Here is a 57550-nt window from a genome sequence, read left to right on the forward strand (position 1 = left end):
ATTACTATTCATATTTATCTTATTTCCATCTGTACTATGTTTGAAAGGGGTAAACTCGTGGAAGGGTATAGATCGATCTTAGGGGATGGGAATTTGGATAAATTGGGTTATTGATGAAGAGTGTAATTTGGGATTAAGAACTTGTTGAATTTAATTGCTTATTTGGAAGATTTGGAACACAAGAGGGGGTAGGGAGGGGAAGTCCTAGTTATTGGCAAAAAGTTTATAGATTGGATTTAATTTGTTTTGATTTGTTTTAATTTGGAAAACCTTAATAAAAATTATTATAAAAAAAAAATAAACTAAAAACTCCTCCCACCTTTTCCTCACAGGGGAGTTGCTATGAAGGAGTTATGGAATCAAATACCTTTGCACAAAGTCAGTTTTCCCTGGTTCAGTTGCTGAAATTTCTAGCAATGTATAGCAAGAATCAAAACCAATTTTGTGACTAGGATTATTAAAAACAAGCAAAGATTAATGTTTCGAAGAACGTGCTCCGAGTTGTGATGATTTCCAGACCTGGAGCTGAGCAGCAAGTGGTTGACAAGGACCTTTCTAGGAACTGTGTATGGTAAAATAACCCTAGAGATTATCTGCAGATTTAGAGCTGTTAGCATTAATTCATCCTGGCTGGTCTCTCTGGGGCTGCAAGATAAATAGGGCCTTGAATAATGGAGAAAGAGATTACATTTAATGATGACAGTGTTTGTGCGGAGTTTATATGGTGTCAAGAGGGCCATGAGGTGAACAACAAATTGAAACATGAGCTGGAGAAAACATGCACTTTAGAAAGCTAACTAAAATCAATTGGACAGAATGACTGGGCCAGACATCCTCATGGGTTTTGTGCTGTAACTGAAGGATTTAGAAACTTTACCAATATATTCAAAAGGGTGACCTTTAGGAGTTTTGAGACCTGAAACTGTCCTAAGTGTTCATTTTCTCTCTCTTTTCTAATTGCAAAAAGGAATGAGCACTTAGCCAATATCTGAGCTGGAGATGCTGCAAAATTCTGCCAAGCCAGACTCAGATATGAACACTGAAGACTCATAAAGCCTGCCTCAAAACAAGAGGTAAGTTTTATGAGCCCCCAAAGTTCTCTTCTGGTTTGGATTTCAGTCTGAGCCAGAGAAGGATTTGCAGCTCCCCACCCACATCCCCAAACCCCCAAATATCAACCCCTTCAAATACACTCGTCCGTCACTCTCTTTCCTTTTCAACAAATAGGTGGTAGCAGGAGCAGTCGAAAGGCATGTTGGGAGAACACTGGTTAACAGTGTGCCATGGTGCAGAGGACTATGGGAGATGTGGTTCTAGCAAGAGCTTTAGGTAGAAAAGCATGGTGGAAGACATGGTTGTGGTACTAGGTGCATATCAACTGGGAGTGACTATAACTCGAGGTACAGTTAAAAGGTCTGTAGGTGAGAGGAAAGACTTTTGTCTGAGACCCTAGACAGTTGTTACCAGAGAGCCAGTATGGTACAATGATTAGGACCAGTGAGTAAAGGTAAAGGTAAAGGGACCCCTGACCATTAGCTTCCAGATCATGTGGCGAGCATGACTAAGTCGCCTCTGGCAAACCAGAGCAGCACACAGAAACGCTATTTACCCTCCCACCGGAGTGGTACCTATTTATCTACTTGCACTTTGATGTGCTTTCGAACTGCTAGGTGGGCAGGAGCTGGGACCGAGCAACGGGAGCTCACCCTGTTGCAGGGATTCAAACTGCTGACCTTCTGATCAGCAAGTCCTAGGCTCTGTGGTTTAACCCACAGCGCCACCAGGGAGACCAAGGCTCAAATACCAACTTGGCCCCATTGGGTGACCTTGGGACAGTCACTGCCTCTCAGGTTAACCTACTTCACAGGGTTGTTGTGAGGATTAAATGGGGGGGGAGGCATGTATACCACCTTGAACTCCTTGGATCAAAAGGTGTGATATAAATGCAATAAATAAATAAGAAGACAGCACTGGGTGAGTGCAAGGCAGCTCTACATTACCACGCACATGATTAACGGTAATTAACATAACAAAAGTCATGTAGCAATTGATCCATGCCAACAAAACCTGAGGCAACTCAAGGAAATGAAGATGCAAAATCCTGGATTGGAGATAGAAAACTTATTTTCCCTCCAAGGGGAATCTAATAAGTTGGCTCATCCTTATAGATGCTATTTTTATAATTTTCACTGTTGGTTTTTTTATTTAAAAAATCAGGCCCCTTAATCACACTGCAGCCTGAGGTGAGGACAGCGTCCATAACATTCAGTTAGAAAAGTTAATTCACAGCTTGTAAATTTGTCCCCCACTTCCCCCACCACGGAAAAAAAGCAATTCTAGTTGTAGATGACTCAGACCGTATTTTGCCAAATGGATCTCAAGAGCGGAGAATTGCAAAGTTCACTCCTGAGTGATACCTAGTTCTTTCCTTGCAGTGCACTTTAGTTCCTTGTGAGCTTTCAATTTTAGTTAAAGAGGTGGGGAAATTAAACTCCCACTACCAAGGAATGATGTGTGTGATATTTACCGCTGCAAAGTGTAATTGTATATCAGATTATGAGCAGATGACTTGTACTGAGTGAGGCAAAAACAGTTTCATAAAGTAAAAAAGCATAATTATTTACTGGTGCTTACATGCATCAGTGAATCATTATTTCTCTCTTGTTTTTCATATGGAGTTAGTCTGTCTGCTGGTCACCACATAATTTGGGACCGCAAAATCCAGTTTGCATCCCCTGTGGCAGAATGGTCTAAGAATGGTCCTGGTCACTCAGAGATCCAATACTTGTATCAGAACATTCCTCAGTCAATTCTGACACTCTCTGCAAAGCATCACTCCTCCAGTCTTCAGGTAGTCTTGGAGCAGTTCAAAGAGATCCAGTTATATATTATTGGGGGGAGATTCAGGGTGTGGGGAGGAGAGGGTACCCCGCTCCTGGTATCCATTGGTGTTGTGGTTCTGGTTTTCCCCTATGCTGTAGCAGCCTGGAGATAATCAGCACCTGATCAGCACAAAAGGCTCAGTCTGGTTACAGCCTCTCTAGGAGCAAGTTGCAGTTACAGATAGGTAGCCGTGTTGGTCTGCCATAGTCAAAACAAAAAAAAATTCCTTCCAGTAGCACCTTAAAGACCAACTAAGTTAGTTCTTGGTATGAGCTTTCGTGTGCATGCACACTTCTTCAGATACACTGAAACAGAAGTTTCCAGACCCTTCTATATAGTGAGAAGGTGGGGAGGGGTATTACTTCTCACTCGCCTTCTCACTATATAGAAGGGTCTGGAAACTTCTGTTTCAGTGTATCTGAAGAAGTGTGCATGCACACGAAAGCTCATACCAAGAACTAACTTAGTTGGTCTTTAAGGTGCTACTGGAAGGAATTTTTTTTGTTAGGAGCAAGTTGATTACTCAGAGCCATAGTCCTGCAATTTCAGCCCTGCCTTGGACTCTAGTAAGGTGGCTTTGCCCCTTGCTGTGATCCTGATTCAATGACCTTCCCTCCTGTGGGGTGGGGGGAACATCCACCTTAGACCACCACTGTCAGGTGTGTGTACAGGAGCCAGGCTCTGTGACCAATAGGACTTTGCAGGACTGGGGCTGTTATGTACTGAAGTTCTCACCCTGGGCTAGCAGGGGGATACTGTAGATAATTATGCAAATAAGGCATCGAAAGTGACGTTCAGTGATTGGATAGTTTTAGAAAATTGTTATAGTTACGTTGTAGTGAAGCTCTATATAAGCAGGCTGACTGAACCCTTCAGTTCAGTTCTGGCCTGTGAATAAACAAGAGCTGTTCGAAGAATTGCTGTGTTGTCTGATATGTTTACCCACAGCTTAACAGGGACCTTCCTAAGTTTGTTCTGAAGAGGCAAGGTGTGGCCACACAGGTGAGGCCGATTGGTAACTCACTGGTGGCTAGAGCTGGGAAGGGATATAAGGTCAGCATTTCCCTTCAGCTCTTTGCCACAGCAACACGCTTCTTGCCTTGCTGTGTTTGGCCTCTTGCTTCCTGATCCTTGAACCTTGGCTTCTTGATTCCTTGCTTCTTAATCCTTGGACCCTTGACTTTGTGACTACTTGCTTCCTGACCCTTGGACCCTCAGACTCTTGGCTTCCTGGCTTCTGGACCCCCGTTCCTGCTCCCTCCCCGCCATCTTGCCCCCGGTCCTGACGTCCCCTGCCGAGACTTTGAACGCCCGGCAACCAGACCGTGACAACCAGAGTATGTGCGTAACAGGTTAAAGCCCACTACCCCAATTGTCAGGCCCCTCACAGTGACAAAAAAACAAGAAACCACCCCTGACTCAAAAGCAGAACTTAACAGTTAACAACACATATTTTGGTCGTTAGATGGAGAACTGGCTTCTTGGTTCTGGGCAATTCACAACTCTGCTACCATGCAGATATAAAGCTTAGCTGTCCAAATGGGATCCCCAAAAGTATTAAACTACATGCTAAGCCTATAAAGAACCAGTAAATCACAATTTGAACACTTCGAGTTTCCCAGCAGCTGGTTTTAAAAGAAGAATTCTGGGGGTTGTAGAAACGTTTGTTGAACCTTCTGTGAAGATACGAAACATGTCTGCCACTCACAGACAGTTGCAAAGTGGGAGATGCACCAACAGCACAGAAGCTAACACATTAACACAAGCTACTACGTCCTAAAGCGAGAAGGCTATTTATTGTGAAAAGCGATTCAAAATGTATATACCATATTTTTCGCCCTATAGGATGCACTTTTTCCCCTCCAAAAATGAAGGGGAAATGTGTGTGCGTCCTATGGGGCAAATACAGGCTTTCTCTGAAGCCTGGAGAGTGAGAGGGGTCGGTGCGCACCGACCCCTCTCGCTCTCCAGGCTTCAGTAAGCTCTGCGCAACCCTAGGGAGCCCAGCGCAAAGCCACGCCGGGCTCCCGAGGATTGCGCATAGCTGCCTGCACTCCTGGGCTCCGCACAGCTCCGCGCAACCCTCCGGCGCAGCTCCCTAGACTTGCGGATATCAGGCTGTTCTGGAGGCTGGGGTCAGGGGAAGCTCAGGCTTCCCCCGCGCCAGCCCCGTGCCTGGGGGGGGGGGGAATAAATTTTGTTTTCTTTATTCCCCCCCCCCAAAAAAAAACCTAGGTGCGTCCTATGGGGCAGTGCGTCCTATGGGGCAAAAAATACGGTATATATTTTTCATGTGAAAAAATAACAATTAGCTCATTCATCTCATGCTATTTATTTCAGAGAAAATGCCAAATAATAGAGGCTGCCAGTTTCATCTTGAAGAACAAAAATGATATAGGCAGCAAGCATAATTAGAACTAATTTCCATTCCCTTTCTCTCTCTAAGAGTGAGTGACTGGAGGCATAATTAAACCATACATCAAATAAGAAGAGCCTTGTGGATGAATAAAATAGGATGTTTACATTAAAGGTGGGGTGTTCAGGCGGGGTGGAAAAGGAAAGACATTTCTTACAACAGGCCTTAATTAAAAGACAAAGATTGGTTTTAAAATGCAAAGCAGTGGCCTTGTAGCTGCCAATCATTTGATTCTAAATGGTTTTGCAGAATGAATGATGATCATATTAGGAGAAGGGGGGGTAAAAGCTTTTTTAAAAAACATGTTTGCATATCCATTGTCTTCTGCCTAAATAGGAACTTTGGAAGAAATACCTAATCAAGTACCCACGCCCTTTCCATGCCTGAGATATTTTGAACTGGAAAAAATCACCATCATTTATTTGTATGCTGCTTTTCCAAGCTCAAACCATGTTCAAAGTGGCTCACAACTTCAAAATATTTATGGATTACAACTCCCTATGAACTACAAAACTTAACAAAATTTAAATAGTCATATAAACAATTCCCTAAAAGAATGTCTCATATTCATGGGACCTTAGGGTGAAGGGTGGGGAATTAACAGTAGTAGCAGTGGTAGTAGTAGCAGTGTTTCTCCCCTAGAAAAATAGGTGCCAGTATTCACCATGAAGTTGTTACAGTAAGTGCCACACTTTTTAACAAAAAAAGGTGCCCTTGAGTACCCCCTGAAAAAAAGCCCTGAGTATCAGTGATACAATAATACCATAAAATTAAATAACCCACTGTTTATAGTACATTCTAATAATGAAAACCCAAGAATATAGCCCAGCTAGGAGCAAAAATAATCATCTCCAAACCAAATCTCTCTGGCCTCTCACCTTAAGCCGCAGAAGCAACCTTTGCAGCTGGAGTCAGTCAGGGTGCCACCCTCCAAGGCTGGGTGGGAAGGAGCCAAGCAGAGGGCAGGGGCCAAATTGTTCAGGATCCGTAGCAAGATGGTTTCTGGCATCTTCAGCAGTAGCTGCAGCCTTCATAACTGGAGTCAGTCATGGCCCCACTGGGGATACAAAAAACCAGTAGCAATTGTCTATACCTTCCATCCAAACAAGCAAAAGTCATTACCAGAGTTCAAGACACATTTCATCCAGGCAAAAACTAGCAAGGAGAATGCAAAGCAGGGCTGGTAGGGTGTGTGGCTAAGGATGGGGTGTGGCTTGGGTAGAGTCCAAGCAATCACATTTGGCCCATGGGCTGGAAACAACTTTGGTGAATAGGTGGAATAAAATTCCTGACACCCGCAACATGCTTTTTTAAAGAAAACCCACCAAAACTGTGATTTTAAGCTTCTTGAGCTGTTTCCACTGCTTTTTCCATCACGTAGCCATACATCGGACGCCATTTTTACACCCGCAAGCTAGGTCGTGTCAGGATTTTTTTTGATGTATGGCAAGCAGAGTAAAAGGAAAATAATGAGATGGGTGGGCGTTGATTAGAAACACTGCAACTACATTATTTGGAAACACAACATGCACATGAAGCTAAATTATAGGGTCATTATATCTTATTTGAAGGAAATGCCTAAATATCTCAATGCTGTATATCATGGTTCTATTTTTAGATTTTTCTGGTTTGTCAGGTATCCATTTCTTAAAAACGAATGTACTAAATTTAATCCAACTATTTCCAGTACATAGTGCTGTTTTTGCCCAAAATATTTTTGATCACAATCTTAAGAATTCTCTCCCCCCCCCCCCCCGGTCCCAGATTATTTATTTTATGTATTTGAAAACTCTCAGCCATAGGAAAATCTTTAGCTACTTATTTGTAAGCATCTCTCAAACTGTCACTAAATAAAGACATTGTTGGAATATTCTAAGAGGAGCGAGACAAGTGGGTGAGCGTGTTGTTTACACTTCACCTGTTTCCATTACGCACTTTGGGAGGAATCTGCAGAGGCTTCCCAGGAGCTGTGTTTGTTTTTTGAAAAATCCTCTACTGGCACAAAGCAGAAGCGAAGACCCTGTGTTGCAAAAAATAAAAAGAAAGAAAGAAAAGAAAAAGAAAGGAAAGAGCAAAAATAGATTTAAACACAGCCAAACCCAATACATTATTGGAACATGAGCCAGGTACCTACCCAAATTTGGAAAAACTGAAATATGCGCTGCATAGGATAGTGTTCTTGTTTTAAGATAAACAAAGGCTGTCATCCTATGCATTCCTATTACTTGGGGCTAAGTAAGACATTCCTCCAAGTATACATGCATATAATTAGGGTGAACATCTTTTATTTTAAAAAATCTCTTTTTGTAGTTAGCGGTGCTAGGTGGAAAAGGTTTCAGATAGCTACTATATGGCAAAGCACAGAGCTTTGCAGTAATCATATACTGGAAAATAGATGTTTCCTTCTCCCATCTGAAGAAGTCTATCATCTCAGCAGCAGCTAGGGATATTGGAGAATTTTGTTGAAAGGGTACTGGAAACTGTGTCAGTCAGATGCCTGTCCATCTGGCAGACAGATCCTGCAAAAGGATGGCAAACTGAGTAGCACTGCCCCTAGATTATTTTTTTCTGCCTAGGGAATTAGGGAATGTCTAACAACATGTGCATATGATCACATGAAACCCTACAGATCAGGCTGCTATCTTTCGTCCCCCCTTTGCAATTACACTTGAGCTTGAGAGTCTGTACAGCTTGAAGTTGTAGAGAACAGTCACAGACAGACCCTCATGTAAAGCCATGAAGGCACCTGAATACCCTTAGCTCCTGGCAGGCTAGGATTTCCACAGATCTTAAAAGGAGCCAAGGAAATACTCATTAAAACCCACAAAGTCTCTCACAGGAATGCCTTGTCCTCCCCAACCAATGTCCCTGAGTGTGAGCAGCCAAAAGTGCCCACCCTTTAGGATTTGGGGGATTGAGTGAGAAAACCCAGTGTTTTCATTATTGTTGCATATCTGTCTCATTATAGAAGGATTTGGAAAGGTTCAGAAAGGGCTTTCTGCAGAGCGCAAAACAAAACAGAGCGTTTCATATCTTTCCTTTTTAATGTTCTGCATATCTTCTCTGTGCAATGAGTTCATTTTCCCTGTTGCCCATGCAACACGTGGCGAAGTAATGCCACTGTGAGCCTTGTCTGAGCTCATTTCCTTTTCTACCTTCAAGAATCCGAGCAAACATTTGATGAACTCATAGCAAAATTAAAGAGAGAAGGGATACCTAAGGTTAGAAAAATTCCAGGGAATGTAAAGTGAAATTGAAGATTCAGCATCTTTGGATGCTCAGTTGTATTGTGAATGATGAGGCATTCAGCAATAACAGATGGTTCTGACAGCGGCTGCCCATCTATGGACCCTTTCCAAAGGCATGCTGTGATCTAGTTTGGATACCGCAAACTTTAGATTTATATCCACATCATGCACAGGAATTTCCCTTCTACTTCTAAGTGGTATTATTTCAGAAATACCTTTGTTCCTGCACCCTGTTTCTCTGCTATTCAGTTGCCTTTCCCAAATTGTTTCCTGGACTTCAGCACCCTCAGACATTGCCCTGCAGTCTAGACAAGAATGTCGCTAGGAGGCCCCAGTGAATTGTCAGGGACCAAATCCTGTCCTGTCATGGTTGACATTAATCAGCCGCTAGATGGGAGATCCATTTAAGAGTAGGATATGAATGGAATCTTATCCATACAAAGGCGGTGCATTGGGGTAGTGCTTTTTATTTATATGTAAGTCTGAAATCTTGGAGTAAGTCCTGCTGAATTCAGTCAGACTTCTGATTTGGCATTCTCAGGGTTCACAGCAAATCCTGTAATGACCGGTGTGGTGGGGGAGAAGCATGGAGGTGACCTGCTGTCCAGAGCTGGAGTCAGGCATAAAGGTAAAGGGTAAAGGGACCCCTGACCATTAGGTCCAGTCGTGACTGACTCTAGGGTTGCGGCACTCATCTCGCTTTATTGGCCAAGGGAGCTGGCGTTTGTCCACAGACAGTCATGTGGCCAGCATGACTAAGCCACTTCTGGCGAACCAGAACAGCGCACGGAAATGCCGTTTACCTTTCCGCCGGAGTGGTACCTATTTATCTACTTGCACTTTGATGTGCTTTCAAACTGTTAGGTTGGCAGGAGTGAGTCAGGCATAGGTCAGCAGTAAAATACCTTATGTTAGTGACGTCATTACTCAAGGAAACAAAACAGCTCAGTCCTAGTGGTCACAGCAGCAGGTCTTGCCCCAATGAAGCAGTAGCAAGGACTGAAGGTCCCTGTTTTCCCACCACAGAAAGTGTCTCAAAAATAAACCAGAGCATTTGTGGTTTGGAAAGTTACAGGATTTCAGCAGAGTGCCATAGGGCAGGGGTAGGCAAACTAAGGCCCAGGGGTTGGATGCGGCCCAATTGCCTTCTCAATCCAGCCCGCGGACGGTCCGGGAATCAGCATGTTTTTAACATGAGTAGAATGTGTGCTTTTATTTAAAATGCATCTCTGGGTTATTTGTGGGGCACAGGAATTCCTTCATCCCCCCCCCAAAAAATAGTCCCACCACATTGTCTGAGGGATGGTGGACCGGCCCATGGCTGAAAAAGGTTGCTGACCCCTGCTATGGGATATGCACTGATTGGAAATGAAGCAATTTGACCACCCCAAAACATTTGAAGGCACAAACTGTATAGAAAACTGGGTCACATGTGACCACTCCGAAAGCATCATGAGCACAAATCATCGCAAATGTGCAATAAAAATGGTGCCTGGGGGTGCCTATGCCGCTATTAGGCCTTTCCTCATGTTTTCACACATTGCTTTTTGGACTCCACGAAATAAGGAACGGGAAAACCGTGGCTCTCCAAACGATGCTGAACTCCAGCTCTCATCTTCCCTGATCTTTGGACAGGCTGCCCTGGGCCTGATGGGAGCAGGAGACCAGCAATATCCACCAGTTTCCCCCATCCCTGTGTCAAATGGCCATTTCTATCCTACACTAAGAACCATCGCTAGGTTTCATTTGCTCCATTCTCATAAACCACAGTGTAATACAGACCCCGAAAGAAATCTGCAGACGCTGCTGAGTTGCCTCCCTATAGGCTACTCAGAACGGACTGCATACATGCATTATTTAAAAGCCTCCAAGAAAGGAATCTCCCTCCGCCCTGCTCCCAGCCCCTGGGGAGCTCTGTTGGCCAGCCATGCACTTTACATTTCTTTTGCCCCACCAGCTTGAATATTTATGAGGTGGCATATGATTTGATGGTGTCTGGTTCCATGTGTAATGCTGATGTCATCTGTTTTAAATTTGAAATGCCAGTTCTGTTTTGTAGTGCATAGTAATTTGTTTCTTCTGCAGACTATATAGTATATATATAAAAAAATCACACCGAAACTTGGCATTTCTAGCAAGGAAACTATGGTGATATGGAGCGCTCTCTCTCTCTCTCTCTCTCTCTCTCTCTCTCTCTCTCTCTCTCTGTGTGTGTGTGTGTGTGTGTGTGTAAGCAAGCAAGTAAGTAAGTAAGTAAGAGGGAGACATGGGGGAGACACTCTCCAAATAAATTATATTACATAATCAAAGGACTACAACTTCTCACAACAGTTTGGACAATTGTTCAAGGCTTCACCGCATTCAAGCCAAACATTCCTCCCTTGCCCCTCCTACCACACACTTGCTTTGGTGTAAAGATCCTGGCCTTGAAAGGGGTTGGATATGGCTGGTGCCAACCTCTATACAAAGGTGGTGCCATCTCAGAACAACAGAGAATCCTTCACTTCTTTCTATTTTTAGTCAAAAATTCTTTCCCTGGCAGCAGAATTACTCTGCAGCGGAAAAGGAAGCTTGGGCTATGAATCTTGACATCCGTGCCCTGCAGTGCTCTTCATAGCATTCACTTTTATTCCAGATCACGCAGATTTGCTAGGTGGCTGTGAACAATGGGCTGGCTTGATGCTAAGAGTACACTGTTGGGAGATTTACCTTCAACCTTTTACTGCACCGCATCAAGCACAGAATCCTCACTAAAATGCAGACTTTTTGTCCTGTCGGGTGGCAGGAGAATTGGAAATGTCGGAGGGTGGTAGATTTTTTTGATAATTCTGAAATGCATTATTAAGAAGATTCTCTCTTGTGAATTGGAGCAAAAGAAGTGAAAACTATTCCTAACTCTGAAAGTCTTGTGCAATGGTTTTTTAATTGACACCCACACCCCCACACACCTTGTACCCGTAACTACCACCTACAGTTTATACCAGTATCCTGAGCATCCCATGTTTCACTGTGATCTGACCGGTGGGGTGCTTTTACTGTATTTTTCTTTCCTCTTGCTTTCAATGTATTTACGTGGGGTTTATTGTCTGTTTGTTGGGTTGCAAGTTGCTTTGTGTTGCCCTGGGCAAGGTACAGTGACTGACAAATTTAATGAACTAACTAACTAACTAACTAACTAACTAACTAACTGACATAGCCACCAACATTTCTGATTTAAAATAGACATACTTGTTTTGTGTTGTGCAAGAAAGCAGCTAGTTGGCATATCAAACATGTGAGCAATCAATGTGAGTGAGCCACTGAGGGTAGGGAGCAACTCATATGCATAAAGGAATTTGGAAATAGTTACTTGCAAAAAGTCCTGTTTCCTAGGAAACATGATTTTAAATGTGGGATTCTATCAAGGTTTCTGCATTTCAGCGTGCTGTATGAATCTAGCTACCTTATCGTGTGAGTTTAATAATTTCAAAACTTATTATGCTAAATAAATGGAAAGGAAAGAAGCTGGAAAACTGCCAGCCAAAGAAGTACATTTTGGGGGACAAAATCTGGTATATTATTTAGCTAAAACAAATATGGTATACATCACCAACACAAAAACATACAGAGGAAACGGACATTGCATCAATGAAATGGCTAAAGCCCGAGTGTTTTATTAGGCTAATAGGCTAAACACTACATTTTCATAGTCTCAAAGGGCATATCTTAAGCTGGCTTGATATTATTGCTCCTCCACATGGAATCTTGGGAACTGCAGGTCTGTGAGGAGGGGAATAATGATCTCTAATAGACTCAGCACCTTCACCAAACTAAGATAAAGGGACCCCTGACCATTAGGTCCAGTCGTGGCCGACTCTGGGGTTGCGGTGCTCATCTCGCTTTATTGGCCGAGCGAGCCAGCGTACAGCTTCCAGGTCATGTGGCCAGCATGACTAAGCCGCTTCTAGCGAACCAGAACAGCACACGGAAACGCCATTTACCTTCCCGCCGGAGCGGTACCTATTTATCTACTTGCACTTTGGCGTGCTTTCGAACTGCCGCCGACCTTCTGATCGGCAAGCCCTAGGCTCTGTGGTTTAACCCACAGCACCACCCGCGTCCCTCTGACTTCCATATGTTCAGACTCACATTTCTGTGCACAATAGGCTGAACTCTCACATTCTATGCACATGCAGATCAAAAGTCCCTGAAGATCAGGAGTTCCCAAGATCTTCAAGAAAGTCCCTGAAGATCAGGAGACCACCAGTGAACCACAAGTTTCATTCAGGTGGTCTGCAGCATGCCTGAATATTCATGTTGATATTTTTATTTTATTTTATTGCATCTTTTCTTTCTTAAATCATATTCTATTGTGTTACAATATGAAATCTATGAGGTGCAAATTATAATACAATAAAACACAATGTAAGAAATAAAATAAGCCAAAAAAGGACAACTACAAATCAAACAGCATGCAGCACAGGCAGAATAATCATTAGGTAGTCTGCAAAGCCCATTAGCAATTTTCAAGTGATCCATGCAAGCGGGTAGGTTTTTGGGAACCATTTACTTAGATATTCATTTAGGCTGCCTCCAGACTGTTGGCATTTGCAGAAGAAATTTAAGCACATACCAGAAATGTAGGTTTGCATGATTAAAGTGCTATGTTGCAACAAATACGCTTTAAAAAATAGACTTTTTGCAGTTCGGGAATACATTGAAAAGAGTGGGAAGATCAAATGATTAAGGGGGAAGGCATATAAAATTGCTGTAAGCAAATCAGGATGAATCCTCAGCGTTGTATAACCTCACTGCAAACAAATGACAACAAATAAAGACCGGACATTGTCTAACCTTCTCATAAACTTTGGAGCAAGCAAATCTTGTTCTTGTACATTATAATGGTGTTTATGCACAGAAATAATGAATTGCTAACTTCCAGTGAGAGTGTGCAGGCATCCATGACTTGTATTGTACATTTACCTAGCAACGATCATACATACAAGCAGACATATTCTTAGTGCCATTCAGTTTTCACTACTTATTATTAAGGAGGAGGGGAATGTTGTTGGCTACCCTGAGATTGCATTTTAAAAGGAACCAAGTTCAAGGTCACTAGGGGTTCAGAGGCAGGGGTGGTTTCTGTCATTTTGCCGCAAGCTCTAGGCTGGAAGCTGCCAGCCCAGGATGATTTAAAGCCTCACAACGTGAGAATGAACTGCATAGGTTTCCAGCTGTAAGTTCAGCCAGCCCAAGACATTTTGCTGCCTGAGGCACAGGTGGCAGCCTCCTCCGTTCAATATACAAAAGCTCACTGGACCGGCAGTTCAATTTACTTCAACACTGCTGACAGGACAGCAGCCTTCACTGCATCAAACAGCAGCAAGCTAGCTTGGGGGTGCAGGGGGTGCACACAGCTTTCCCCCTCCATCACCTCACACTGCCTAATGGTAGGGCCAGCACTGTAGGATGAGCCATTCACCTCTTTCGAAACCTCACAAATGGGTTTGAGGTTATTAGGACTTGCAAGTGTTTTCTTGCCCGTATTACTGATGAACCAAATTTTACCCACACATACAGAATGAAGTGGACCCTGTCTTTATGAGGTGGTGAGGTTTAGTGCAAGCTGGAAAGTATAAGCTGGAAAATGATGCATTTAAATCTCACCAGCAAATATGCTTGGTGGCCCGAAACACCCCATTATTCTTTCAGCCTCAGCCTTCTACCTGCAATGGAGAGGTAATAAAATTGGTCCTCATGAGCCTGTTGTAAGGATTTCAGATATAATTATGTGAAGCTTTATTTTTTACCACTTGAAATATGTTTTTAAGCACTAAGGACCAGGCCTGGAACAGGCACACAGCATCCTTGGTGTGTCAGTCAGGTGTGCTGTGGAGAAAACAAAATGGCAGTCGTCAGGTGGCTGCCTCTCAGGGGTTTTGCTGCTTTTTATTTGTGTGTGTGAGAGAGAGACTGCTTCTCAGCTGTCCAAGAATCTCACTTGTGGGATGTTAGCATCCAAAATGCATATGTAAAGGGTTAGTTGCAAGAGCTGTAAAACTCTAAGATGACATTCACTCTGTGGCAGTTGTGGCAGTTAGTTCAACAGTTTTAACAGTTAGAGCAGCAGGTATAAATTGTTGTGCTGCTGCCTGCCTCAGAGTCAGAGAGTTAAGTTTGTCTGTAAAAGTTTAATCTGTGTAAGATGTTTGAGCGACTTAAGTATCGCCTACCCACATTGTATATTTTAATGTGCAAGTGTGCTAAGTAAAAGTTATATGTTATTTAAACTTTAAAAGAGAGTGCCTTGCTTAGTTTTTCTAGGAGGGAAAAGGGAACCAATTAAAGGGTCAAAGGACCCAGGGCTGTCTTCTCTGCAAACAGAAATTGGAGCTAAATTCCCACAGAAGGAAGGGTACAGTAGTACCTCAGGTTACAGACGCTTCAGGTTACAGGCACATCAGATTATAGTACCTCGGGTTAAGAACTTTGCTTCAGGATGAGAACAGAAATCGTGCGGTGGTGGCGTGGCGGCAGCAGGAGGACACATTAGCAAAAGTGGTACCTCAGGTTAAGAACAGACCTCCAGAACGAATTAAGTTCTTAATCTGAGGTACCACTGTATTCTGCTGAGCGCCTCCACAAACCTGGAGTCAATTCTGTTTTTTAAAAAAACACTGAAAAGTTCCAAGTCTTCCACAGTTGAGGTGCATCAACAGGTATCCCCCGTCGGAAATCCTGCAGAGTTGGTACAATTCAAAGTCAACAGTTCTGAAGAAGATGGGTCAACTGCATCAACTCCAGCCGAAGACCACCAAAAATAAGGTTACCAGATTCCCCCCCCCCAATGAATCTGGGGACACTTTTCAACTTCCTACTTAAATAGATGGATTTTGTCAGGGGGCTGATTTGTAAATCTGGGGACTGTCCCCAGGAAATGGGGATTTCTGGTAACCTTACCCAAAAAACCTCCATTAGAAGGCAAACTGGGGCTGCCTACACACTATAGATTTAAAGCCCCACCCAAAGCCTGGAAACCGTAGTTTTCTCCTCACAGAACTGTAATTCTCAGCACACTTGGCAAACTACAGGTCCCAGGATTCTTTTGGGTGGGTGTGATTTAAATGTATGGTGCATATACAGACTGAGAAAGGGGGGGGACTCCCAAACCCCAGGAGAGAAGGCTTTAAGCAGAGCATTGTGTTTCAATAATTTACCTCAGAACCATTCCAAACCGGTAGCATAAGCACCATAGAACAAAAGATGAAGAAAAACCACTCTCAGAAAAACAAACAACATCCCAGCCTTAAGACTGACATAAATAATTCATAAATAATGATGGAAGTCTTTTCTGGTTTCCCCACAATGTAGGACAAGCAAAGTGCTGTGGTAATTGTGAAGTTTGGCCAATAATGCATTTTGTCTGGTACACAATGCTCTATAGGGATGTGGGGGGGGGGAAGGGTGGAGACAGCAAAAACTATCTGCAAGCGGCCACAACGAGAAAACATTGCCGGTATTGAGCGAGGGGAACTGGGCAGCCGCAGGAACGTACGTGATTGGAATCCATGAGGATCAAGACAACTGCCAAGACAATGTAGTGAATTTGTCTTATTTATAGCATTTCTATTCCACCCTTTCTCCAAGGAGCTTAGGCGAGCATTCAGAAAGTCTCGCACCACCCCACCTCTAGCCTCGTAGATGCTAAGTTAGGTTAGGTTGAGAGAAAATGGGCATTAGTATCCAACTAATGTGTTCTGTCAGCGCAAGAGTTTCCACTTGTGCAATGGAACTTCTATCTTCCTCCCTGCAGGCGTGCTGTGCCCTCACATAAGAGATTTGAACCCACTCCTTTTGGCCCAAGTCCAACTATCAGTCCACCTTGCCTTACAGGCTTCAGATCTCAGTCTACTCTATACCATTTTGTGAGAATAAATCAGTTCCTCTTAAGCCTGTTGAAGAGATTTGGATTTCTTTTAAATGTTAGTCTAATATACAATCCCTGCAAGTTATTGATATACCAGGCATACTGAGTTTTTGTTTTTTTAAAAAGCTTGCAGTAAGCATCCAATAAGTATTGGATGTTTAGCAATATATTTACCTCTAATTTTAGCAATATGGTTTAGCTCTAATTTTGATTAATCCTTTTTGGTAATGTTCTGCACCAGGCTCTCAGTTGTCTGGCTTTCTGTAACACATTTGTCATGAGGGTACGATTAAAACCTGCCATTTTTATACACATAAAGAAAAAATAAAGTTGGCAAACAACATACAAGAATGTGTTTCATTTAGCCATCGCTAAAAAAAATGCTGGTTTACATCAGACTTACGCTGACCCTCTAAGGTGCCGACTGATGAGCAAAAAGCATGCTTGACTTTGTTTGCAAGGATTGTGGGCAAGAGATTTCAAAATGCGTTGGGGAACACAGCAGCAGCAGCAGGCACAGCAAAAATGGCAGCTCAGAGCAAATCAGTTCAGCAGGGATCTCTCATGGGAATCTCTTTAGGAGATTTCAATGGGAGAACCAAGAACTCGATTTTCTGATGAATTAAATGGGTCTAAGCTTCATGTGCCTTGAAAAGAATCGACATACTGGTGCAATTGAAGTCCCTTACATTTCATTAAATGTTCATGTTTCCTTTTTCTGGAAGGCGTTTTATAAACTATAAAATATTTTACAGTAGGCTCATCTCTGAAGGAGGTCTAGGGATGTGCCATCTTCAAATGCAGTTCCATGTGGCAAGCATTTCAGTGATCTAACCTGGAGCTAGCTGTGGCAGACCTAACTTCAAACTGTTGTGATTATTATTATTATTATTATTATTATTATTTAAAAAACAAAAACAACACACCTGCCCTATACTGAACTAAGGATAACAGAAGCTGACGAATATTAAAATTCCATCCCTATGCCAGTTTATCCTTAGGCACAACAAAGCAAGCCAAACATCAAGGTCATTCACTGCTTCTGACACTGGCAATTGGTGAAGGGAATTGCACAACAGAATATTAGCCATGCGGAGAACATGTATTCTATACATTCTTCGTAGTTGCTCAGAAAATCAGCTCACCATGTACATTCAATCTGGTGCTGGCCTTACTTAATTCAGGCCCTGACAACAGGAGTGCCAACTCGGCCCCACGACTGTGGGTGCCTGGGGTCAGGGGTGCCATACAGCATGCCTGGCCCTGGCACTGAAATTTGTGGGTGCCTGGCCCCTTCATGGGGAATTTTCTGGGTGCTTGGGCACCCAGGGAGTTGGCCCTGATGATTATTACAATCTTCAGAGCTGGGGGTGCATTACAGTTGTACCTCGGGTTAAGAACGTAATACGTTCTGGAGGTCCTTTCTTAACCTGAAACTGTTCTTAAGCTGAGGTACCACTTTAGCTAATAGGGCCTCCCACTGCTGCCACGCCACCGTAGCACGATTTCTGTTCTCATCCTGAAGCAAGGTTCTTAACCCGAGGTACTATTTCTGGGTTAGCGGAGTCTGTAACCTGAAGCGTCTGTAACCTGAGGTACCACTGTATTACAATTTGGGGAAGGGGAGGCTGAGGGGGGGTTGCTCTTTTTCTCCCTCCCTCCCTTCCTCCCTCTCCTTAAAATTAAAACAAACACCATTTTACTGTTATTTCTTCACAGCCAAGTAGCATTCCTTTCAAAACGGTACATGCTGGCATAGCATTGTTCCCCAGGCATTGCTGAGGAAAACAAGAAGGCTGCCCAGGTGGCTAATAAGGGCATCCCTCTACCTTCCCTGTAATGCACCTGTGTCATGGGTCCAACAGCGACCCTGACACCAAGTGAGAGACTTTAGAATCACCAACTAAGGAGCCAGATCAGTCCCCGTATTCTGAGGCTGGTGGCCAGGAGGCTACTAAGCCAAAGGCTAGTGAACAGAGCCTGTTGGACCAGATTTCATAGCATCAGGGCTCATGGAATCAGAACCCACATGAGCAATTTTTCCTAGTGCACAGAAGAAACACCCATGTACAGGCCAGAGAGTTGGCTCCTCAAAGATTGCTGTTCTCCCAAAGGGGGTAGGGCCTAGGAGAGGCAAAGGCTCAAAAGGCAAGTTGGAGCAAGTGGTTCACTCAGTGGTGCTGCAACACCTGATCTGCAGACACCTTTGTAAGACCAGAACTGGAACTGCAATGTTCCCATTTGTGGCATTTCCAATATGCTGCTCATGCAGCTGTGAAGCCGCTTCGAGCAGCAGCAAAGCTGGCTTTTTAAGGGTGGAGGAAGAGAACTTCTTACCCGTAGGAATGGTAAGAATTCATTCCCTGAAAGTTGCCAAATTACCCCCTTTGTGGTAGACAAATAGTATTGCAAAAGTACTGTTCCAGCTTTAATTTAGCCTCGAGCTACCAAAAAGTGTTTTTAAAATATAGGATTGAAATTTGGGGCTTGCCTCTTCCAACATGTTGCCTAAGCTATGTTGCCCAGAATAGTGAAAAACAGAATCCAGGACTACACATGCTTCATGCATCCACCCACTCCTCTTCAGCCATCTGGAGAGGATGAGTAACATCCATTTTTTCAGAGATGGATAATCAGCAAATGAAGAAAACAAAGCCGCCCTGATCTTGCAGTGAGGGTCCAAGAGAATTCTGTGCAGGTATTGTTCTTTGGACTGGGAATCACACTCACAAACTTAAGATCATAAGGTCATGGCTCTTCCTTTGCATGCCAAAGCTCCCAGATTCAATTCCTGGCATCTTCAGCTAAGGCTGGGAAAGGCCTGTGTCTGAAATCTTGGAGAGCTACTGTCAGCTAAATAGACCAATGGCCTGATTCTGTATAAGGCAACTTCCTATGTTCTTCCTGGATCAGACCAAAGCCTATATAGTCCAGTAGGCTGTTTTCACAGTGGCCGACCAGACGCCTATTCAAAGTCCACTTGTGATTCCAGCAGCTTGTGTTGGATTGGTGGGATGAACCCTTTCATCCAGTACATAGAGCTTTCTGGATTGGGATCAGGTGGTCAGTTCTGCGAACCACGATACCTCTATTCATCAGCAACTGTTGGTCTAAGTCTAAGAGCACAATTTTTAGCCAAGTGGCACAAGCAACAGAACCGAGTTGTGCGCCTCTTGCCTAATTTGTACCATTTCAAATTGCATCTCTGAATGCTCCTCCAAACAAGAAACTCACTGCACATAGAAAACTAGCTAGCAAGGCTAGCCTGCTCTCCCTGTTTCATATGTGCAGGAAGCTTTATATATAGGGGAATCCAGAGCTGTCTTTCCCATAGGGCTTAGTGGTGCATCGCGCCAGTGTGCTGGCCTCTCAGGGGCACCCCAGCAAGTGGGGGAGTCGCGCAGCTTTGCCGGCGACCTCCCCTTTCCCTGCACACCTGCCAGCTGCGCATTGCCAACCATAAGGCTGTCGAGCATGCAGCTTCCCTCCCAAACCTCCTCGGGAGGAGAGCGATCCCAGCAGAGGCTTAGGATGGAAGTTGCGCCCTGCCAACTATATGGCTGGTGGGCACGCAGCTTCCCTCCCAAGTCTCTCAAGCCTTTGCAGGGATCACTCTCCTCCCAAGGAGGCTTGGGAGGGAAGCTGTGCTCTCTTCCCGTGGAGGCTTGGGAGGGGCGCAACTTCACTCTCAAGCCTCTGTGGGGATCGCTCTCCCACAGCAGCATGGAGGAGAGTTGCGCCCGCCACTGGATGGCTGGCAGTGTGCAGCTACGGCCACCCCAACACTATCCATGGTAATTTGGGGGCACTGGGTAGATATTTGCACCCTGGCGCAGCGTCTGTTAAAGACGGCCCTGGGGGAATCATTCTAGGTGGTTAAGCCAAAATGAATAGTCAGCCTGGGCTTCTGCCTTCTCAAACCACGCTGACCAGGTGGCTTTGTGTGCCATGAGATTGATGGAAACACAGAAACCAATCATGAAAGTGCTACAGGGAGACTGATGCTCATTTCTGGATAGCCGCTACCAGGAAGAGAAGGGATCTGAGCTTTGCGCAATGGCTGGAGAATGTCGCTTTTTTAAGGTGCCTAAATTACCATGCACACAAGGCCTCTGGGTTTAGAAGGCGGCATAATGATAAAATGAGGCACATAGAGGTTTTTGATCTCTTAAGTTTCCATTCTAATGTAAACAATTCTAATGACTCTTTATTTTTGCACAATTTGCTGGAGTATGCACTTAGGGTGTCATGTACATCTTTCCTCTCAAGGAGTTGCTTTGCGGTCCCCGTTTTGTCTAATAATCCTTACATGTGTTTTGCTTTCATGTAGTGCAGACAGTTTTGATAAGTGTCTTTTAAAGGGAGGGGGAGGACTGAACTTCACACACCGCTGAATTTTTATAAGTCGTGCCAGAAATAATAAAGTGTAGCTTACATATAGTACACTATCTTGTGTTCAAACAGTTCAATCAGCTCTACACTGGAGTATGCTAAAATCTCCTTTGCTGTAAGTTACCCAGTCCCCTTTAGACAACTATGTTGATGAAGGATAGGGGAAAATATCTGAACAATGAAACCAAATACTAAGGAAGAATCCTAGAACTGCTCCCCCCACCTCATCTGCACACTAAGACGGAGTTAGAACGATTGGTGTTATTAAAATTGAGCATATGGAAGCAAACTGGGTGGGGAAAAAATTACTCTTATTTGAAACAAAAATTATCCAGTCCAAAAATTTGGTTCAAAAGCTTCACTACATAACTTCACATTCACATAGTTGCTTAATATCTTATACTGATCCCAGCATTGGTAAAATATCTTGGATGATGTTGAGTTAAAAATCAAAGCTCTGTGTCTTCTCCATTCCAGCCTCCATTAGCCTGAGGCTGTTTTGATGGAGATAGGTTACCATGTCCATTCTTTCCATTAGCTTGAGAACAAAGACTACCCCATCCAAGATGAAAACTTACAAATTTGCATATGCATAGACCTACATCACTATATCTTGCATGTGATTTAAACACCCCATGACTGAGCCACAAAGATACAGTCCCATGATAGAGCCCCACTAATGATTAACTTGTGCCAGGGTTTGCCAGCTTGGCTCTCCAGCTGTTTTGGGGGTACAATTCCCATCAGCCCCAACCACTGGTCCAGCTAGCTATGGATGATGGGAGTTGTAGTCCACAGTGGCGTAGCGTGGGGGTGCAGGGGGGGCCCGTCCACACCGGGCGCAACATCTGGGGGTTAGGGGGCGCAAATCCACTGGTTAGGGGGTGCAAATTACTTGCCTTGCCCCGGGTGCTGACAACCCACGCTACGCCACTGGTAGTCCAAAAACAGCTGGATACCCAGTCTCTCTTCTCAGCTCTTCTTTAGCATCAGTGGAAAGTTGCATGCTATGCTTCACAGTACCCTATGCAGGCATATTACAGAGTTGTCTTTCATTTCAATGTACATTAAACAATTATACTTAACAAGGACTGGGAAGAGGTGTCCCTCAATCTGGCTGTGCTGGGTTCCACTGCTGGAGTGTGTGCACTCTGTCATGACAGAAGCCATTGTGCCTTCTTGATGGTTGGGCTACCATTGGTCTCGTCTGCTCAATCCTCCGGAGCCTGTCTTTGCATGCAGGGGAAGTCCCTAACTCATTAAGGATTTGGGACACATTGGCAGCCTTCAACAGGGTTAGATTGCTGGTCAAGGTTGTTCCATTCTATCCAGTATTAGGGGAAGGCTGGGAGACATAAAGTCCCAAAAGCTGAAGAGGAGATTGGTGGAGGTAGAGAAAAATAAAGACACCTAGTTGGAGATAGCTGGTTCACAGCTCGCAGGATACAACAAGTAACTGTGAGAATTTCAACTCCAGGATCCAAATTATAAAATTTATACATTGCATGATTGGGAGGGGCGGGGGGAAGGGACACCTCAAAGCAGTTTATAAAAATAATAAAACAATAAAATTATCAGTAAAGACAGTTAAAAGCCAGTGTTTAAAACATTAAAAAAGCTATGATAAACTAAAAACATTCATCAACATTTTCCATATCTGGGTAGGCTTCTCAAAAACGATAGTGTTTTTGTCAAGCACCTACCATTTGAATCTGCCTCCTGTTTTGTTTTTAAATTAATTTTATCAAGGATTTTCCGTAAACAATTAACAAGAAAATAAACAATTAAAAATGTGAAACTACAAAGTCTCCGCAGGCATTCATTAGCACGATACAACCTAACATTAGAGTTTATCCTAGCAATGAAGTTGACAAAAGTCCCTCCCTCCTTTTAAAATATCAGACAGGCCCTTTCTCTGTTATTTTTTCTCTGTGCTTATTACAGACCTTACTTTCCCAACAAGCCTTTTAAGTACAGTTTTTTATCCTTGTCTGCATCTGTATTAGACTTGAAATTACTTTTACATATGTTTTTGTTTATTATGTTTCAGGATGCTTTTATGGGAAGCAGTTCATAAATGAAATAAACTACTAATCATAATGCATTTTATTTCATTTATAATTGTATTCTCCTTCTTGCATTATGTTGTGAAGCCTTCAGTGTACCCCAAAATAACTGAAGTTTGAGCTGGAATGGGGTTTTAAATAAATTAACTAAAGCTCAGGTTTTCGGACTGTAAGAAGGAATCAGTGGGTTGTTATTCTTTCCCCTAAAGCTCCATCAGGGACGCGGGTGGCGCTGTTGTTTAAACCACTGAGCCTCTTGGGCTTGCTGATCAGAAGGTTGGCAGTTGGAATCCCCACGATGGGGTGAGCTCCCTGCTCCTGCCAACCTAGTAGTTTGAAAGCACGTCAAAGTGCAAGTAGATAAATAGGTACCGCTCCGGCGGGAAGGTAAATAGCATTTCTGTGCACTGCTCTGGTTTCGCCAGAAGTGGCTTAGTCATGCTGGCCACATGACCCAGAAAAACCGTCTGCGGACAAACGCCGGCTCCCTCAATCTGTAAAGCGAGATGAGCGCTGCAACCCCAGAGTCGTCTGCGACTGGACTTAACTGTCAGGGGTCCCTTTACCTTTACCTTTTAAAGCTCCATCAAGGCACTCAGGAATCTTGTGCAACCTACTTCGCATGTCGCATATCTCTAAATCTTCTTTCCCCTTCTGAGTTATTAATCACTTTCGAGAACAGTGATGCCAGCCGACAATTTTTTAAAAACACAAGAGCACAAAATTACCAAACAGGTGCATACTACAATCTGAAGAATGCAGAAGACCATTTCCACAAGTGAAGCCAGACAGTATTCTTGCTCTGAACCCAGGACAAGCCCATCTAGCCAAGTACTAGGCTTTATTACTCTTTGGCGGCAAGTCATACCTGTGATGCATCACCCTTTGAAACAGTAAACTCTGCCAATTATGTAATTATATGAGACCCTTGCATGCTGGCCTTGAGTCAAGAGAGACAAAAGAAAGTGCTTCTTTCCACAGTGCATAATTGCCTTGGAGGAATTTGCTCCCTGAAAATATGGTGGTGGTCACTGGCTCAAACTGGGAATGGGCAACCTGTGCACACACACCCCCCCAGATGTTGCTGGGCTCCATCTTGCAGGACCTGGCATTGGACTTCCCATACCCCAACCCAAATAATAAGAGACCAAAGAGACTGGTTTTGGGTCAAAACAGGCCACAACTTTATTGAATACAGATGAAAGAGGTTTGGCTTGGGCATGGGGCAATATAAATACTTCCGGCCCGTCTGCCAGAAGTGACGCGTGGTCAGTACTGGTGGGGTTTCCTTACATCCAATAGGGTGAACCCCACAAAGACAGTCGTCTGGGGAGTGCCTTCGGCCCTGGCCCCACCTGGGCACACGGAAATGGCCACTCCCCCTGGATCCCTTTAATGGGACACCCCAACGTTTGGAGGGGCAGGCAGGGACTATAACCTCCTCTCCATCCAGAACAAGGGATTGCCCCAATGCCCAACCAGTTGTGACAAACTGCTATGAGGTAGGCAAAGCCACTGGGCCAGTGCCAGTGCCGATGGGCAAGTTCCTACCCAGTACCTTAAAGAAGCATCAGCCCCAGCTAGCATGGTCAGTGATGTTCAGCAACATCTTAATTGGCATAGGTTCCCCATATCTGCTTTAAAATATGACTTGATAGGGGAATTGGACTCATTAGATTCATGGAAGATAGGTCCATCAGAAGCACTAGACACAATAGTGAAATGGATCCTAACACACTATTTTAATTGTTGTAGGTAGCGATGTCAGAGAGTTTCGGCAAGAAATGGAAAGGGGAAAGGAAATTGCCAAAGTTCATCCCATGGAAATCAGTGAATATGACTGGTGTTCACTGTTGTTGCTTTCAGTTCACCAAAAAATATGTAATTGAGTATGGTCCGTCCCCCCTCATATTTCCTTTGCATTGAACTTGCATAATTTACAGAATTAAACTGGCAAGTTATGTCATTTTGCCACAGCAGACAATGAGACAAATAATGTAGCTTTGAGGGGCGGAACAGAAAATGGCATCTTCTTATAACTCTGGTTTTAAGCTACTCTGGCAATGTGAATGCATTGGGATGCGGGGTACAAATCTTTCAGATTAAACAAGTAAACATATATCTGGACAAACGAAGTGCTTAATTGGCAGGCCACACCCCTGTAGTCAGAGACACTGTATCTGTCTATAGTGGACGGTGTCTGGTTGGCTTGCCGTTGCTGTTATATTGTGTCTTCTCTGTGCTTCTCTCATTTTGATTATTTTATATTTTATGTCGTATATCCGATTCTTTGCAATATTAAATGAGTGCTCTCTGGTCCAGGTAGCAGTACAAACATAAAAGAAAATAAAGCACAATTATCATACTGTGAAGTGAAACGCATTCCTATATATGTACCATTAAGCTTTGAACCTTTGGGTTAGCTACAATGTTCACCCAAGATTGGACGTATAGTTTTTGACATGGAGGCTGTATTCACACCATACATTAAAAGCACATTTCCCCCCAGAGAATCCTGGGAACTGTAGTTTATACCCCAAAGGGTTGCAATTCCCAGCACCCTTAAACTACAGTTCCCATGATTCTTTTTTTGGGGGGTGGTCTTTAAATGTATGGTGTCTTAATGCATGCAGTCATAATATTTGTGTGTACGTGCAGTATAATAGCAAGTGTTTCTTTGTTTCCCCTCCCACATTTCTTTTTCGTCTGATTCTTCTTAGACTCTGAACCTCTTAGCTGTTTAGGAAACATAACACTGAGGTTGCTTGGGTAACCAGAATGTGACCACCAACAGTTAGCTGTCAATGAGATGCAAAATTGTAGGACATGGAACAGGAATCTGGGCTGATACAACTATGGAATTGCTGCTGCAAAACTCACTATTATACAAAACAGACAAAAAGCAATACTCAAAGATTGCTTGTGAGACCATGCAGGGACAAAATGAGGCGCTTTTATTGCTTTATCATTTGCTGTTTGCCGCTCTGGGCTTCTTTGGGAGGGAGAGTGGAATATAAATTTAATAGATAAATGAATAATATCAAAATTATTGATGCCAACTGAGATGGAACTAAGAGACAATTTTGACGCTGTTTTAAAATAGTAATGAACAAGAGTCACTTGCCATGCTGCTCAGATTATCTCCAAGTTCTGACCAAGGTTTTTGTACTAAAATTACTCCAGATGTCTCTTATCTAAGGGTGCTTCTGCACAAGAAAGAGCAAGCTGGACAGACAAGACTAACCTGGTACAAAATAATATTGGTTAATGAAATTTCATGTTCACTTTAGTATGGCATTGCATTAACTACATGTATACAGCCAGAACATAACATGGGCTGACTGGCTGACTGATAAAACAAATGCAACACTTATAAAACAATAAAAACCGAAAACACAATTAGAACGCAGATTTCAAAACTAAACTAAAAGGCCCAGACTGTCATCATTTAAAATGAACAAGAAGATTTTCATCTGGCAGTGAAAAGATCACAAAGATGGCACCAGGTAATCCTTTTGGAAGACTGTACCATAACAGTGCCTTTAGTGGATAGGTCCTCTCCCTGGGAGTTTGGTGCTTCAGTTTATTTGGCAACAACACCTAGGCTAAGGTAAGCACGTATGGGTTAAGGTGATCTTCCAGGTAACTTCGTCCCAAGCCACCTGTGGCTTTAAAGTTGAAAAACAGTACTTTAAATTGAGCTGAGAAGCCACTGGAGCCACTGCAACTGAGAAAGCACAATGCAAGATTGGGGATTGTGCAATTATTTACCACCAACCGTGTGTTCAGAACAAGTCAATTTGCAGTGTTTGATAGAGCACTATGCATGAGATATGTTTGTTGGAAGAAATGGGGGATATAAGCAGTGACCTAGGTCAGTGTGACTCCTGTCTACAGGCCATGTAAGCTGGAACAGAAATCCAGACCACAAAGTGGGAATGGGGGAAGCACAATTCAATTTAAGCACGAGGCAAAGCAAATTGCCACCAGGCTACAATCATAATTCAAAACAGTTCTCACCAAGCTGCAACCACAACAGGGGATAGAATTACCAATCAAAGGTGACTCACTGCAGCCTAAAGCACACCTTCAGCAAACAGCGGGTGGCTGGCCCTCTGCTCTTCAGGTAGATCTGAGATTTGCACCTTTTTCAGTTAATCCAAGTCAAGGCTTCATCAGGGCAGCAGGTAGGTTGTCCTGCAGCCTGTTAACTGGACAGATCTTCTTTCTCCTTCACCAGCAACACAACTTGAGCTCATGGTGCCCTAACTCGTTTACCTTCACCATTTCTTTCCTTGTGTTAGGATGTTACCAGCCTCCATACCTTGTACTTGCAAAAATTTGCTAATGGCCTCGTGGTATTCTTGTGTTCTTTCTTTACTTCATATACTTCTGTGGTATGATACCTGCATAAAATCGCAGAGTCATACAATTACAGAATCACGGAGTTGTTCAAGGGACCACAAGGGTCACCTAGTCAAATGTACTTTTTTATGAAACAAAATTTTAATAATAATAATAATAATAATAATAATAATAATAATAATATATTATTTATACCCCACCCATCTGGCTGGGCTTCCCCAGCCACTCTGGGCGGCTTCCAAAAGAATATTAAAATACTGTACTACATCAAACATTAAAAGTCTCCCTAAACAGGGGCACCTTCAGATGTCTTCTAAAAGTCTGGTAGTTGTTGTTCTCTTTGACATCTGGTGGGAGGGCATTCCACAGGGAGGCCGCCACTACCAAGAAGGCCCTCTGCCTGGTTCCCTGTAACTTGGTTTCTCGCAGTGAGGGAACCGCCAGAAGGCCCTCGGTACTGGACCTCAGTGTCCGGGTAGAACGATGGGGTGGAGACGCTCCTTCAGATATACTGGACTGAGGGCATTTAGGGCTTTAACGGTCAGCACCAACACTTTGAATTGTGCTCGGAAACGTACTGGGAGCCAATGTAGGTCTTTCAAGACCGGTGTTATATGGTCTCGGCGGCCGCTCCCAGTCACCAGTCTAGCTGCCGCATTCTGGATTAGTTGTAGTTTCCGGGTCACCTTCAAAGGTAGCCCCACGTAGAGCGCATTGCAGTAGTCTAAGCGGGAGATAACCAGAGCATGTACCACTCTGGCGAGACAGTCCGCAGGCAGATAGGGTCTCAGCCTATGTACCAGATGGAGCTGGTAAACAGCTGCCCTGGACACAGATTTGACCTGTGCCTCCATGGACAGCTGTGAGTCCAAAATGACTCCCAGGCTGCGCACCTGGTCCTTCAGGGGCACAGTTACCCCATTCAGGACCAGGGAATCCTCCACACCTGCCCGCCTCCTGTCCCCCAGAAACAGTACTTCTGTCTTGTCAGGATTCAACCTCAATCTGTTAGCCGCCATCCATCCTCCAACCATCTCCAGGCAATCGCACAAGACCTTCACTGCCTTCACTGGTTCTGATTTAAAAGAGAGGTAGAGCTGGGTATCATCCGCATACTGATGAACACCCAGCCCAAACCCCCTGATGATCTCTCCCAGCGGCTACATGTAGATGTTGAAAAGCAGGGGGGAGAGGACAGAACACTGAGGCACCCCACAAGTGAGAGCCCAGGGGTCTGAACACTCATCCCCCCCCCCACTTTCTGAACACGGCCCAGGAGGAAGGAGCGGAACCACTGTATGGCAGTGCCCCCAGCTCCCAGCCCCTCAAGACGGTCCAGAAGGATGTTATGGTCGATGGTATCAAACGCCATTGAGAGATCCAGCAGAACTAGGAAACAGCTCTCACCTTTGTCCCTAGCCCGCCGGAGATCATCAACTAGTGCGACCAAGGCAGTTTCAGTCCCATGATGAGGCCTGAATCCCGACTGGAAGGGATCCAAATGGTCTGCTTCTTCCAGGCGTGCCTGGAGTTGTTCAGCAACCACTCGCTCAATCACCTTGCCCAAGAATGGAAGATTTGAGACTGGGCGATAGTTGGCCATCATGGCCGCATCTAAAAATGTTTTTTTAAGAAGCAGTTTAATAACTGCCTCTTTCAGCGGTTATTCAACCAATATATTGCTTGACTGTGAGAAAACCTCTAAGCGGTTTGCAAAAATATAAAATAAAAGATTGAAAATTATTCATTGAAAACAGGTAAAATATTCAAAAAAATAATGAAAATCAGGAATAGTGAAAAAGGAAGGAAACACATTAACATGTCTCAATAGGTGAATGCACCTGTTGGCCATCAATAGGCAGGGAGTTCCAAGTGTAGGTGCTGCTGCACTAAAATATCAGTTTCTTACAAATGTGGAACATATATTATGTGACACTGTAACAGCGCCAGTTTCTGATATCAAAGCAATGAAGTGGGCTTCTATGGGGTAAGGTGACCTTGCAAGTAAACCTGGTGAAAGAGGAAGTCTCCCCAACGAGTCAATGATCTTTACCCTACTTTCCTAATATCTACTGACTATACAGAAGCTCAACATAAAAAAAACGCAGATCATGGCCACTGGTCCCATCACCTCCTGGCAAACAGAAGGGGAAGAAATGGAGGCAGTGAGAGATTTTACTTTCTTGGGCTCCATGATCACTGCAGATGGTGACAGCAGCCACGAAATTAAAAGACGCCTGCTTCTTGGGAGAAAAGCAATGACAAACCTAAAAAGCAGAGACATCACCTTGCCAACAAAGGTCTGTATAGTTAAAGCTATGGTTTTCCCAGTAGTGATGTATGGGAAGTGAGAGCTGGACCATAAAGAAGGCTGATCGCTGAAGAATTGATGCTTTTGAATTATGGTGCTGGAGGAGACTCTTGAGAGTCCCATGGGCTGCAAGAAGATCAAACCTCTCCATTCTGAAGGAAATCAGCCCTGAGTGCTCACTGGAAGGACAGATCCTGAAGCTGAGACTCCAATACTTTGGCCACCTCATGAGAAGAGAAGACTCCCTGGAAAAGACCCTGATGTTGGGAAAGATGAAGGGCACAAGGAGAAGGGGACGACAGAGGACAAGATGGTTGGACAGTGTTCTCGAAGCTACCAGCATGAGTCTGACCAAACTGCGGGAGGCAGTGGAAGACAGGAGTGCCTGGCGTGCTCTGGTCCAGGGGGTCACGAAGAGTCGGACACGACTAAACGACTAAACAACAACAACAAATACAGCTTGAACAACAACTCCCCCCCACCCCCTATTCTCTTGATGTCTCCACTACCCACTACCCACTTCTCCTTTTACTCTTTTCAGATTCACTGCTGAACCTTGTTGTGCACTTTCATAAAACCTGCCCAGGAAAATGCTCTCGATGAATGGTGCCCACCCAGGATCAATAATATATGTGTGCATAAACAGAAGATGGCTCTCCCTTATACTGCATACCAGTACTTACCCCTTTACCCTGCAAAGTGATTTGCCTATATGTCAATGCATTTTTTTAAAAAACCAAACTGAACAAAAAACAAGGCCTGGGGCAATCTCTCTAGAAGCCCTGGAGGGGTTCAGGAGAACGACAGCCTGTTCTGTAACTGTGTTACTGGCAATCTAGCCATGGTCTGGCAGTCTAGTAATGGAGTTGGCACTCTAGCTGTGTTTGTGTCACGATGCAGTTTGCCTGTCACATTTTGGCACCTCATGCTGCATGAATCTTTGGCGAGTGACTGCGGAACATATTTCACAAGAGAGCACCCAACAGAATTATAAATAAAGCGAATGCATAAGGCTTCGCCTAGATAAAGCCATTATTTTCAGCAATCTAATTTATGTACTCTAGGTATCCATCTGGACCACAAACCACTTGGAGTAGATCTGTATATATCCTTTAGCTGGTGAAGTACATACCATAAAGTTCAGAGCTGCACAGAGAACATACACAGAGGTACTGACCACCAAGTTCTGCACAATGAATGGGAAGGGCTAGTTTGAATGAAGAGAGTTCTACTGCACTGTCATCTCCTGACCATTTGTTACTATCTCCCTAATCTCACTCTGTGCAGTTAAAAAAATTGGCACGGTGAAATATATATATATATATATATAGGTTTTGGTGTCCTCGGGTGTCTTCCCGTGTAAAAGTTGGGGTGTCTAGGCGACGTTTCGACGAGGTCTCACTCGTCATCTTCAGGCTAGTGCTTTCGGCTTCTTGTTACTGGTTCCAGTAACAAGAAGCCGAAAGCACCAGCCTGAAGATGACGAGTGAGACCTCGTCGAAACGTCGCCTAGACACCCCAACTTTTACACGGGAAGACACCCGAGGACACCAAAACCTGCATTCCTGTACCCGTGAAAATCTACGAAAGCATATATATATGTTGGGGTGTCTAGGCGACGTTTCGACGAGGTCTCACTCGTCATCTTCAGGCTGGTGCTTTCGGCTTCTTGTTACTGGAACAGAGCGGGATCTCAATGTTTGAGTTCCTATAAATACTGTAGAGGGGGTGTGGTGTCTAGCCTCCAATGTTCTGGGCAGAGAGGAAGTTCCCAGGCTAGTGTGCCTTTTCTTCTTTTGTTCCTTAATTACTTGAGAGATACCTTGAGTGATTTCTTGAGTGATATCCTGAGTACCACTTAGGTGGGTCATTAGGTGTGGATTAGTTGCTAAAGTCTTTGTGTCTTGACCTCTTGAACTTTGTGAAGAGTTTTCCTGAGAAGATGGCTGTATTGCACTTAGTTGTGCTTTGGCTTGGCTTCGTGTATAGGGGCGAGCTGTGGTTTTGTGGCTTGTGTCAGCCAGATCTGTGTAGGGATTGCAGGGGGGTGCAGCATCCGGAGGTGCCACCATGGATTGGCTACTGGATGGTGTCAGTAATTCATCTGTGGAGAGGGTCTGGGTTTGGGTCTGGTGTGGTTGATTGGTGTTGGCGTTCTGTGTGCCTCTGGATCTGGTGTCAGTTTTTGTGGGGAGGGCTAATTTCCAGATGTCTGGCAAGCGGGATGTGTCGTCACGCTTGTTCATGTTGTGAGGGTGTTTCTCTATCTCGAAGGCTTCCATGATTATTCTCTTGTGGTGATGTTCCGTGTTAAAGAGCAATTTGGAATCTGCAAAATTAATTTCGTGTCCTGTTTCTTTCATGTGTTGGAAAAGAGAGGAAGTTTTTTCTTCTTTTTTGACGGCATTCTTGTGTTCTGCGATACGTGCATTTATTCGTCTGTTTGTTTGTCCAATGTACGTGGCTGGGCAGACTTTGCAGGGTATTTCATAGATCCCTTGGTTTTCCAACTGGATTTTATCCTTGGGGTTTCTGAGGATATTGGCTATTTTTTGGTTGGTGCAAAAGGCTGTTTTGATATTGTGTTTATGGAGGATTTTGCTAATTTTATCTGTAGTGCCCTTGATATAAGGAAGGAGGGCCATGCCATTGTTTTCTTCTGTGTCTTGGTTTTTGGGGGGTGTTTCCTTTTGGATTAGCTTCGTAATCCTGTTTTGCTGGTATCCATTGGCAATTAACACATTTGAGAGATTCTGTAACTCAGTTGTCAAGTGGTCTTTGTCAGCCAGGCGTTTGGTTCTGGAGATGAGAGTCTTGGCTACGGAGTTTATTTGTGCAGGGTGGTGGTGTGATTGTGCATGTAAGTAGCGGTTGGTGTGTGTTTTTTTCTGGTAGATAGTGTGTCCTAGGGAGCCATCAGGTTTTTTGTAGATTAGGACGTCAAGGAAGGGAAGTTGGTTGTTGGCTTCTATTTCCATAGTGAATTGTATTTTGGGGTGTAAGTTGTTGAGATGTGTGAGGAAGCTATCCAGTTTTTCCTTCCCGTGTGGCCAAATTACAAAGGTGTCGTCAACATATCTGAGCCAAAGTTTGGGTTTGTGTTCTGACTTGTCTAAAGCATTGGTTTCAAAGTGTTCCATGTACAGGTTTGCGATGACCGGTGAGAGGGGTGATCCCATAGGTGCTCCTTCTATCTGTTTGTATCTTTGTCCATTGTGGATGAAGTACGTGTTGGTTAGGCAGTGGTTGGTCAGGTCCAAGATGTATTCGGGGGGATTGTATTTGTTTTGAATAGCTGTCAAGGCTTCATTAATGGGCACTTGTGTGAAGAGAGATACAACATCGAAGCTCACAAGTAGGTCATTAGGATGTAGGTTTTGCTTCTTTATTGTTTCTATGAACTGGAAGGAGTTTGGTACGTGTGAAGAGAACAGAAAGCACTCACCAACCTGAGGAAAGACAACAACATAATCATTCTCCCAGCAGACAAAGGTAATGCCACAGTGGTGATGAACACATCGGACTACCAAGCAAAACTATCAAAGCTACTCCAAGATCCTGCCTACAAACCTATAAAAACCGATCCCACCACCTATCTGGAAAAAACCACCAAATCCAAAATAAAAGCCTCTCCTATCAGTGAAGAAATCCAGCTAAGAATCATCCCCAGAGAAAAATCATCCAGATGCCCCAAACTCTACGGCCTCCCCAAGATACACAAAGAAGGAACACCACTCAGACCAATAGTCAGCTCCATAGGCTCACCTCTACAAAATCTCGCTAAATTTCTCGCCAAGCAACTTCAGCCCTATGCAGAATCCATCTCTTCACACGTACCAAACTCCTTCCAGTTCATAGAAACAATAAAGAAGCAAAACCTACATCCTAATGACCTACTTGTGAGCTTCGATGTTGTATCTCTCTTCACACAAGTGCCCATTAATGAAGCCTTGACAGCTATTCAAAACAAATACAATCCCCCCGAATACATCTTGGACCTGACCAACCACTGCCTAACCAACACGTACTTCATCCACAATGGACAAAGATACAAACAGATAGAAGGAGCACCTATGGGATCACCCCTCTCACCGGTCATCGCAAACCTGTACATGGAACACTTTGAAACCAATGCTTTAGACAAGTCAGAACACAAACCCAAACTTTGGCTCAGATATGTTGACGACACCTTTGTAATTTGGCCACACGGGAAGGAAAAACTGGATAGCTTCCTCACACATCTCAACAACTTACACCCCAAAATACAATTCACTATGGAAATAGAAGCCAACAACCAACTTCCCTTCCTTGACGTCCTAATCTACAAAAAACCTGATGGCTCCCTAGGACACACTATCTACCAGAAAAAAACACACACCAACCGCTACTTACATGCACAATCACACCACCACCCTGCACAAATAAACTCCGTAGCCAAGACTCTCATCTCCAGAACCAAACGCCTGGCTGACAAAGACCACTTGACAACTGAGTTACAGAATCTCTCAAATGTGTTAATTGCCAATGGATACCAGCAAAACAGGATTACGAAGCTAATCCAAAAGGAAACACCCCCCAAAAACCAAGACACAGAAGAAAACAATGGCATGGCCCTCCTTCCTTATATCAAGGGCACTACAGATAAAATTAGCAAAATCCTCCATAAACACAATATCAAAACAGCCTTTTGCACCAACCAAAAAATAGCCAATATCCTCAGAAACCCCAAGGATAAAATCCAGTTGGAAAACCAAGGGATCTATGAAATACCCTGCAAAGTCTGCCCAGCCACGTACATTGGACAAACAAACAGACGAATAAATGCACGTATCGCAGAACACAAGAATGCCGTCAAAAAAGAAGAAAAAACTTCCTCTCTTTTCCAACACATGAAAGAAACAGGACACGAAATTAATTTTGCAGATTCCAAATTGCTCTTTAACACGGAACATCACCACAAGAGAATAATCATGGAAGCCATCGAGATAGAGAAACACCCTCACAACATGAACAAGCGTGACGACACATCCCACTTGCCAGACATCTGGAAATTAGCCCTCCCCACAAAAACTGACACCAGATCCAGAGGCACACAGAACGCCAACACCAATCAACCACACCAGACCCAAACCCAGACCCTCTCCACAGATGAATTACTGACACCATCCAGTAGCCAATCCATGGTGGCACCTCCGGATGCTGCACCCCCCTGCAATCCCTACACAGATCTGGCTGACACAAGCCACAAAACCACAGCTCGCCCCTATACACGAAGCCAAGCCAAAGCACAACTAAGTGCAATACAGCCATCTTCTCAGGAAAACTCTTCACAAAGTTCAAGAGGTCAAGACACAAAGACTTTAGCAACTAATCCACACCTAATGACCCACCTAAGTGGTACTCAGGATATCACTCAAGAAATCACTCAAGGTATCTCTCAAGTAATTAAGGAACAAAAGAAGAAAAGGCACACTAGCCTGGGAACTTCCTCTCTGCCCAGAACATTGGAGGCTAGACACCACACCCCCTCTACAGTATTTATAGGAACTCAAACATTGAGATCCCGCTCTGTTCCAGTAACAAGAAGCCGAAAGCACCAGCCTGAAGATGACGAGTGAGACCTCGTCGAAACGTCGCCTAGACACCCCAACTTTTACACGGGAAGACACCCGAGGACACCAAAACCTGCATATATATATATATATATATATTTACCCTTTTTTGCATATGGCATAGCACGTTGCAAGTTTTAGCTCCTTGCAAAAGATATAGAAGAACCTTTTAGAAAGAACTGGTGACAGATGCTTTATCTATAATTGCAGATTGAAGGTGCGGGAGATTTTACCTCTATAATGTATTTACCTGGTTGTTGTTGTTTTTCCAACCAATTCATGTTTGAGGCCAATGGATAATTAAATGAAAGTTATTTGTAATACGATGAAGGCAGGTATAGAAATCTGATGGGCAAATATGCAAATCGTTTCAGGGACTGCAATTCAGTTTCCATGCTCACATGTTTCAAAATAGAAATGCTTTCAAATGATTCATTGACCATATGCTTATCTGAAGATTGCAATCCTGATTCTGATATAATATGGCCTTTTAAAAAAAATGAATACATTCAGATAAATACATTCAGATAAGGTATATTATAATTGATCCAATGTGTTTTACAATGCCTTAGAATATACAGTTTTATTGTAAAAGGATTAAATTGCACTGATCAGAATGCTAAGGAAGGACCTAATTAGGAAATTGTGTAAGAATGAGCTAAGACGGGATCGGGGAGAAGTTCAGCTTACATTAAAAGGTGAACCTACTAAATTTGCGCTTTTTGGAACAATATGTAAAATGAAAATTTATTTTCTTTAATGTGTGGGAGTCAAGTTCTTCTAGCTTATTACCAGTGGTCAATTTCATTTCCCAGGTGTTAGAAGAAGCCACAAGGGGATCATCTATCTTGGACCTGGACCTCACCAAAAGGGAGGAACTGATCAATGAATGAGAAGTACTGGGAAACCTGGAAGGAAGTGTCATGTCCTCTTGGGTTTCATTGCAGAGAGGCAAGGGAAAGCTGAGTGTAGTCAGGCATGCACTCTGGCCTTTAAGAAGGCTGATTTCAAAAAGCCTAAGGAACTACTGGGTGAGATCTCACAGTCAGAAATACTCAAAGAGAAGGGAGTCCATGGTGGATTGGAGTTTCTTAAAGGTGAAATATTGAAGGCACAATTCCAACAAGAAAGGAAAGCGGGAGGCATCTAAAGAAACCAGTCTGGCTGCATAAGGAGCTTACAGATGAGCTGAGATTCAAGAAGGACATGCATAAGAAATGGAAGAAGGGGCAAATCACAAAAGAAGAGTCGTCAACAGTTGGAGGGATTTCACTCCCCTCACCTCCTGCCTCAAGATGCAGTTCTAGAGAACAAAGGACTGCAGAAGGAGCCCTGGCTGGAAAGGAAACAGGTATGCCTTACATGCAGAAGATCTCACATTTGAATCAGATATAGCCCACACTAGGAAATGTGCAGATAGGAGATCACTCAGGCCTGCCCGGGCCCATCAGGGGAAGTGCAGCATGGACCACCCAGCCCCCTTTACAACAGCACTAATTGGTGGCAATATTATTATTATTATTATTATTATTATTATTATTATTATTATTACTACTACTACTACTACTACTACTACTACTACTATAATTTATTGCCCATCCTCCCCCCCCCCCAGGTCCAAAGGCAACAATTAAAACACAATATTAAAAACCATTTTAAACAATTTAACATTACAGAAATACCATATTTTTTGCTCTATAAGACTCACTTTTTTCCTCCTAAAAAGTAAGGGGAAATGTGTGTGCATCTTATGGAGTGAATGCAGGCTGTGCAGCTATCCTAAAAGCCAGAACAGCAAGAGGGATTGCTGCTTTCACTGCACAGCAATCCCTCTTGCTGTTCTGGCTTCTGAAATTCAGAATATTTTTTTTTCTTGTTTTCCTCCTCTAAAAACTAGGTGCGTCTTGTGGTCTGGTGCGTCTTATAGAGTGAAAAATACGGTAAGTTAGGTTCGCAAATTATACATCTCAAGTGTCAAAAGCCAGAGTAAAGAGCTGCATTTGCCGAAACCTGTAAAATGAAGATGTCAGGTGCACCTCTGTAGGGAATTCCACAACCTAAGGACTGCCATAGAGAATGCCCTCTCCCAGACCACCACCACCAACTCAAGCTTCTGAGAGTGGTGGAACAACCAAGGGGGACCTCTCTGCCAATCTTAGCACCCAAGATGGTCTGCAGGGAAGAAGGGGTCTGAGTCATCAAAGCATTGTATGCAATCATTGTATCACCCATGTTAGTAGGAGAGGAAACCATTATCTCTATTTAGACTCAAAACAAATTGAATCAAACTTTGCCATTGATTTCAGTTTAGCTATTTCATGTTGGGATCTCGCTTTGAAACTCCTCTCTTGGAGAACAGCAACCTTAATGTTAGCAGCGGAGTGTCCCGGGAGAGTGAAATGTTCACCTATATGTTTCTGAATGTCAGATTTGTGTCCATTTATTCTTTTGCACCACCAGGACCAAGCCCAACTCTGGCATAAGTGATCCTTGATGGCTCAAGCATAGGTGAGGGAAATATTTGGTCCAATACTTTTAATACTCCCAGTCATGTTGACATGCTGTTTTAAGGCTCCCAGAAGATGCCATTAGTGCAGCCTGGATGTTAATTGCACATAAAATTGCAAAACAGACTCTTGTGGCCATTATTCACTCTTCACTGATTGTCTGACTGACCCAATTCACCAGTTTTTAAAAATAGGCTCAGTGTGAACCGAGTCAATGCTTTCCTTTTCTCACCCGATTAATTTGTTTCTCCCACATGATATTGACAGTGAGTTTCTAGGGACTGTACCACAAACCTAAAAATTGCTCCCCCAAATAAATTCTCCTCAGTTTTCTTTTCTGCAAATGGTGATGCCTGATATTCTCTGGATAAGCAAACATTTGATCACTGCCTGACAATATTTCATTACAATATTTGACAATTATTTGGCATATTTGGCATATATTGGAACTCAGGTCCAATATATATTTGGCATATAGGGAACTCTATACTTTTAAAGCAACAATATACAACTTTAAACAGCCATGGCTTTCCCCAAAGGATTCTGGGAACTGTAGTTTGTTAAGGGTATCAAGAGTTATTAGGAGACCCATCACAGACCTTCAGTTTATGGTGCTTGCTTTCACAATGAATGTTTGTTAGGAACTGCAGGAATTGCAAAAGTGTACCAAACTAAGGTTTAAATTAAACAGACACATTTTTATTGCAGGTAACATTTGTCCTTTTGATGAATGTTGTGTGTTAAACACAAACAGTAAAACACAGTTGTTTGGTGCAGCAGAAAACAATATTCGCAAGTATGCAAAATGTCACACTCATATTTGCAATTCAAATGTAAGCCCTTCAGACTTCCTGGTGTTTCTTGATTTGATTGGCAGGCATTTCATAATCTTCCCCTCCTGGGTTCAGCTATTATTCCCATCTTGGACAACAAACTGAACAAATTTACTTTTCCTTGAGTGTTATCCTACAAAATATTAACCTGTAGAAATAGCTATGATTACAGTTCCATTGAACAGTAACAGTTAAACTGCTGTTAAACTGTGATGATATAGCTATCTATTTTGCTATCATTTAAGGAAAAGATGTGAGAGAAAGGTAGCAGCATTGTAGCTGCTATCGCTAGAGAAAGGTAAGTCCCTCACCTTCTGAATGAATGCCAGATGTGTATGAATGCGATAATGAACTCATTCATATCTATTCATTACTCAAGGTATTCATTTAAGTTCAGTTTTTCATTCTTGACAAACCTCTAAAATGTTGTAGGTGGCTACCATCTTGGATGAGCAACTGTGGATAAGTCAAATTCATGGCGGATATAGGTATCAATGATTACTAGTTATGGTATCTATGGCTTTAGGTCCATCTGAAAATATGTGAGAAGGAAACGCAGGGCTTGGAACGGGCTGCTAGCTTCTGTCTCCCCTGTCTTAGTGTTGCCCTTGTAGAACTCAGCAGGGAGGGAAAGGATGGGGAGAAAGGTAGAATGAGTGGCCTCTGTCTGTCATTGGCTATGTCTGTGCGTCTGTTTGTTGGCCTCCCTCTCTACTGTCCCCAGCCACTAACTGTACATCTACATTAATTCCCCGCTGCAACAGCACTGGTTCACTCAACTGCTGCACCATTATAGCCTGCCCAACTTATAGCTCTTCCCAACAACTTGTTTCATCCTGATTTGCTTGCACAAATTTGCAAGGAGGTTAAACAAGGTTTCTGCTTATTGAGCATTCATTTTGATCTGCTTGCATGGAGGTGATGATGGAAGCCACCATTATCCCACACTTGCATCCCTCCCCCCATCCCTGTTCTTACCACAAAATTAAGCTGTTTGGGTTTTAGGGTTTTGTTTTGTTTTGTTTGGAAGTAAGCATGTTGTACAAGAACACCCAATCCACTCTGATTTCACAACCTAAATCTGCTGGCATACAATGGAATTGTACCCACAAAAAGTGTCGACAGTCTGGAAGTTGCCTTAGTTAATTGAGAGAAGGGGGCCATAGCTTAGTGACAAAGAATGTGCTTTGTAAATAATAAGAATAAGAATAAGGACTCAGGTTTGTTTGCTTGTTTAAATTATTTTAAACCCACTCTTCATTCTGGCCTCCTCTGCACTACACAGTTAAAGCAGTATCATAACGCTTTAAACAGCCATGGCTTTCCCCAGAGAAACTTTGTTTGTTAGAGGTGCTGAGAGTTCTTAAAGGCCCTGATTCCCCTCACAGAATTGCAGTGCTCAGAATGCTTTAACAATAAATCCTTCTTCCTAGGGGACTTTATTGTTTGCGGGAGATTTAAGCATGGGGCTGATCCCCAGCTACTGCTCCTTATAACCGTCACCGTGAAAAGGCAGCAACATATTTGCTTTGATGGTCAAGCCAGGCATCATGCCAGGTTTGTACCCAGCGAGCACAAGAGTACCCTTCGAGAAAGAAGCTCTTACACACGCCTTTCAAAGTCAAATGTAATGGACCGGCAAACACGAAAGGTCAAAACAATCAATAAAGTACTCTGTAGAGCTAAGGGAGGGAGATAACGTTCCCATGACCCACACTGATTGATTTCCATTTAAAATGGAAACATTGCCAAATGCATATTCCACTCATCCCCATCCATATGTATATCTAGCTCTAAAATGTCACAAACTGACAAGCGCTCTGCTTTCTGCATTGCTTCCACTGCTCTGACCTTTATTTCCTTGTAGGCCTGCAGGGTGGTAGAGAGTTTACTATGGCAAAGCGCAGCAGCTTAATGGTTCCACATCCTTTTGCTACTCAAAAAGATGGAAGGTGAATTTGCTCCCAACTGACGCCCTTAAACGCTCCAGCTGACTTGGGTCTGGGTGCCTTCCTAGTGCGTGGAGATCACTGTGACATTTTCCACCGAGTTCATGGGAGGAGGGTTCTGTGTCTCCCAGAGAGAACCAAGCTGATCAAAGTAGCAGTTTCCTTTTTAGAAAGTGCACAGTACACAACAGGCAAGTGACAATGTTAGAGCAAAGCTAATCAATTACAGCAGTGACATTTAAATGCAAATCACTGGATGCCTTGTTCTGATATTGTATAAAAACAGTCAAGTATGTACATTCCAAACTTTTGACTGGTTCCAATATAAATAAAGAGCCTGCAGCCAATGAGTTGCTCCCCTCATCTCCACTGTCCTTTTCTGCAAACTTTACGCACTTTCCCCCTCATATTACTCTTTCTCTGCCTATTTCCTACTCTGCATAATAATAATAATTTTATCCTTCCTTCCTTCCTTCCATCCTTCAACCATCTTCCCAACTTATCTCCTACTTCAAGGACTATTTTCCAGTCCTCAACCTTTCTCACAATGGTACTTGTGCCATTTATCCAGCCCGTGTAATGTTTTAATCCCAGACAAATTAACAGCTACCTCTTTCTTCACAGAAACTGGACGGCAGATATTCTGACATGTTTGTACCCGGAGCACTTGAAATGTTTGTGAGCAATCTCAGGAATCTTCAGGAGCCCTATTAAATAAATAAATAAATAAATAAATAAATAAATAAATAAATATTTATACCCCACCCATCTGGCTGGGTTTCCCCAGCTGCTCTGGGCGGCTTCCAACAAAACACTAAAATACAATAACCTATTAAACATTAAAAGCTTCCCTAAACATTGCTTCCGCTGCTCTGACCTTTATTTCCTTGTATTAAAAGTATTTGCCCAATGTTTTCCAGGATTCCTTGCATCGGTGATGATGTTGTGTTAAAGTTCTTAACCCCTCATTAACTCCCCCAACACAGATTGCTGTTGCCACTGCCAGGTATGTTTGGGGGAAAGAGTTGAAGCTCAGGACTCAGCGACTCAAGAGGGAGCCAGCCCTACCATGAGGTAGAGTGAAGCAGCTTGCTCAGACAGCTTCTTAATTCCGAGTCCTAGAATTACTGTCAGTCTCATAGTGGATAAGAAAGCACTGAGGTTTTCTTTGTTAAATGTGATGAGAACTAATCTTTCACCCCCTCTCTCCGCTCCACACACAAAGGTCTTGTTTGACTGCCATGTGCATTTCTAAAGATGGATGTTTCTGGTGTGATTTCATAGGCCTCTGAAGGCAGGGACTAACAACTAGTTCAGAAATCTGAAGAGCCAACTGCAAATTAGCCTTTCTGTACGTCAGGGGTGGTGAGATGTTACTGGCCTACAATTCATAGCATCCCAGTGGCCATGCTGACTGGGGCTGCTGGGAGGTGAGAAAGGCTGAACATACAACAACCTGACTTGCCCAAATGAGGTGAGAGAAGCCTTTCCTATTTCTTTATTTCTGCCCATCATGCTGCTGCTACTGACACAGGAAGTGAACTGAGGGTGAGAATGTGGCACCCGTTACAGCGGTACCTCGGGTTAAGAACTTAATTCATTCTGGAGGTCCTTTCTTAACCTGAAACTGTTCTTAAGCTGAGGTACCACTTTAGCTAATGGGGCCTCCTACTGATGCCACGCTGCTGCCACGCGATTTCTGTTCTCATCCTGAGGTAAAGTTCTTAACCCGAGGTACTATTTCTGGGTTAGCGGAGTCTGTAACCTGAAGTATCTGTAACCCGAGGTACCACTGTAATATATTACACACACAGCAGATAATGGGTTATATTTGAAAAAGTAGCCAGCCTTAGCTGCCTGGTACTTTAAGGGTGCTTAAATGTGCACAGTTAATACTCTGTTGAATAGGTTTTCCTCCCCTTCCCCATATAATAATGTGTTGTATATAAATTAGTGCAGAGTGATTCAAAGGCAAAAGAACACACTGTTTTTCTTCTTTATAAGTAGCAGCATGGAATTGTGCAGTTAGGCGCAGCAGGTGGAAATGGCCTGCAAATATTCAAAGAACAGCTCATGCTGGCAACCGTGCCACTGACATTTTTTAAAGTCCTGGGAGAATCAGAGCATCTCATTCATCCACACAAACCTATCAAGAGCTAAGAGCGGGAAATGTCAGTGTTGAAAAGCAAGTGCCTCATGTGCCTTGCTGTCGGATCGTGTGCATAGAGAGACGAGCAGAAGACACTGCAAGAGCTAAATGCAAGGTTGCAATCCTATCCATTGAGTTCAGTGGGACTCACTTCCAAGTACAGTGGTACCTCGGGTTAAGGACTTAATTCATTCTGGAGGTCTGTTCTTAACCTGAAACTGTTCTTAACCTGAAGCACCACTTTAGCTAATGGGGCCTCCAGCTGCCGCTGTGCCGCCACTGCACAATTTCTGTTCTCATCCTGAAGCAAAGTTCTTAACCCGAGGTACTATTTCTGGGTTAGCGGTGTCTGTAACCTGAAGCGTATGTAACCCGAGGTACCACTGTAAATAGGGCTGAGCTAAATAATGTACAAGCAGAGATAAGTAAGCCCCACAGGGCGAATGACAGCCACTTGTTAACTATGTCTGCACAGCACTGAACCAATCCTCCACAATCCTCCACAGTCATATGATGCCTGATGATAAAGTTGTGGGCCTCCTCCTTCTTGGTCTCTACTCATTAGATACAGTCCTTGTGGGTAAAAACCCTGATTGATTGGGTCACAAAACCATGGACTCAGGGCACAGGTATAGAAACCCAGAATCATAGAATTGTAGAGTTGGATGGGACAATGAGGATCATCTACTCCAACCCCTTGCAATGCAGGAATCTTTTGCCCCATGTGGGGCTTGAACCTGTGACCTTGAGACTAAGAGTCTCATGCTTTACCGACTGAGTACAATACGCACCAGAGAGTTGAGACGGCAGCTCCCATCAGCACCATGCAGCATGGTCAATGGTCAGGGATGATGAGGGGGGTTATTGTCCAAAACACCTGAGGGCATCACATTAGTCACCTTTGCTCTGTAGAATGGAAGCCAACACTGGAAGCCAATGTTGGTAGCTTCCATCATTCCACCTTGGGGATGCATGTATAGGCAAGAGCAGGCGTGGGGGATTTTGCCATTCTCCGGGTGCAGATGGGCTATCATTTTCAGCATTCCTGACCATTGGTTATGGATGCTGGGGCTGCTGGGAGTCCCCCATCGTCTGAAGCTTATCCCTACTTTTAAGTGGTGCAGAGTCTCACACTTCCTGCTCTCGTTCAGTTGCTCTACTATCCAATAATGCCCATGAAAAATGCACTTGGAAGATTAGCTTCACCTGGGGAATAGCACTCAACTGAAGAAGCACTCTAATTCACTTTTAATAAGGGGTGTGCATGTGTGTGCTTTCTTCACTTTTTTATTTATTGAATTAATTTCTTTAGGAGAGTTTACAATCAAAGAATCCCTAAGCAGTGATTCCATAAGGTGTACATTTATCCCTCCATAACTCAGCAGTTTGGGACGCAGGTGGCGCTGTGGGTTAAAGCCTCAGCGCCTAGGACTTGCCGATCGAAAGGTCGGCGGTTCGAATCCCTGCGGCGGGGTGCGCTCCCGCTGCTCGGTCCCAGCACCTGCCAACCTAGCAGTTCGAAAGCACCTCCGGGTGCAAGTAGATAAATAGGGACCGCTTACCAGCGGGAAGGTAAACGGCGTTTCCGTGTGCTGCGCTGGTGCTGGCTCGCCAGAGCAGCGATGTCACGCTGGCCACGTGACCCGGAAGTGTCTCCGGACAGCGCTGGCCCCTGGCCTCTTGAGTGAGATGGGCGCACAACCCCAGAGTCTGTCAAGACTGGCCCGTACGGGCAGGGGTACCTTTACCTTTTACCTAACTCAGCAGTATCCCTGCTTGGAAGAGTTATTTTGTTCATTTCTCCCACGCTGGGTTTGTCTCATTTTCAGGGGGAAGCTGAAGAGCTCTTTGTATCAGGAAACAAACTACTTTCCATGCACTATCTCCCCCCCCCCCCCATATATCAAATTGGCCAGATAAAGTGTGTCACCTACTTTGTTTACAACAGGGACAGGGAACTTGTGGCTGCCTTTATGCCACAGAGCGCAATTCAGTGTTTTAGTATAGACATCTGAGGCCCTAAGCACTTGGGATAAGAAGCAGGACCAGTGAGGGCTGTGGCCTAGGGCCAGGTCCAATGGCCATACAGAGAGATCTGGAGAGCTACATTCAGGACTTTGCCACTCCAGCACTGAACAACTTTGCACCTAGTTATATGAAGGTATTGCTTTTGATTTATGGTGCTGGAGGAGACTCTTGAGAGTCCCATGGACTGCAAGAAGATCAAACCTCTCCATTCTTAAGGAAATCAGCCCTGAGTGTTTACTGGAAGGACAGATCCTGAAGCTGAGGCTCCAATACTTTGGCCACCTCATGAGAAGAGAAGACTCCCTGGAAAAGACCCTGATGTTGGGAAAGATGGAGGGCACAAGGAGAAGGGGATGACAGAGGACGAGATGGTTGGACAGTGTTCTCGAAGCTACCAGCATGAGTTTGACCAAACTGCAGGAGGCAGTGGAAGACAGGAGTGCCTAGCGTGCCCTGGTCCATGGGGTCACGAAGAGTCGGACACGACTAAATGACTAAACAATAGCAATATGAAGGTATGTGTCTCCCAGAGCCATTTTTGCTCATGCCACCCACCCTGAGAACAATCCTGTGTATGTCTGTTCAGAAGTATATCCCTTTGCATGTTCAGTAGAGTTTACTCCTAGGTAAGTGTGCCTTAGATTGCAGACTGAAAACTAGCTAAGATGTTGATTCAAAAAGCCAGATCCTTGGTCCCTCCGCTGGATCCAGCTCCTTACATCACCAGCCCTCTCCTCAGGTACTGACATTTCTTAGGGGCCCAATTTGCCTCCCTTAACAGGCTGGGAGCCTCCCCAGGATCATCCAGTTCCCATTCTTCTCCAGGACTGGACCATCCCTTCCATCACATCTTAGCCGGACTCGTGACATATCCTTCTCGAGGTGAAGTGACCAGAATTGTACACAGTATTCTGAGTGCAGTCACATCATAGATTAGTATAATGATAGGGCTTTTTTCCAGCCAGAACTCACTGGAACTCAGTTCCGGCACCTCTCAGGGTACCATTGCCATTGAAAGAGAACAAGGGAGGCGTTCATGGTGAGTTCTGGCACCTCATTTTCTAGAAAAATAGTACTGTGATATCAGCAGCTTTGTTTTCAATGTCTCTCCTAATGATTGCCGTTTTCAATGCTGCCACACACTGGGTAACATCCTCACTGAGTTGTCCACTGTGATCCCCAAGGTATCTATCCTAGTCAGCCGCTACCAGTGCAGACCCCATGAGCTATAGGTAAAATTTAATTACCTTGCCCCAATTTTCAGCAGGAATCGAGTGCCACTGAAGTGGGTAGAGGTGATATAGAAGCAGTTCTCCTTGGTAGATTTCAGCGGGTTTGCTTTTAGTGCTGAAAATAGGAGATCAGTAGCAGGCAGCCCCAATCTAAAAATAAAATAAAAATGTGTTCATCACAAAAAGGAACTGAAATGGCCATGAATAATTTAGGTGCTTGTTCAAAGGCTGTTTATTAAAGCAACTCTGGACTTGCCGCACAGTCATTTTTGCTATGCCTATCATACAATACGTTGCACTGTTCTGTGCCTTAATGGCTGATACCCAGCTTCAAAACAGAGGTCAGTTTCATTACTTCTAGTGATCCTCCCTGTCCAGTAACAGTGTAATAACAACGCAATGTCACAATACATCAAAGGCGCCACGAAGGAAATTGTTTTCCCCTCCCCTCCTCTGATTATTATGCTGATAATCAGGAGGATACAAGGGAGGTATTTTTATTCAGCTGCAGGGTATAAAATTAAGGTTGGGTCAAACAGGTTCTGGTGAATTTGAGAATGAATGTGTGCACGATGCAGCTGAATTTTGACAGGGAAACATAAACAGCTCCCATAACAAGAGAAAAATCCTATCCTGGATGGCGGTTTTGGAACCACTGTGTGCTTTGCATGCTTCTGTCATCTCTCCTTTTGGATGTAGCACAGCTATGGGTGACTGTGGTGCAGACAGAATCAATGTTTTTTGTTTGCTCTAGCACTATATGAATGATGATAAATAAATAAAAACATTCCCAATGCTTTTGATTACTAGGTTGGCTGGTGGAAACTTAAGTACCTGCCCCCCCCCCCAAACAGCATTTTAAAATTCCCATTAAGAGCCTACTGTGTTCAAAGTATGCTTCTAGACTTCCTTTTCCTTTCTTGAAAGGCCCATCTGTAGAACTATCGTGTGCGCACATTTGCACCTGTCTAGACGGCTTTGCTAACACTCGCCTGCATCATCTGTTGTCCTCTCGCCTCTCTGGAACTCATTGACTGCTTTTGCTGCTTGGAGGAGCATCGCGGCATCATCGCCGCCTCTGGCGCCTGACCCAGAATTTACATGACAGTGCACACATTTCGCTCTGCTCTACTGTAGCGTGGAAAGTTACATCGCAGGCCAAAGACAGCATCTTTCTATGTCTCTGGGAGCAGATTGCACATGCTCCCTTCTCCTGCTCCTGCTGCAAAGTTTCTGTCCTTGACATTTCTGGCTACACTTTCCATAGGAAGCTGCGTTGTACTTGTAAGAAATATTTTGAACCGATGCACTCTTTGTCTATGTTGCTTATGTTGTTGTTGTTTAGTCGTTTAGTCGCGTCCAACTCTTCGTGACCCCATGGACCAGAGTACGCCAGGCACTCCTGTCTTCCACTGCCTCCCGCAGTTGGTAGCTTCAAGAACACTGTCCAACCATCTCGTCCCCTTCTCCTTGTGCCCTCTATCTTTCCCAACATCAGGGAGTCTTCTCAAGAGGTGGCCAAAGTATTGGAGCCTCAGCTTCACGATCTGTCCTTCCAGTGAGCACTCAGGGCTGATTTCCTTCAGAATGGATAGGTTTGGTCTTCTTGCAGTCCATGGGACTCTCAAGAGTCTCCTCCAGCATCATAATTCAAAAGCATCAATTCTTCGGCGATGTTGCTTATATATGTATTTATAAGAGAACACTGAAGAGGATCTATGGTTAGAACCCCTAGCATGGAATTCACCCTTTTCAGAGGTGCTAGAGGGTTGTTTTGCTTATCTATTCACCATGATACAACATCCCTGACCCTTACCATGTCAGTCCCTGCCAGCTCTGACCCTATCAGTGGATATCTGAAACAAAGTTCTTTTTTTATAAAAAAAAAATGCCCCAGTATGCATCATTTTATACTTACTTGCCCTGAACCATATTTGACATTTAATTGCCCAGCAATCCATTTTGGAGGCATCTTCACATTCCCTTTACCCTAGCATATGCATTTTTGTACACATTCCCTGTCTGGAGAAGAGCACTGCAAAACTGGAAAGAGTGTGGATTTTGAAGAATGGATGTTTTTTGTTTCTCCTGTTGCTTTCGAGAGTGTGTATTGGGTAGGTTCGCCTTTAAATGCGGACTGAATCGGTTTTCTCCCCATGGGAGGGCATAAGACTTGACCCCTCCTCACTCCCTTGTCCAAAGGCTTTCCAGCCAATTTTGCGTGGTTAAATTCTAAACGAAACAAGGAAATGTTCTATCCCAGCCCTTTCTGTATAATCCACGGCGCTGATTATTTTGACTCTTGAAATAGAGACTTCGGTTTTGGCATGGATTTGGAGGCAACAGCTGTCTCCATGCCCATGTAGGTAAACAGAACTGTGTAGTGTACGGCTAATGCTGCAATGCATTCCAACACTGACCTTTGCTGTGCGCTGTGCATCATTTTACTCAGCACTGTCTGTGTTCTGTGGCTTCGTCTAGTAATCCCCTGCGGCTCCAGCAGTTCATGCCGTACAACTCCATCTGGACCCAAAAATCTGGTGTGTTTGCTTGTGTTGAAATCTAGCTGTGCATCCCGGTCTTGATTTTGAAAGCACAGGTTGTTGCTGTTGTTGCTGTTGCCGCCTTGAGATTGTATTTCTCCCCACAGTGCGTGGCCAGGAAGAACACTGTGTATGCATTTGCAGTGTTACCTTTTAGGGAACTGGGGAAGAGGATAATTAGAAAACAACAGACACAGACCTAGTCATGGTTGGTTGCGATTCATCAGGCATTTGGGATCACAAGCAGGTTCAGCTGGAAGCTTTCTCAAAGGACAATATGTTATGACTGTTCAAGGTGGCAAAAGGATGCCCCTATGTCTTCTTGTAAGAGGCAACAGCGGTGTAGTAGTAATATGTGGGTTTCCAGACATGTCCACGTTACCTTCAAAGAGTGTACAGTCTGTGTACCTATGTACAAAATAGTTGAGCTGTGCAGATCAACATGTGTACATTCTTTCAGTACATGCCCAAACATCATCATCATCATCACCACCATCATTATCATCATCATTCATTGAATATCTATATCTCCCTTCATCTAGGGATCACAGGGCAGTTTACAAGATAAACACTGGTACACATGTAGAGACATTCTATCCTTTAAAACAAACAAACCTATAACTAAAATACATTAGTAAAATTATAAAGTAAGGTTTGAAACTAAGCATGACCAAGGATAAGGAATGATGGGAGCTGGAGTCTAACAACCTTTCTAGAAGGCCACAGGTTCCCCACATTTGCCCATCGTCGGAAACATTGTCCGGGCAGAAACTGGATGTATGGCAGAAAATCCAAATGTCATTTTTTGAAATTTCCCTTAAAATTAGCAAAAAACTCCAAAAAAAAAAAAAAAAAGCTCAACAACTTTGGCCCCCTCCCCCAAAACTTTACCCAAAAAAGTTCTACTACTTTTCTGTCCATATTTTCACTTTCTGAAATATGGCAGCCCTATTTCAAGAGGCCTTTGCACCACTGAATGCTGCCATAATGCCCCTATTTTCTTGATGTCTCAATCTGTGTTTTAAAAATTGTATGTTGTATGTTCTATTTTTTTTATTTTTTTGACCGGGAGGTTTATATTCCTCAAGTAAATAAAGAAAACCTGCTAACGCCTGGGGTGACTTTTCTGAAGAGGGTCAGTGGGTCCATTTTTCTGCCACCTTGGCCTGATTCTGAGCCACAACAGAGGATGCCTTATATAGACCTCTCCAGAGATCTTACCCTTCAAATCCCATGAGACTCTGAAGGTCCATGAGATTTCACACTCTCCTCTTCCTGTGATGACAGGGAGATCTCAGTCATCGCAAGGGCTTCCTCCTCAGCTTGTGACACCCAGGAAGCTTCCAAAACACCAGCAGTGGAGCCCAGCAATGGAGGACAGGAGATGGATCAGTGCTGCTTCTTCCCACCATCATGGAGTAAAGGGTGTCTAACTGTTATGGGCTCTCAGACTTCAGAATCAGGGTGGGCTACAAATCCAATAAAGGAGCAGTAAAATAAATACTGTAATACAATTTAATTTTGGACTAAATTGGGCCATAATGTTAAACCATGTTTAAATTATGGCCCTGCAAAGGTTTAATCAAATTGCTGGAAATGTAACCTAAGAAAAGCAGATTTTTACAAGTAAGGTGGTCATGTTCAAAAATACAAGGATTCTCAGATATGGTATTGTCAGAGTTAGCCAGCTTATCAAAAACTGGCAAAGGATCCTGTTGTTATAGGCCTTCTTGGACTATTAAATGTAATAGATATAGATGACTGGGCACGAATTTTAAATTTTTTTATTTTGATTTTTTGCAGCAGAAAATGTGTTGGCTGAGTCTTGGAAACATTATACAAAATGCGATCAGGACGGAAAACGTTTGCCTGAGGTTCAGGGTATATTGGGAATGGAAAAATTAAGACGCAATATTAAAAATTACCAAAATTAACAAGAATCTTATATACAGTATTGTCAGCTTTTTCGTGGGCAAGTTAAAGAGACCAAGTCTATGTAATGTTCTGCTTTGCTTGCTGTTGAAAAACTTTTAATAACAAAAATTAAGATGCCGGTGATGTTTTACAAGCATCTGGGATTGAGCATGAAACTTACTTTGCAAGCAAAATTACTTGCAAAACTAATAAATACTAGGGAGGTAACCCCTTTCACCAGGCTTTTATAGAAAAATAAGTAAAAGGGGCTGCTTGCAAGGCCACTTTAAAGGCAGCTTGAACCACATGGAAGCAATACATTTTCCCATGGAAGTGTGTTTTGATGAAGCTAACGTATGGCATACATTCCATATAATTAGAGATGGTATAAAATAACTGCAAAGAAAAATGAAAAAGCCCTCCACGAAATGTCAAAGAGCAACACAATTCTGTGCAATAAACAGCATGTGTTTATAAATAGAAGATCTTGCCAGGGAATCTTGATTACATATTGTGACAGAGTTTTAATATTCCTGGACAAAGGGAATGTGGGCAACGAAAGATTCTCTGAGTTTAGTAAAACAATGGATACAATCTCGCTTTCAAAATATTGATATTGGCGCAGATACAGACAACATCACATGGACTGAACGCGCTGCCGGAGTAACTATAAACACAAGGTTAGAGCAAAGAGCATATTGTCCCGCAAAGCCAGGATCTGAGGAAAGGGCCTCGTGGGGCACCCTACCGATGCAACTCAGGTTCACCATCCCTTTAATAGTGTCAGAGAGTGACTGGCCTCTCAAGGGAATCTCTGAAGATGAGAGGAAGAACAGCAAACATGGATAAAGATAACAGATTTAAGCAGGCTGACCTAGCTAAATAATAAAAAATGAGCAGAAAATAAAATAGACCTATAGATTTAAAAAGAAGAAGAAGAAGGAAGGCTAAACTTATCCATCCTTATTGGGAGCGAGGGTGATGGTGGTTTATGACCGAACGGAGAACATCCTTGTGTTGCCTAGACAATTGGGGTAACACTTCCTATTTTTATCACAATACACCTATAATATGCAAGGGCATCTTTTTCTTCCCATGCTGTGTTACAAGCCAGTGCTGGGGAAATATGGACTATCACCCAGTTGCAGTGCCAGCCCAATACATTTTGCTGCCTGAAGCAAAGGATGAGATGGCCAGCACCCATTCTATGTGCAGAAGTTGAATCTTACTTCCACAAAGGGGATAATACTGATATAAGAAAGTAAGCTAAAACAACACAGGCCTTTTCCTGTCCTGGGGCAGGCTCAGCACCACCTGTTTCTTTTCTTTATTATATAAATAAAGTTTATTCAACAACAAACAAAGGGGATTGGGCAGCAACCTTCACTGCATCTGAGGTCAGCTGATGCACTGAAAGGCTAGGGCAGGGGTCCCAAACCTGCAGTCCATGGGCCGGAAGCGATACACAGAGTTTGTTTAACTGGCCCACAAGCCACCCCTGAACCGAGCTGCCCGCTCAGCGAGTCCCCATGCGCTGTGCTAAACTGGCGGAGCGTGGCACGGAGGCTCTCTTCCGCGGCTCCAGAAATCGTTTCTGTGCATGCCCAGACACCGAAAATTGCTTCTGGGCAGGCACAATTTCCAGTGTCTGGGCATGCACAGAAGCGATTTCCGGTGCTGCGGATCTCTGGGAGTGGTCCAGCCCATGCCCAGTAAGCCTTGCCAACCCCTGGGTTAGGGGAAAGCTTGGGGACCTCAGGTAAAATGGCCAAGGGAATGTTGGTTTCTGTTTATGCCACTGTGCAGTGCTCTTGGAGTCACAAGACTCTGTTTACATTCCAGAGACATTCCAGGCTGTTGGAAGTCTCACGGAAGACAGGAGTCAGATGTGATGTTACTGGTTTCCTGTTCCTTTGTTTTTCGGTTGCTCTCTGCTCTCACAGAGAGAGGATGTTTCTTTTCTGTCTGTGTAGCGAGAAATAAAACCCTCTTTAGCCATGTAGCTCATACTATCTCAGCTCCTTCCCTGTGCTGGATACTCTGCGTAATGGGAAACGTGCCTGGAGCCTTATCAGAGGCTCAGGTTGTTAATCACGTCGGAGGCAATTCTGGAGGACTCAACCAGAGGAGTCGCTCGGTCAAACGCAAGTCTGACAGGGAAGTGCCAAGTCACACAGGCAACTGCTTCACTCTGCCTAACGGTAGGGCCAGCTCTGCCCAGTTGCCTAGGCAATTTAGGACACCTCATGTCTTCCCAAGCTGTGCTGCAGAGGCTGATAGCTGGAAAGCAACTGGAGGGAAAACCCTCAAGAAGCATTAATATGCCTCCTCTGCCTGCTAATGACATCACTCAAGTCCATGGAATTATGTCAGTATAATCTCTTAGGGATGGGCCTGATCTCATGTGCCAACTTTACTGAAACATGCATTTCAGCAGACTAAGGAAGTACGAGACATCTGATTTGTGAGTAAAGTATTTATTAGAGGAGATACAGGGAATCATTTCCTCAAAGGGGTTATGGGGTTTTCTTTGGACATGTTAGCTCTCAGATACAGTAAATTTGAGAAGGCCTGCAATACCTGACAAATGATTTGGCATGTGAAATAATCACTCATTGCCAGCTTTCTGATTCCCCCACAGCAAGGCGATGCAATGAGGTAACACAGGAATTATGGCATCCTTCAGAAAGTAGTATTGCAAACATTAAATCCATCACAGCGTCCCAGGCAAAGCCACTTTACCCTGAGAAATAGTGTTATTATGCCTGGTTGCAATAGTTCAGCGCTGAAGCATTTCAGGGCCTGAAAAAACAGAGATGATGTCATATTGTAAAGCAACAAAATTCCTTTAAGATCTGACATACATCTTCACATGTTTAAATTATAGTTCACGGACGACGATTTTTGCTTTCTTGGTTGCTCAAAATTAGCCCCTTGGGCACATAACTTGTCCAGAGTCCAAAATGCATTCATTTTCCTGTCAGGCCTCCAGAGATCATCATTTCCCATTCATTCCTCTGGCCAGAAGGAAACCTCTGTGGAATAGAATGAAGCAATAAACCTCAAAACATCAAGTAGAACCAAGATACTAGTCCTTTGACTATTGATACATGTGGGTGTGAGACTCTTACTGAAGCAATAAACAACATGTTGTATACCTATCCGCACTACAAACTTATAGTGCTTTTATTATCTTTGCAACTGGAATGGTTTCTTCCCAAAAGATGCTGCGAATTGTAGTCTGAGTGAAGTCCTGAGAATAGTCCTGAGATCCCCTTACAGGACAACAGTTCCACTTACCAGATTTTCCTGTGAAGGTGAAGGATTGTCCTAAACACTCTTACTACAGAATTAAGTCCCGTTGAACTTAGTGAGGAGGGATCTGAAGGAAGGAAGAGAAGAGAGCTTTGAAGGTAAAGTCAAGGAGCTTGTCCTGGATCTGGAAGTAGGCAGGAAATCAGCACAATAAGGGGATTTAAGGATGGGTGTCATGTGATCAAAATGATGAGAGGAGTGAACAATTTTGCCTACAGAGTGTTGTATAGATGTGAGGAGACTGAGGTGAGGACTCGTAAGACCAGAAAGGAGAAAGAGGTCTAGCATCAGCATGGCAATAGAGGGAGAAACACTGTAAAATACTTTTCAAATGGGATATGCAATAAAAACTGAAAGATCATTGATAATGGGCGTGTGTAGTGCTTTGAGTCCCTGACTGAAATCTGACCACAGTCATGACCATCTCGCTATTCTCTTAGAGCAGATCCACACCATACATTTAAAACACATTTCATGCACATTTAAAGCATATGACTTCTCCCAAAGAACCCTGGGAACTGTAGTTTGCGCAAGACAAAGCTACAGTTCCCAGCACCCTTAACAAATGACAGTTCCCAGGATTCATAGGGAGAAATAATGTGCCTTGAATGTGATTTAGATGTATGCTGTAGATATGTCCCTAGTCTCATCCACTCTCTGCCTCCCCCATCTGCAATATGAGGATGATAATATTGACCTAACCTAAAGGGCTGTTTGGACGCGGGTGGCGCTGTGGGTTAAAGCCTCAGCGCCTAGGGCTTGCCGATCGAAAGGTCAGTGGTTCGAATCCCCGCTGCGGGGTGCGCTCCCATTGCTCGGTCCCAGCGCCTGCCAACCTAGCAGTTCGAAAGCACCCCCGGGTGCAAGTAGATAAATAGGGACCGCTTACTGGTGGGAAGATAAATGGCGTTTCCGTGTGCAGCTCTGGCTCACCAGAGCAGCAATGTCACGCTGGCCACGTGACCCGGAAGTGTCTTCGGACAGCGCTGGCCCCCGGCCTCTTGAGTGAGATGGGCGCACAACCCCAGAGTCTGTCAAGACTGGCCCGTACGGGCACGGGTACCTTTACCTTTTAAAGGGCTGTTTAAAGGATTAACTGAGATAACGGATAAAGGATGAGGACCCTGTGGCCTTTAAAATGTAGCCGAACCTGAACTCCCATAAGCTCTAGGTAGCATGGCCAGTGGTCATGGATGGTGGGTATTGTAGTCCAACAACATCTGGAGGATCACAGTTTCCCTATCCCTTATGTATATAATGTGGTATGAATACTCAATAAGCTCTTCAACACTACCTACAGCTCAATCCCATGCATGTTTACTCAGAAGTAAGTCTCACTAGGATTGCAGAGGTTCTGTGTTCATGCGTTTGGGAATAAGCATAATTCAAGTCAGTGTGGTTTACTTTTGAGGAAACCTGCCTAGGAGTGGATTGAAAGTGACAGACTGAGCTTTTTAGAATCAATGCTCATACTAAAATTCAAAGGCATATTCTCTACTGCAGGGGTAGGCAACCTAAGGCCTGGGGGCTGGATCGCCTTCTCAATCCAGCCTGCGGACGGTCTGGCGTGTTTTTACATGAGTACAATGTGTTTTATTTAAAATGCATCTCTGAGTTATTTGTGGGGCCTGCCTGGTGTTTTTACATGAGTAGAATGGGTGCTTTTATTTAAAATGCATCTCTGGGTTATTTGTGGGGCATAGGAATTCGTTCATTTTTTTCTTCAAAATATAGTCTGGCCCCCCACAAGGTCTGAGGGAAGGTGAACCGGTCCACGGCTGAAAAAGGTTGCTGCTCTACTGTATATTTCGATAAGTTGTTTTGTCTGTTCACTAGGCATTTAGACACCTCTTTAAGATACCACACCAAAATTTTGCATGATGGTTCCTGAGATCAAATAGGTGGTTTCTATGTGCAGATACAATTGGAAGTCATTTTGAATCAAGATAGCAGACTGAACTTTTCAAAACTGCTCTGGTGGTTTTTTTTAAGTTTCTTAGACTTTACCAGAAATGCCAGGTGCTGCTGTTTTGTTATGTTAACATTGTTATAGGTTTTGTTTTCTGGTTTTAGTTCATGATTTTATTAGAATCTGTGTTTGTTTTAATTGTGATACTTGTATAACCTGCCCTAGAATTAGTTAGTGAAGGGCACGTTATAAGTACAGTACGTATAATAAATGCATAAGAAGTTATGAGCAAAAATCCTGGGTTATTCTCACACCTTATTTTAAAAACTTAATAGTATTTGGGTTACTTTAGGAAGCAGCTCAGACTTTGCTTGCCCAGAACATACTGACACATGGGAAAGCTGCTCAAAGAATTAGATTTTACCTCAGAAGAAAAGAGCTGAGTTCCCTCCCAATTATTTCCCCATGTCCTCCTGCAGATTAAAGAGCCAAAGAACAGTTCCTTCTTTCTCTATTAGGAAACTGAAACTGGGATCACAATGAAAATGATTAATTTTGATCACAGTTTAGCGTTTTGACAGACTCTGAGCTTCGCTTCAGTCAGCTGCAGATGCTGTTAATAAATTTAGATGTGAAATTATAGCCACAGGTGATAAAGTTGTCAAGAAACATTCTGGATGCCTAGAATTCAGATTGCGTTTCCAAGAACACATAAGCTACTGGGCAGTTTTCTGTACTCTGAGACAAACGTCTCATTAGTACCTCATTAACACCAGCTGCCAATGATAAGCAGTTCGGGGGCAAGCTGCTGTTCAGAAAGAGACTCCTGGGAGGCCTGAAAAGAAAAAGCTTTGCCAAACGAACAGCCATCTCAGCAGGGTTGGCCCAAGACAACGTGCCGCCTGAGGCGAAAGACAATATGACCATATACAGAAGCCAACTATATGGGCACTTGAATCTGACTACAGTACCAGTGTTGGAATGTATATTATTTTGTTTATTAAATTTGTATACCGCCCTACATTTGAAGATGACAGGGCAGTTCACAACATCCTCCACCAAACATCAGACGACAGGACGGGTTAAGGGACTCAGGACAGGCCATGAGGCCACAGAGGGGAATGGCTGAGGGTATCTGATGTTGATCCCTGTATCATTCGCCTGAGGCAGCCACCTCACCTTGCCTATTATTTATTAAATTTGTATCCTGCCCTTCATCTGCAGATCTCAGGGCGCTTATAGTCTTGTGGCACCTTGAAGACCAACACATTTATTATGGCATAAGTTTTCATGGACTGCAGTCCACTTCATCAAACACATGAGGTATTATCCTGAATGGCAGGTATTACCGTATTGGCCCGAATATAAGCCACACTCCCCCCCCCCCAATTCTGACCGTGAAAAGTTAAAGTGCGGCTTAAATTTGCGACCTTACAAAAATTGGCTTTTACGATATCGCTGCTGAAACAGACATACGGTAAAACGGAACAAAAAAAGTTTTATTGCCGTTTTGCGAGCTTGAGACAGTTGTGCAATTAATTCTAATGTCATTCCTCACTTTGCCTGTATTTTACAGTGTTGATTTTTTATTTGCATTTACAGTGCTACAAACAGGTGTTTAACCCACTTGCGGGTCCTCTCTAGTATCCATATGATTTTCTTCTACATTTGGTGTGAGTGCTTGTGGAATTGTAGCAATTGAACAGCAATTTTAGCCATTGTACTGTAACTTTTGCAGGCAGCTTATATTCGGGTATTGCCATTTTTTTTCTCTTTACTCCCCTTGAATTTTAAAGGTGTGGCTTATTTGCGGGTGTGGCTTATATTTGGGCCAATACGGCATATATTCATATGGTCAGAGGAGGGATTGTAAACACTGAGGAGGGTGGATAAGTGTCCCATTTTACAGAGGGGAGACCTCTATTTGAAGGGCTATCGGACCAAAAATCCTACGAATGGAGTGCAAGGGTGT

At 43.7% G+C, this 57550-nt stretch overlaps 1 long non-coding RNA gene across 1 annotated transcript; it reads right to left on the bottom strand.

Annotated features, from left to right (window-relative positions):
* Window positions 1–440: 440 nt before the first annotated feature.
* On the bottom strand, window positions 441–13414 carry LOC310843853. Its single transcript, XR_014563701.1, has 4 exons — window positions 13381–13414; window positions 7235–7319; window positions 6178–6356; window positions 441–645 (listed from the first exon to the last, which is right to left on the bottom strand). It is a non-coding gene; the product is annotated as an uncharacterized lncRNA (long non-coding RNA).
* Between the last annotated feature and the right edge of the window lie 44136 nt (window positions 13415–57550).

The sequence above is a fragment of the Podarcis gaigeae genome (genome assembly GCF_964106915.1).
Source record: "Podarcis gaigeae genome assembly, chromosome: 4".
NCBI classification, from domain to species: domain Eukaryota; kingdom Metazoa; phylum Chordata; class Lepidosauria; order Squamata; family Lacertidae; genus Podarcis; species Podarcis gaigeae.